The 72089-nt window shown below is 36.1% G+C and overlaps 4 protein-coding genes and 1 long non-coding RNA gene across 5 annotated transcripts; 4 read left to right on the top strand and 1 right to left on the bottom strand.

Annotated features, from left to right (window-relative positions):
• The first annotated feature begins 21109 nt into the window (after positions 1 to 21109).
• On the top strand, positions 21110 to 24349 carry LOC121788841 (THO complex subunit 4D-like). The gene is made up of 7 exons (XM_042187441.1): positions 21110 to 21312; positions 21888 to 22116; positions 22906 to 23049; positions 23133 to 23201; positions 23502 to 23689; positions 23788 to 23841; positions 23978 to 24349. Exons 2-7 carry the CDS (start codon positions 21916 to 21918, stop codon positions 24153 to 24155), a joined length of 834 nt encoding a protein of 277 aa, XP_042043375.1. The 5' UTR covers positions 21110 to 21312; positions 21888 to 21915; the 3' UTR covers positions 24156 to 24349.
• Positions 24350 to 25006: 657 nt separating this feature from the next.
• Positions 25007 to 27864, bottom strand: LOC121788845. Its single transcript, XM_042187443.1, has 5 exons — positions 27049 to 27864; positions 26473 to 26531; positions 26223 to 26351; positions 25826 to 25961; positions 25007 to 25661 (listed from the first exon to the last, which is right to left on the bottom strand). Exons 1-5 carry the CDS (start codon positions 27745 to 27747, stop codon positions 25296 to 25298), a joined length of 1389 nt encoding a protein of 462 aa, XP_042043377.1. The 5' UTR covers positions 27748 to 27864; the 3' UTR covers positions 25007 to 25295.
• Positions 27865 to 28546: 682 nt separating this feature from the next.
• Positions 28547 to 29863, top strand: LOC121788844 (GDSL esterase/lipase At5g37690-like). Its single transcript, XM_042187442.1, has 5 exons — positions 28547 to 28761; positions 28905 to 29032; positions 29105 to 29344; positions 29429 to 29667; positions 29739 to 29863. Exons 1-5 carry the CDS (start codon positions 28557 to 28559, stop codon positions 29830 to 29832), a joined length of 906 nt encoding a protein of 301 aa, XP_042043376.1. The 5' UTR covers positions 28547 to 28556; the 3' UTR covers positions 29833 to 29863.
• A 12734-nt stretch (positions 29864 to 42597) lies between these two features.
• On the top strand, positions 42598 to 43753 carry LOC121788840 (transcription factor MYB20-like). Its single transcript, XM_042187440.1, has 3 exons — positions 42598 to 42730; positions 42832 to 42961; positions 43375 to 43753. Exons 1-3 carry the CDS (start codon positions 42598 to 42600, stop codon positions 43751 to 43753), a joined length of 642 nt encoding a protein of 213 aa, XP_042043374.1.
• Positions 43754 to 61797: 18044 nt separating this feature from the next.
• Positions 61798 to 62809, top strand: LOC121788843. Its single transcript, XR_006047941.1, has 2 exons — positions 61798 to 62447; positions 62567 to 62809. It is a non-coding gene; the product is annotated as an uncharacterized LOC121788843 (long non-coding RNA).
• The last annotated feature ends 9280 nt before the right edge of the window (positions 62810 to 72089 follow it).

Below are 72089 nucleotides of genomic sequence, written 5' to 3'. Positions count from 1 at the left end.
GAGGGAATCGGAGCAGGGTTTGTAGTCCGCGGGCAGCAGGGTTTCTCCAGCAACTCTCGGGGCAGTAACCGTGGCAGCGGGAGCGAGAATCGGCGAAATAACAGCCACAGCGACGACGAGGATAAATCAAAGCTTGTGTGTTCCTATTGCAAGCGAAAGAAACATACAAAGGACTCATGCTTCGAGCTCATAGGTTACCCCGACTGGTGGGAAGAGAAACATGGGAAGCCACCACCGCCTCGGACTCCCTGGAACCGTGGAGGACATGCTGCCGCGGTGGTCGGAGACAATTCCAACAGAGGAGATGTCCGAGAATTTGGTCCAGCCTGGGGCAGCGACAAGGATTCGGTGGCTGGAGCTGTTCCGCCGGTCAACAAATCGGGGTCGGCGAATTTTGTTGCCGGCGGGAGGAGGAGCGTAATCACCAACTGGAGTGAGGAATTAATGGTGGAGGCACCGCCAGATGCTAGGGTTCTAGGTAAAATGAGTTTTGGGGGTTCTTTTATTATAGGCCCCCATAACTCTCGGTATTCTAAAATTATACCCCATAGGTACATCCCTTTACAAAATATACCCCACCAGCCTAAGGATTTACAGAAACCACCACATATCTCTGATATTTTGCAAAATATTCCCCACCAAATTGATAAATCTCAATTAGCCCCAAATTTTTTAGCTAATTCAGTAAATTCCCAGTTTTTTGCAAAAATCGGTTTCAACCTCTCGAAAATTTTGGGGTTGCGTGTAAGGTGTCCAATGTTTTTGAGAATAATGATAAGTGGATATTTGATTGTGGGGCAACCGATACAGTTACATATGATGCCTCAGATCTCATCACACTTCAAAAACCTCAAAAATCCCACATTCCGACTGCCAATGGGGAATTTACAATGGTTGAGGGGACCGGGACTGTTAACATATCACCTACCTGCAATTATCGAACTGTCTCTATATTCCTTCGATGTCCTATAAATTATTGTCCATAGTCATGTCACTAAGGAGTTAAATTGTACGTTACTAATGCAGCCACATTTTTATCTGTTGCAGGATATCCAAACCGGGGAGATAATTGGACGTGGCACTGAACGCGCTGGGCTTTACTACGTGGATGAGATAGCTCAAAAATGGACTGCCATGCTAACTCACGGGTCAGCTGACCGGAAAGCTTGGCTTTGGCATCATCGCTTGGGTCATCCTTCTATCGGTTACTTAAAATTAGTATTTCCTAGTATTATTCCTAAGCATGATATGTACTGCGAAACTTGTTTTTTATCCAAAAATCATCGAAACACTTATCCTTTGAATAATACTCGTGTTGAATCCTTATTTGCCTTGGTACACTGATGTTTGGGGGCCCGCACCAGTTATTGGGGGGTAGGGTCTTCGATATTACTTAGTTTTTGTAGACTCGTATGACTTAGGTTTATTTCATGAAACATAAATCTGAAGTTTTTACACATTTTACCCATTTTTATAACCTTATCCAAACTCAGTTTCACAAAACAATTCAAGTTCTTCGGTCAGATAATGGGGGGGAATCGTTAATTCCAATATGAAACAATTCTTCCAAGATAAAGGCCTTATACACCAAACCACCTGTGCTAATACCCCTGAACAAAACGGTGTGGCCGAAAGGAAAAACCGATCTCTCCTCGAAATGACTCGTTCTATGCTCATAGAGTCAAAAGCCCCAAAACACTTCTGACCCGAAGCCATTGCCACCTCAGCCTATCTCTTAAACCGATTGCCCACAAGTATTCTTAAACACAAAACTCCCCTACAAGTCCTATCCACCCTCACAACGAAACCTCCGCCCTTGACCCTCGAACCTCGCATCTTCGGTTGTATAGTCTTTGTCCATATTCCCAAACATGAAAGAACTAAATTGTCTCCATGTGCTATTAAATGTGTATTTGTAGGATATGGGGTTAATCAAAAAGGGTATAGGTGTTTTGATCCAAAGTCAAACCGCATGTTCGTTACAATGAACCGCAACTTTCTTGAAACTGAGTATTTCTTTACCCACCTTAGCAGTCAGGGGGAGAGTAATATTCGGAATAATAATGATATGGACCCGCTAAGTTGGATCTCAATGTCAATGCCAATGCCAAGCAATCCTGAGGCAGACCTAACAGCGAAAGCAGTAAGCAATTCCGCTGAGCAAGTCTCTGATGTAGTAGAGTCTATTGTGAATACAGTTAATTGTTTGGCTAACACTGTGAGTACAGAGGAAATAGAAAATTCAGTTGAGACTGTAGAGGGGGAATTCGAGGAGATCGAGGTAGAAGGAGTTGACCCTGACACTAGGTGATACATATTTCCACCCAGGTCAAACAGATGAGTTCCACCAAAGAGGTACACACAAGAAAAGATGGACAGGAAAACACGCTACTCCATTGTGAACCTGGCAAAAGGCCATTTATCAGAAATGGCTCAGGATTTCGAGAATGCACTATATGAAGAAGAAGAAATCCCACAGACATGGGAGGAAGCTATGAAACACAAACATTGGAGGGAAGCAATGAAGAAGGAGATAGATGCATTGATCCGAAACCATACATGGGATAAGTGCACTCTGCTAGGAGGAAAACGACCGGTAGGTTGTCGGTGGGTCTTCACCATCAAAAGAAGACCTGATGGCTCGATAGAAAGATACAAGGCACGGCTTGTCGTGAAAGGCTACACTCAGACATATGGAGTGGACTATTCGGAGACCTTCTCTCCGGTAGCCAAGATGAATACTGTTCGAGTACTGCTATCTGTTGCTGCTAATCGGGACTGGCCATTGCACCAGTTCGATGTGACGAATGCCTTCCTTCATGGTGAGTTGAAGAAGGAAGATGGAGTTTATATAGAGGCACCCCCAGGTTTTGCAGCAGATTTTGAGACAGGCGAAGGGTGTCGATTGAGGAAGGCCTTATACGGATTGAAACAATCCCCAAGAGTGTGGTTTGGGAAGTTTGTCGGGGCAATGATTAGCTATGGTTATACGCAGAGCAATTCAGACCATACTATATTCTTTAAGAAGCGAGGGGATAAGATCACGTGCCTAATCATATACGTTGATGATATGATTATTACAGGTGACGACCTAGAAGAGATTGAAGACTTGAAGAATAATCTATTTAAGGAATTTGAGATGAAGAATGATAAGGCTCATTTCATGCATCGGTTTTGGGGTAAAACATATACTACTTGATCGGTTTATCGCGCAAACAAGTGTTAAAATGTGCAGAAATGCTACTTGTCCAAGGCAGCAAGGCCGAACTGATAAAGCACATACAAAAGGCGAAAAAGGCCAAAAATCGGGGAGTTGATCAAGGCGAGGTCAAGCAGTTAAAGTGGGGACCGCTGGTTTCTAGAAGGAAAACGTGAGGAAATGAGCTGGATGTGGCGCACCATTCTGTTACCCAGGACGACGTTCTAGAAGGGGACACGTGCCAGCTTGTGAAGACGCCAGGACGAACCGATCAGAAATTTGTTATCCAAAAGCATCGTTATTCTAGAAGAAAGAGCACGTAGCAATCAATGAGTCGCTCATCCTCTGTATGAGTGAATATTCCCTGTCAAGATCGTTATCCAGCTGGAGGCCGAATCGAGCTTATAAATAGAGGTTGCGCCACCACAAGAAAGTATCCGAGACTTTACTTTCCGCCTAGTTTAGCTTAGTTCAGCTCTCTAGCTTAGTTCTGCTAGCTTAGTTTAGTTCAGATCTCTAGTTTAGCTTAGATAGCGTAGTTAAAAGGGCGACCGAAGGGAGCGCTGCAGAATAACCATTTCTGTCGGCGTAACTTAAGTTTCCCGCTGAGATTCTTCCCAGTTTACCGCTTTCTTTATTTTCGAAGTGTTAGCTTAGTTTATTTTCACGCTGTAATCGTATCTTAGTTTAATCAAAGTTATTCTCTCTTTTAAATCGCGCATTTACTTTTCTGTTATTACCTGCAATTTACTTGACCCAGTGTTTAAATTTCCGTTGATCAAGCTAGCTAGTTTGAATTCTGCCTAGATAAAAACTGTAGTTAAAACTCCCAAGTTAAAGCGTGGCAGCAGCCAACCCCCCTGTTCACTACTCACACACTCGACACACCAACTTCTCTGTGGGATCGACCCCGAACTTGCCGCTTTACTGTTAAAGTAGTGCGAAATCGGGAGTTATAAATATTATCTTTGGCGCGTTTCGGTTCGAGGATTGATTCGATCAAGTGGCAATGACAATTTGCTAACTGGTCCAACCGATTCAGTTATCCTCCATATAACTTCATCCAATCTTAATCCGCGCGTTTCCGAGTCCGCCAAAGAACTTAGGTAATCTCAAGTATTTTCTGGGGATTGGGGTGCTAAGATCAACAAAATGATTTTTTTGCGACAAAGGAAGTATATCTTGGACATTCTAGCAGAAACTGGCCTACTGGAGTGTAAACCAGCAGACACTCCTATGGTAGTTAATCATGGTTGCAAATCAGAGAAGAAGCTGAGTTAACCGATCGTAGTCGATATCAGCGATTAGTCGGAAAACTCATATATCTTTCTCACACTAGGCCTGATATTGCCTATGCAGTGGGGGTCGTGAGTCAGTTCATGCATAAGCCGCAGACGGATCACATGGAGGCAGCACTTAGGATCTGTCGATATTGAAGGAACTTCTGGTCATGGAGTGTTGTTTCCAAGAATAGACACCTTGAGATTCATGGATATACAGATGCTGATTGGGCAGGAAATCCAAATGATAGAAAATCCACAGCATGCTACTTTACCTTTGTTGGAGGTAACTTAGTAACGTGGAGGAGCAAGAAGCAGAAGGTGGGTCCTCTCAAGTGCTGAAGCAGAATTTCGTGGATCAAAAGTGGATTGACCGAGATATTGTGGCTAAGGAGGTTGATGAAAGAGATTAATTTCTCTCCTAGCAAGTGTTAGTTGTATTGTGATAACAAGGCCGCTATAAGCATCTCATAAAACCCAGTCCAACATGATCGAACTAAGCATGTGGAGGTAGACAGACACTTGATCAAGAAAACATTGAGCAAGGTATTGTTGAGCTAACTTTTGTTCGCTCAGAAAATCAGCTTGCCGACATCCTGACTAAGGCAGTCAACTCAATAATTGTTGAGCTAATCATCCCATTCAACACAAACATTGCTTTCTATTGCTTTCTCTCCTAAAATGGTTCCTATACCGTTGAACATCAGCTGCATCTGTGAAATCAACAAATCGCTGGACGTCTCCGGTTTCGAAATTGCTTGGTCGTCGTGCGTGGCTACTGATACTATCACAACGTTTTCATCTTCGATTCCAGTTCGTAGCTACAGAGGTTAGTGGTAAATTGGATTGGTATACATTTTCTTGAAATTTACATGTGTTGTGTTTAATTAGACAAAAAGCTCTATGAAATTCGTAGAAATTGATTAGTATTCTTTTACTTGAAATGCACATGTGTTGTGTTCAATTAGACAAAAAGCTCTACGACATTTGTAGAAAATTGAATTGGTATTTTGTTTATACTGTGAATTAGAGCATCCACCGTGGTGCAGATGTTCCGACGGACATTCCAAAAAACACCTCTTGCCACGTCATAAGGACTTCTCACTGCACTGCCACATCATAAGGACATCCCACTGCACAGTGGCGGACATCCCCAAGGACATTCCGACGGACTTCCCACAATAAAAAAAATAATAATAATTGGGACGTCCGTGTAGTCAACGCAATGGCGGACGTCCGCAAGGACGTCGCGACGGACGTCCCGAGAATGCTGCGGAACTTCGATGTCTGCAGCGGACGTCCGTATCCGCGTCACCGCTGCACAATGGCGGACGTCCCGCACGAAACTCCGGCACGCCAGTCGGGCGTCCGACGAGACGGGCGCCATTGTGGATGCTATTAGAGGCTACTGTTGTTTTCTTTGTAATACGAATTTGGCTTGAATTGTTTATGTTTATTTGAACTAAATGTGTTTGGTATGTGTCAATGTTTGTAGATCTGAACTATTGAAAGGTTTTTAATAATGAGAAAATTTTATTTACTTGCTTGAATTTTTTGTGTTTTCGGTTCCTGCGATGTAGGTCTCTTCTATGTGAAACTCGCAACTGTTCTTCGGTTCAAGATTTAGCCTATATTTTTGTAGTATAAGCTAAAAACAATTTGGTGTTTTTGTTCTAGTTTGATGGCGCGAAATGTTTGCACAGCCGCTGAAATAATCCTTGAGCTTGAAGACATACTCTCTCTTCTTCGTATTCAAACTATAATAATCATCCACCTACATTTAAAAAGGCGCTAGCTTGGTCGTCGCCAGCGTGGCCGTTTCACACGACCTTACTCTCTAGTTGATAAAATACCTGCCAAAGTTAAACATTTGAGTCGACTAGTAGGTGTTTGTGATGTTGATTGCTTTGATAATCTGCGAATGGATATAAATACATTTGGTAAGTTGTGTAGACTCTTGAAGGAGTTGGGGGATGAGGGATGGAAGATTAGTGACAGTGGAGGAACAAGTAGCCATTTTTCTGGGAATGTTTGGTCACCTCTCTTGGCTGGATTGCATTTTCTTCTACAATTGTAAATCCGAGAAATTTTGACTTTGGTGCTGAGAGAGATAAGTTGGGGTTTTGCCCCCAATGAGGATATAGATGGAAATATCACCAAACCCTAAGGATAACTTAGTCATTTTAAAAAAAAGATCCTGACTCCATGTAACTAAACACCAGATAATAAAAAAAGTAAGACATACTAAACACCCGTCCAAAAAGTTGTCATATGCAATTTTTTAATCTATTAACCTATGTTTGCACTAATCCATGATAAACCCAACATGGATACCGAACGAACCCTAAGGGTGCGGATGGTAGTACTGAATAGGCTTGAAACACCACTGTGCACATACCATTTACAGAGTTTGGTAGCTCCTGCACAAATCTAGTGACCCGGTAACAAGGAGCATACAATAATGGTCAAAACTTTTACTTATCAATATATGCGGATTTTTCGCAATCTAATACTATGTTATATCTTGGGTAGTTTTCATTAGCATACAAGGAGAACTTGTATTGTTATTTTATAGAATAATGTGTTGACTTTGTCAAAGTTGATATTATCTCCAAAAAATGTTGTTCAAAGTTTATTTTGTGCAGAAACCTACTGGTTGGAATATGTTCCAGTATAATCTATAAGGTCATTTTAGGGCATCCACAGTGGGGTGGACGATAGTTTACCCGATGCATCGGGCGGATGACTGTAGCCATGCGGACGATGACACATCCATCGTCCGCGCCCTATGCTTCGTTCGCGGACGATAGGGCTTCGACCAGGCATCGTCTGCGGTATCGTCCGCCCCACTGCGGGTGAGGCGAATGATACCGCGAAAGATGCAACGCGTTTTCCTTTTTTTTTTAATTCTTCAAAATTTATATATATACACCACAACTTCACTCTTCCATTCACTCCACTCTTCCATACACTATAAAATGAATCCCGGTGATTACCCAAGTCCGAATAGTCCGATGTTCAGTGGTGGTGCACGGTGGCCGGGTACATACCCTGATGAATACTGGCCCTTTGACTCCAACACCCAGTACGATCCCGATTTTAGTACGGATTCGTACGGGCTGTCAGACATGGAGCCGTTTCCCACCCGCGCCGCAGCCCCACCCCACACCGCCGCGCCGCCGCCGCCTCCTCGGGCTCCGCCACCAAGAAGAAGCGGAACAGGCAAAGGGCCCAGAAGTTGCCGCCTCCGGAGAAGAATGAAGAGTTCGCCCCAGGGAGGACGAACTACAACCCAGATGAAACCATCGTCTTGACCCGGTGTTGGATTGATATTTCAGTGGACCCAGTGTTTGCCAACAATCAAAAGCAAATAGCGTACTGGGAGCGCATCAGTGATCGCTACAACGAGGCCAAGCCGTCGGCCGCCTACAAGCACCATAGGGAGCAGCTCCGCAAGCACTAGGATCAGGTGAAGAAGCAGGTCAATTTGTTCTCGTCGGAGTATGAGAAGGGCAGCGGCGAGAGTTTGACGGATGTGCGCGATAGAGCGCTTGCGTCGTACATTTCATTGTACGGCGATTTCAAGCATTACAACTCCTAGCTCCTCTTGAAGGACAAGCAGAAGTTCCAAGGAGGGATTCTGCCCCTATCGGCTGCAGCGAAGAGGACGAAGAACACCGCCACCGGTGATTATACGAGCAGCGACAGCGGCACACCTCCGATGGACCTCAACCAGCCGATGTACGAGGATGAGAGTTCTGGCACACCGATGTCCTCCCGGCGTCCCATTGGTAGCAAGGCTACCAAGAACAAGGGCAAGGCGAATGCGACATCCTCACAGGCAGCGGCCCCGACCCCGGCCCCGACTTCGGCTGTGGGACATGCCTACGCGGAGTTGGTGGCGGCCGCCAACCTGAGGACGTTGTTGGACACGCACCACGCCCTCATGCAGTGCGAGGACCCGTGCAAAGCCGAATACCTCAAGTGGATGATCAATGATCTGCGCCGCAAGCTGTGAATGAACTAGTAATGTAGGATTTAGAGAACTTGTTTTTTATTTCTAACTCTTGTAACTTTTTTAATTAGTAATGTAGGATTTGTCTTTAATCGTAGTGTTTTTTTGTTTATAAATTTGCATGACATATTTGAAAACATAAAAAATTAATTAACAAAATAGTAGTGAAAACTATAGGGCAGACTTTAGGGCATCCCACTGCAGGTGGAAGGGTAGAAGGATAGAATGATGATGTGGTCATTCTTGTAAAAAAAGAAAATAATTAATTATGTTGAGACTTGAGACAGCAACACACTTAGACAGCAACAAGCTCAAATAATTAATAAATAAAATATCTTAAACAAGAAAATTAAATTAAATTAAAAGGAAGTCTCGATTATATAATCTGGATTTAGAGAGTAAATCAATATTAATCATATGATAGTGACACTAATTAATGTGTACTCCGTATTTCTAAAAAACTTTAACTTAATTGAGCTAATCTATCTATACTAATATAAAAGGTGAGTTTTGGGCATAATTTTGAATATTTATGAGTTTTGGGTATAAATTTTAATATTTAAAACTTTGGGACAAATTTAGATATTTGTAGTAACTGGAATGAATATTTATGTGTAATAAATGTCATGAAAAAACTTAGTCTATAAATAGCATTTGCCTAATGAATTTAGATTATAAATAGTAATTACAAATATTTATGAGTTTTGAGTATTTGAGATGTGACGTTCAATCAATTAGCCAATATATATGTATTGCCTATATTCACAAATCATCAATTAGCCAATATATATGTGTTCCCTATATTAACAAATATATAGGTATTCCCTAGATATATTCGGACACCACATTTGCAACTCCAAATTATTAGTCTTATTAATCAAAATTATTAATTTACTCTATATCTGTCAAGTACTCCTAAATCATGTAACGGATTCCATGGCCACAATTGATGTAACCTCCAATAGTTGGAAAATAATTAAATGGACTTAATTTGTAGACAATTGTTAATAAACGTGTAACAAACATTAATATAAATCATCAATTATGCATAAATAGTGAATCTTCAACTTTTTGTTATAAACTGAATTAATAATTCCAATTAACTCATTCAGTTAGAAAATCATTTAGTTTATTTTTATAACTAGATGTAATAATGATTAACTACTATACAACATTATTTGGTTTATTTTTATTGTAATCATGATTATTTTTATATAGAACGGTGCTAATTTCATGATGTCAATTTTATTTAATTACTAATTATTTTTATTTTCCTAATAATTGATTTGTTTTCGTTGCACCATTTAATATTAGTGCCGTTACAAATTGAGAATTAATGGATACAATTTAAATCGGCGGCTATAAATATATGTCATTTGCTGGCTTGTAACACATTCACTACTTTCTTCTATTGCATTATTGAATTATTGCTTTAAACACTTTTTTGTATGATTCTTATTATATTGTACTAATATTTGTTGTTTGTGTTTTTCCTGAAGAAAGAAAGTTCAAACCACGGAAATGGAATTCACCTTCCTCAATAATCTATAATATACCATCATGTCATCCATCAGTTGAAATCATGGAAGCATCAATCAGTTGAAATCATGGTAGCATTCACCTAGCAGAATTTGTTTCGAAATAGGTGAGTATTTTGTGAAATTTTATAGCCATGAACTCTTACGGATTGCGACTTTTAATAGTGCAAACGCAAAGTTATGTTTGCACCGTTACTGAAAGCAAACATTTCTCAGAATTGCAATATAGGGTCTATAGTTGATTTTTATTTGAAGTTCTTACCTACAGATGGGAACAAACTGTCCTGATGGAGGAAATGGCGTCGATACAGGATGATAAAAGTGTTGGAGACGATGAGCGGAGAAGATGATGGAGGCCGGTGGGCAGTGGGGCAGAGCTTCATGAGCATAGCGAGTTATGGTCTTATTTTGAAATTTTTATAAGCTATGAGATTAATTTCAATATTTATAAGACTATGTAAGAGTGAGTGAAATTATAAAATGTAACTGTAGTCATTCATTTAACTGGAGTCATTTTTTCTTCTTAGAGCTTAATTAGATGATGTTTCAAATGTTCCCATTCATGTATTGTGAATCAGAGGTCTCCAAATTTTTATAATTTGTTATTAATTATTTTAAATTTATGGTATGTTTTAGTTGTAAATTTCATAGTTATTTTGTTTATAATTTTGACATAATGATATTGTTTCTAAATTTATTAATTAATTTACAAAAGGCAATCTCACTTTTCATCAATTACTCATGATTACCAGTTTTAAAAAGGCAATCCCACTTTAATACATTGTGCTGATTGAAAAAAAAATTCGCATAATATATATTTTATTATACATCCAATATTTGAATAACCTTGGAGATGGAATGAAATAAATCTTTCAATTGGGACGTAAATTTACCCCATTGACATCATATATATATTGAAAGTGGTAATTAATAGTACTATATCATAGTATGAGATTGTAGATTAGACTTTCTAAGCTAAATCCAATTACCATTTATAATTTCATTAATTGAAAATCAATTAACAATAAAGTATTAATCAAGAAATAATAGATAAGAAAGCAAATAAAAAATTCAATAAATTCAATTATGCGAAATAATTCAATTATGCATAGAAAATATGCCATTTAAATTAAAAATATAATTTAATTAGAACTAAATCTATTAATGAATTTGTACATTTAAATGTCGTCAGTTTTCATATACATATTTAGTTCAAGTAACATTACAATACATTTGATGAGATTAAAAAAAAATAATTTTTTCCATGCACTAAATTTTTAATCGGCAGTTTCATACTTGAATGCATTAATCAAGAAATGAGACTGTTCTCATTCTAACTGAAAGGTTAAAAACGCTATGTGAAAGGGATTTACGTGGAACACATAGTGTCATTTTTAATTATGACAATAGGAAGAGTTTGTATATTTGAATTCAAGAGACTCTTAATTATGAATGGAATGACAAGCGTCTTGCACATTTGAATCCAAGAGACACACATTCATATCACCATCCAACAATATATAAACGAGCCCATACATACACATTCTCAACCTAAAAATTGAAAAGGAACGGACGAACGGTGGTGGAGAATAAAGGGGAATAAAGGGGGATGAAGCAGCACCGCTGCAAAACTCATTTCTCTTGACGCTAGAATGAAATTCTATTTACTAGGTATGATTTGTACATTTCAATACTACTTATATATTTTTCTTCTAATTTTCAAAAAACCTGACATTTAGAAAGCCTTTCACTAATAGAGATCCCAATCACGACATTAGCTATAGCCCTAACTATCAGTAAGGATTATCAAGTAGGCCGATCCAATATAAGATATCGAATACATATCTAAACCCCCGAAATAGAATAAGTGATCAACAAAGTAAAATTGAACTTGGACGGAGGAAGAATTTTATTGATATTTGGCTCATTTGTTGGTCATGATGAGTATATTTTAAAGTTAAGGGTTTAGGATTTAGGTTTCAAGGTTTTAGTTTTTAGTGTATAGGGTCACTATATTGCAATGAAATGAATGTTTTGAAAGATGATTGAGGGTAGTTAAAAAAGTATAATGAATATTATAGTGGCAATAATCTAATTTTAAAGATTTATTTTAATACTATAAAATTATCTATTTGATAATCTCAGTGTGAAATAGATAATTAATTTAACTATAATTTATATTTTCTATCTTCTATCAATGAAAATTATTATATTCATAAACTCGCTTTTGTATGGCTGCGTGAATATTATTTAATACTAATAATTTATTTATTTTTAGTATAATTATAATCTTTCTAAAATTGATATGCACACTTTAATTTAATTTCAGGTTTATTATCACAAATAATTATGGTAAATAGTGTTTAATATGCACCATACATAAATATATTTTGAATTTTCTACATTCTCATTACTAATTAATTAATGAGATTAATTATGTTGTTTTGAATGTTTCATTTTTATTTTTTCCACTTCTTGATTCTCAATAATTAAATAAATTTTCATTCACATTAACTATAATTAGTAGTTCATCATATTTATTTAAAAATTTATAAAGTTAATTTCACAGTTGTTTATAATTTAAACAAAATATTTCATAATTGGAAGAAAAATAAAATGGACCGTGCATATTAGAAATCTATTTTATAAAAAAATAATATTAAATAATTTAATGATTCTAAATTCTAGCTGTGTCATTTTATTTTATTTTTGTCTGAAATAATATTTATTTGTACAATTTTATTAAATACAAATCAGTCTATTTACACAAAAAATACTATAACTTACCATTTAATGTTTTATTTTACTTTTATTATATTGACTATGCAAAATGTATATTTTTCATTATTGTCACAAAATTTTAGAGTCTTCCCTACATTAATTATTACATAAATGGTTCCAATGACATTCAAAATCAAAACAAAAATAATCATGATATAATTTTAAAATAGTTCTAACACTCACTGACTTTAACCTTAAAATGGTCTTAGATGTACAACGTTTTTGCAAGTTTGGGTACATAATACTTTTAGTAGGTCCACAAAATATTTGTTGTATCTGAAAAGAAGATTAAAATATGTGGTGGGTTTACAATGAAATTATGGAATCATTCTAGTATATTGTTTGTAGTAAAATTACAGAATTTACTAAATGCATATTTTATTTAAATAAACCACTTTATTGTTGAACCATTGAGTGAACAATTTATTTTTCCAATAGTATAGCACATATTCACAATTAAACATTTTTGCAAGTAAATTAAATTGAACACACACACACACATATATAATATACATATATATATATATATATATATATATAATATGTGGAAAATAATACAGTACATTATTTTTGTAAAATGGAAAAATGACTCTGACCGTGAGACTAAAAAATAAAGTAAACTTACATCACACAAAACAAAAAAACCTAAAAATTGTATAATTACCACTTCTCCTAATGAGATTTAAGATATTTTTTTATCAAAAGCTATAATTTAAGATTGCACTGGTGAGACACGTCCTAGTCGAGCTTCCTTTCATTGCAATATAGTGACCCTATACACTAAAAACCCAAACCTTGAAACCTAAATCTAAACCTTAACTTTAAAATATACTCATCATGACCAACAAATGAGCCAAATATGAATAAAATTCTCCTCTGGAACCAGTTCAATTTTACTTTGTTATCACTTATTTTATTTTGGGGTTTTTAGATCTGTAACATTTGTAATTGTGTGCAGTAATAGGAACATAAATAAACAAAAATAATAATAAATCAATATATAAATAATAAATTTGCACAAGAATCACTTTACAGTCGATATTCATCATCCTCATATTTATTTTTTCATCAAACTATTCCCGTCAATATACAACGATTACCAACCCATTCCGACTCTGCGACACAACAATGAAGTAGCCGAAGCTATAACTCCCAATAAACACATGCCGATTGTCCTACCTAAAATTCATCTTCACCATCTGATAAATTAGAAAAACAAAGGCAAAAGTTTAATATCAAAAATAAAGAACAATTCACAATCACAAAATAACTAATCACAAAACAATTGAAAGCGAATTGAGGATACAAAACAAACATTATTAACACATAAACCACAAAAAGGAATCATAAAATAGAAAACTGACTTCATGTTATAATAATATAGATGAAGGGTAAAAATACCAAGTGAGTAAATTTCAGCAAAAATTTCAACGAAGAATGTAATGAAAAAAATGTAGGAATGGTTGGATTATAACATAACAAATGCCGTGTATTTATAGTAAAAAAAAAGAATTACGAACGTCTTCCTAAACTTTTCACTTTTCCCATTCAGAATACGAATAAAATAAAACATTTTAACTTCCCTAATATTGGAATTTGTAAATATCGAAACCTACAAAAATGTTATTAATATTGGGTCCAATTAATTATACGACATAAGTTAAGTTAGATATTTATGAGTAAATAACGGTTACATCTCTCTATGCATAACAACATTTGATAGAATTTTATGATTGTGCATTAAATTTTAAAATTCATGATTATACATTAAATGTAAAATTGGCATTTTCTAATTTTTTTTCCTAACGTTTGAGTGTTTTAGTTATGATAAAACTAATTATCTAAATTAGTTTATTAGAATTTGCCTTTATTTATATATTTATTGCGTATGTTGATTTAATCCATTCTGAAGTAGAAATCTCATAGCAATTTGCCTGTTTTTTATGTAAAACAATTATACGGAGTATCTATCATAGAGTTAATGGCATATATCTCATTCAAAATATGATTTTCATGGCCGGTAACTATAGTTCAATCCTGAGCCCCTTATGTAAATATTCATGGCAGCCAATTAAAACTTTCGACCGTTTCATCATCAATTTCATGAACAGCGACATTTATTCCAAATTTCTCATGAAACATTAAAATTGATACCATTAATAGCAAATTTTTAATAGAAATACATTTCATCAATTTTAATGAAAAAGGACATTTCAAAATTTATAAATATTCAAATTCATGCCCAAAACTTGTAATTATTCAAAATCAAGGCCAAAACTTATATGTTTCTTTTTTTTGCATGTGCATGTCTAGATTCTAATTTTAAGCTTAAATCAGTTTTTATATAAATTATAGTTTTTGTTATCTTGATCCAGAGTCTTTATTTCCAGTATTAATAATATTCAATGAAAGGTGTGAAATGATTCAAAGCATGGGAAGGCATGTCTATATTATAGTTTTTAGTCTTAAATGTCTACATTATAGTATCTAAATTATATATTTAAGCTTAAATGGTAAATACCCCAAAACTCCCCTTTTATATATGTATAGATTTAGGGAGAATACGAAAAATTCAGTCTATCAATAAATTTAAAACTACTCGTACAATATAGTACAATATAGTACAATATAGTATAACTTAAAATCAACCACTTGAGCCATAAACCCATAACCTAGTCTTTGTATTATTTTATTAGATTTATATACCTAGAGTATATAAAGCTAATAAAATATTAGGGGAGGGACATAACATTGTCGCAAAAAGCACACATATATAACTATAATTTTAAAAAATATGTATAACAATAAGATTATTCAAAGGAATGACGAAAAGTATCAATAACTTTTTTAAAAATTTACATACCTGAGTTAGTAAATTCAATCAAATCCAATGACCGTTACTTATAACTGAAAATGTTTATTATCAATTATATACACAATTATTTACAAATATTGAAAAGATTCATAACTAATAAAAAGTTAAAATCTTGCCTAAAATTTATAAATATTCAAACGACTAAATTAATTTTCTACGTGCACTATTTTAAAAATGTGGATATACTTTTATGAAATGATAAATAATATTATTATATCAAGTTCTAAACTCACAAATTATATTAATAGTAATTTATTAAACCAACAAAATCTCATATAATTAAATACGTTTAAAAACTAATAGTTGCATTAAAAAAACGTTAATTAGAACACTTTTCGACCTCTATATACGTTGTGGCTCCAAGTTGAAATATCTTAAATTATATGTTTCAATTTATTTAATAAATTTATTATTAAAGAAAATTCTATATTTTAAATATATAAATTTTTTGGTTAGTAAATATAAATATGGTTTAATAATATATATTGGGTTGCGTTAGTGTGCTAACTAATTTACAGTAATAACTAATAACTTTCAATTATGTGTATTAAAATTATCAACACAAAGACATATTATATCAATACAACATGCAAATTTAAATATCAATACAAAGACATAATTTATCAACACAAGAAAGATTGATAATTTATGTCTTTGCATGATATTTTTAACATACACAAATTGATATTTAGTTATTAGTTATTACTGTAAAAAGTTAGTATTTGATCACACACCTATATTTCGAGTGTTTATATTTCAAAACAAATTTATAAAATTCACTAATTAGTTATGATAATTCTATATCACTTATCACCTCGAACATTAACAAATCCACCGTTGGTTTAGTGAGATAGTTGTTGCAACGGTCTAACCAACTAATCCTCACATTTTGATATTGATACTATAGTTCCTCACTTTTAACCATACATAAATAAAGAAGTGTTTTAATGCTTGGTTGGATTCATTAAATTAGTATTTGATTATGTGCACTATCATTTCAACATTTTATTCAAAATGATCATATCATGTTATAGTTGTAAATAAATGTCTCGGCTTTATCATATTTTGGTTAAATATTATCTCACTCATGCATAATTATATCCTGTCATTTTTTAAGTTCTACCAAAAAAAAAGGTGTTCAAAATTGTAGTATAACATTTTTAATCCACAAAAGATTGAGTAAGACATTTTTTACTATTATAATGTGATGAATTTTCAAATAAAATGATAAAATGAAAATGACAGAATCAATAATTTACATATTTTGATATTTTAAGAATACCATATTAGCCTAAGATATTCCAAATTTTATCTGTTTATATTTATCACATATACGATGAAGTTAATTAACACCCAACACAAATGTTTGTTATTTTTATATTTTTAGTCCTCTTTTGATAGTTTGCCTAAATAAGATATCAAAAGTAAAAAAGTCAATTATAAAACTTCGGATAAAAATAAAAATTCTTTTACTATAATTTTCACTCCAATTCCCACTATTTTTACAATAAAAAAGAGAAAAAGCAAAAATAGAAAGAAAAAAAAACCCACCCTAGCAAAACCCCAACAACAAATCTCAACCGGTCAAATAATAAATAGAAAGAATTACTCCTTCCATAATTTGATCACGAAACTAATATGTAATGATTTTGGGAAATGTTCCTTGAATCCTAATGCTCAACAAAACCCCAATAACAAATCTCAACCGTCCAAATAGCAAATAGAAAGAATTGCACCTTACCTAATTTGATCACGAAACTAATTTTGTAATGATTTTGGGAAATGTTCATTGAATCCTAAGGCTCTGCATGATAAATAAAATTTAATAATTAATGATTTCAGATAAATAGTTAAAAAATATATTATATGATAAAAACGCTAAAACACATAATAATAAAATTAATAATTAATGATTTTAGATAAATAGTTAAAAAAATATAATATAATAAAAACGCTAAAACACATACCATAAAATCATGGAAAACACATTCCAAGATGACAACATTTGATTTGTCGTCCAGGTTTGGTCTTTTTAAAAATACATACACCGAACTTTGATGACTGATGAAGTTATGTAGATTGTAGATCATTGAGGAAGATGAATTCCATGACTTCATTTTTCTTCTGGTAAGATTACAATATTAGCAAAACATACAAAAAAGAATAAGTTAAATAGATGAATATAAATACTCCATACTACTATCTCATGACCGTAGGGATTTTCTTAAATTCTAGAAAATACTCGCCAATTTAAAAACAAAATTTGGTGATGTTCGTGTCTGTAGGGATTTTCTTAAATTCTAGAAAATACTCGCCAATTTTAAAACAAAATTTGGTGATGTTCGTGTCTTGTTTGTTTGGTTAGATTTTTTTCATTTGTATTTATAGAGGTTATATCTACGGATTTAAATTGGATACATTAATTCTGTATTAGTAACAATGTTCAAGGGTGCAACGGTTTTCATTAATTAGTTAAGAGCGTTTCAAATTAAACGTTAATTGGCTATTGAATCTTTCCAAAATTGAATATCAAATTTAATTAGTCTAAATTAATAAAATTACTAAATATTTAAATTAAGGCTAAATCTCAAATAAAAGGGGAGTTTTGGAAAAATTTAAAAGAATGCCATTTTATTTAAAAAATTGTATTAATGTTAAAAAAACAATAAAAATTATGTTAAGGTTACAAACGTGTGATTAAAAGGGCCTTTAAATTTTGCAGTTACATAAAAAACGTGTGTGATTAAAGGGTTCTTAATTTTGCAATTACATCAGCAACGTGATATGAAAAAAATAAATTAAATATATCTTCATATTAACATTACCATGATTTGTAGTACTAAATAGAAGTCATGAGTTTTTTATTTCTTGTACTAATAACTAGGGAAAGTGAAAAAGATAATACTACTATTAGAGAGTGAAAAGTGAAGATGGTCATGAAACTTTGTTTGGACTATAAAAAATTTATTGCATTTAAGTACTCTAAATCCACTCACTCACATAAAATGTTTCATTCGATTTACAGCGAAACTATGTCTCCATTTTATGTAATTTTCTGTCTCTTCAAAATAATTGTTTTAACTTGTGGTTAAGGATTTTGTTCACAATAATTTAATATAACATACACATTTTAAGGAAATACAATGTACCGTGCATCGCACGGGTGTGATACTAGTTCAAAGTAAAAGCTTGAGCTATTATCGAAATAAAGGAAAAATTATTTTAAGATCCAGTAAGAGAAAAATCAAAGTTTGTAATAAATGGAAGATTTGATTTGCTAATAAACTTGAATGGGCCGTGATTTTCTTAAATATTTTAATATGGAAAAAGGAGATATATGGCTTGAGTACTACCGTATATATAGAATGACATATTTAACCTTTTTCATTTTACTTGCTACTTTTGGTATAATTAAAATAATCCACATGGCTTAATTTAATCCCGCTAGATTGCCAAATCTAATAGTCAATAAAAAATATACTATGTCCGACTGTAAACAGGAGTCTCATTTCTTTACGACATGAGTTTTAAAAAATGTTAAGAAAAGTGGGTGGAAAAAATTAATAGTATATGAGTCTCACTTGTATTTATTAATTGTAAATGAAATGTGTATAGAATGAGTTAGTGGAATGTGATGACTATTACCATTTATATTATAAATTGAACCAGGACTCCTATTTGCGGACGGAGGGAGTATTACCTAATTTAGTTATTATTTGCTCACATCGATATTTAATCTTTTCTATTTTTTATTTCTATTTTCAATATATATTATGATTTTGAAAAATATATGTACTGATATTGTTTCTCACTTTAGTTGATTAATAGGAGTCCCTTTGAGTTCGACACGAGTTTTAAGAAATACAAAGGAATGTAGGTGGAATAAGATAGTGGAATGTAGACATATTTTTATATATTAATATTATAATAAAATATGAGGAGAATGAGTTAGTGAAAAATGAGGTCAACCTACCATTTATGATAAAATTGAACCAGAACTCCTATTGGCGGATGGAGGAAGTATATTGGTCAACCGGGACTCCTAATAATAGACAAAAAAAGTAATATTATATGAGATAAACCACAATATAATGTATCTATTATCTAATAATATAAAATTGAGCCAATATACATTATCACGGATCTATTTGTTTTTATAAATACAAGAGTAAAGGCCAAAATTGGTCCTGAACATATAGTCATTTTACGATTTTGGTCATAAACATTATCTTTTGGATTTTTTGGTCCTGCACATATGGACATTTGATCATTTTGGTCCTCCGTCAATATTTCTGTTAAAAACTAACGGTCAACATTATCTTTTGGATTTTTTGGTCCTGCACATATGGGCATTTGATCATTTTGGTCCTGCACATATGAAATTTTGATCATTTTGGTCCTCCGTCAATATTTTCGTTAAAAACTAACGGTCAACGGCCGATTTTTGACTAAAACAATGGGTTGGGTTGGGTCGGGTTTGGGTTACACGTTAAGAAAAAAATAATATTTTCTTAAAATCTAAGCATAATATTTTCGTTAAAATCTAAGCATAATATTCTTAAAAAATTAATTAATATTTTTTAATTAATAAAATTAAAGTATAGTATTTTTTAATTAATTTTTTCATGAATTTGAAGAAAATATTATGCTTAGATTTTATTAAAAATAATTTTTTAATTATTTAATTTTATTATATAGATTTAATATTAGTATACTTTAATTTTATTGTTTTGATTAAAAAATGATTATTTTAATTTGGTAATTTTTTATTTTATCGTGTAATATCATGTTTAAATCGTATAATAACATCATGTTTTAGTCGTTATAATATTTTTAATCAACAAAAATAACTATAAATTAAAGTTTTATAATTTTTTAATTAATAAAAAATAATTATTTTTTTTCTTAACGTGTAACCCCAAACTCGACCCAAACACGACCCGACCCGACCCAACCCATTGTTTTTGTCAAAAATCGGCCGTTGACCGTTAGTTTTTAACGAAAATGTTGACGGAGGACCAAAATTATCAAAATTCCATATGTGCAGGACCAAAATGATCAAATATCCATATGTTCAGGACCAAAAAATCCAAAAGATAATGTTGACCGTTAGTTTTTAACGAAAATGTTGACGGAGGACCAAAATGATCAAATTTCCATATGTGCAGGACCAAAATGATCAAATGTCTATATGTGCAGGACCAAAAAATCCAAAAGATAATGTTTAGGACCAAAATCGTAAAATGGCTATATGTTCAGGACCAATTTTGGCCTTTACTCTAAATACAATCAAACAACAAATAAAATTAATTATGACTGTAAACACACTAATCAAGGCCTAACGGAGATAATAAGAAATGAAAAGCCCAACTGCCCAATAAAGCCCATATATTCTTATAAAATTATATTTTGACGAAAAATTTCTATTGCGTCGTCCTATTTTATTTTCACCTCTGAAACCCTAGCTCCTCTTCATAAACTCTCCTAGATTCGTAAATTCACGACTCGCCCTCAGATCTCTCTCTATTTTTGTTCAATTGCGTGAGTTTTTTTCCTGAGGATCTTCTAATACCGATAGATCGAAGGATTTCTTTGCGTTCCTGCCTTCTGCAAGCCGATTCTAGGTATTTTTTTTATTTCGCGATTTACTCTATCGATATGATTTTATATGTTGCTATCAACCACTTGTGCTGATTTGACGTTGAGGTGTTGAAATATCAAATATTGAATCCCTTTAACCCATATTGGAATCGATTTTTACTCTAAATTTGCGTTTTAATTTGTGCAGTGTGTATTCTTCTCGTTTATGTCGAATTAATTTAACCAAAAAATCATTTCTTATTTCGTTGCCAATCGACGATATATTTGGATTTTATGCGTAATTCTTCGTGTGTTGACTTTGACTTAGTTAATTACTACTCCCTTCTTCCCCTAAAAATATGAATTTTTGAAATGGAATGAGTTTTAATGTAAAATTGGAAAAGTAAGAGATAGAAAGATTAAGTTAGTGGAAAATGGGTCCCACCTTGGGAAATAAATTTCATTAAATAGAAAGTTTTTATTTTAGGGGACGGAGGGTCTACTTTGTAGCTTGTTCTAGCTGATTATTACTTATATCAATTTATAGTTTTACGCGAGTTACTTTTGTGTCTGGAAATCCTGCTGATTAATTGTGCTTTTGCCGTCTCTTGTTTTGCAGTTTTCATTACTTGAAATCTTTGTTGTCTATGGCCTCTTTGGATATGTCCTTGGACGATATGATAAAGGGTAGAAAAAATACTGTTAAAGGTGGCAGAGGGCAAGGCAGGCCGCGGCGCGGTCGAGGAGGGCCTGGAGGGTCATCCCGAGGCGGAAGGCCTCCATTTGGCGCTCCTCGCAGAAATCCCCTTGGAGTGAATGCTCGACCTTCAGCCTACACTATTGCTAAGGCAAGCTCGATGTCTTATGCATTACATAGACCAATCTGCTATGCTGTATTACCTCAATGAAGGTTCTCTAGTTTTATAAATTCAAATTTGAGAGGTTTTGGACATATTTTGATCGTGGGGAGATGCCCACAACTCTTCAGAAGGAAACAACAATCATATTCTAGAGAATGCTCTAAGTTCGTGATGGTTCTGTTCTTATGGGATTTTGTCAAGCAATCTGCAAGGATGTTTGTGAAAAGTGAGAGATTTGATGGAAGTCTACTTGTCATCTTATGTAGAGGAGCATCTTAGGTGATAACTTAAGATCTTTCACCAAATTAAAATCCTAACATTTTGAGGCTTCAACTTTCTGCTATAACTGTTAAATCAAGATCTCTAGAGTTTGTATTGCCAATCATAAGAGGGGAATTTGTGAAGGATATCTGCTGTTCTGTGATGGATGCCATCACCATACTGTGGAATACTCGCTGGCCGAGATTTCTGTTGTATCTCAGTTCATAGAATCTTTCAAATGTGGTTTTCCTTTACCGAACTTGAGAACTGGAGCTCTCACCTTTGTATGGCACTGACATGGTGTGGGTCAAATCTTCATCCCCATATCGACCAATTTACATATCTCAATTTTCAATGGACTTAGATAACCAATCTTCTTTAATCATTTCCATCTGACTCCTTCCTGGATCTTGATGATATCTACTTTATCTACAAGAGCGATAAAATATAATTTTCTTGTCATATGCTGACAATCGCTTTTCCCAATTCGAATATGTTTTGGTTTGCTTGCATCAGTCATTCCGCAGAACCAAGAAATTGCCATGGCAGAGTGGTCTGATTGAAGAAAGTCTTAAGGCAGCTGGGCTGTCAGGATTGGAAGCTGGTACAAAGTTGTTTATTTCGAACTTGGACGCTGGGGTTTCCAATGAAGATATTAGGGTATAACTTTTGTGTGCCATTTGACAAATTTTTTATTTTGAGTGGTCTCTTTTGGAAAATTGCTGAAGAAGAGTTACACACAGGAGCTGTTTTCTGAGATCGGAGAGTTGGTTCGGTATGCCATTCATTTCGACAAAAATGGGCGCCCAAGTGTAAGTTTATATTTTCTTTTGATATATTCTTCAATAGTTATGTGAATAATATATTCTATCGATCTTTTTAATGGCTACATAGGTTTATATCATCATTATATCTGTTTCACCTAGCTTAGGATGCCATTTTGTACTGTATATGTATTTTATTTCTCTGAAATGTCGGGCTGAGTTGAAGTGTTTTGCAAACTGCTCTTAATCAGACTCTTTGGGATGCACTATTAGTTTGGCAGTGCTCTCTCTTTACTTGATTACAGGCGCTTTTCCTCCTAATTATTAATTCCATTAATTGTTAAGCAGGGTTCAGCTGAAGTTGTTTTTGCACGACGGAGTGATGCATTTCAAGCACTTAAACGTTACAACAATGTCCAATTGGATGGAAGGCCTATGAAGATAGAGATAGTTGGTTCCAATTCAGAGATCCCATTGTCGGCTCGTGTTAATGTAGTGGGAGGAGCAAATGGCAAGAAAAGGACAGTTGTCATGTCGTATGTGACCAAAATCTTTCAGAAAACATGTCCATTCTATGTTATCTTCCTTGAGAGTTTTTTTTAGTTTCCTAACCCGGTTCTTGCTGTGTTCTTAGGTCTGGACGTGGTCGCTCAAGAGGTGGTTTTGCACCGGCAAGTCGTGGTTCTGGGTAAGCTTCTATTTTCTTGGTTCTTGCATTATGAGATGTTTCCAGATGTGTTCTTCAGTTACCATTGCTGCAAAATTTCTAGCTGTTATGTGTCGAATAGAGGATTAATTTTGACTGAAATCTGAATGAATTCCAGACAAAGAGGTCGTGGAGGTTCTATTACTGGACGCAGAGGTGCAGGTCGTGGCAGTGGACGTGGTCGTGGTGGAGGCCGTGGTCGCGGAGGTGCACAATGGAGAAAGAAGGTTGAGAAATCTGCTGATGACCTTGACAAGGAACTCGACAGTTATCACGCGGAGGCAATGCAAACCTAGAGATGGGCTCGAGCTATTCACTTGTCGAGATGTTTAGCTGTACAATCTGGGTGTGCTTACAACTGCTGAAGTGTTCAATCTTTTCATAATGCTTTGGATGATATTTCTTTCAGTAGCTGGATGATGCAACTGTTATCTTAATAGTAAAGTTCTTTGCTTTTTATAAAATAAAATACAGTATGTTTATATGTTTATTCGGAAGCAGCCTCCAGAATGTGAAATATGCTGTATGCAAATTTGTGTCTGCAGTTTATTAATCGGAAGTTTTAAAGCAAGTTTTATGTTGATTTCTATGATACTGAAATCTCAGTTTGGAAATTATCAAATGTAGTTGGACTATTATTTTGTTGGACCGTGGCTAATATTGGATGTCAGAGATGCAAAAGTCAAAAATCTCATACCATTGTGTTTTGGGTCGTTATTGAGTCAACTTGTTAACTACTCGACTCAATAAGGGTAAACACTATCATGACCTGTTAAGATAACTCCAAATCTGAACATGAATCCAATCACACGAACTTATTAATGATATGAACCATCTTGGGTCAACCTGATAAGTAATTTAAGTACTAACAAAATCAAACATCAAAAATCAAAATTCTCATTTCACTCACGCCGCGTACACCTAACTCAAATTTTAAAATAATAAATATTAATAATATTATAATATTATTTTTTAATGGGTAACCTGATACGAACAGCCCAACAAAAATCAAAATGTTCTTAACGAGTTAACCCAATAAGCATTGATCCAAACTCATTAATTTTGTACGAATTCGTGTCAGGTTATCGTATACCAAAATTGTTAGCCCTAGTGTGGTCAATGGCTTAATGTTTGAGATCAAAGTGTCTCGGACCAAAAGTAAAAACTGTGTTTTTGCATTGAATTATCTTCATGTTTGCTTACAGCTGAACAAACGAAAGTACAATACAACAATCAACAGTTCCCGATGAAGAAAGAATGCTATGAAATCTCAACAGCACGTTTGCAAAATTTACAGCTGAACAAACAAAAGGAAAAAAAATGCATACTTTGCAAGATTTACAGCTGAAAAAAGATAGTATAATACAACAATTCCTGTGCATGAAAGAATGGTAAGAAATATGTAGAGATTAAAGCGGCAACTATGCTTAATGTGATCACCTTTCTGTTGTTGATCCAGAGCCACTTGCCGAGGCAGAATTGTCCCTCTTGAGCAACAGCTTCCCGGACTCGCTTTTATGGAAGAGTTTCTCAACCGCTTCATTCCAATTGTCCCTAGCGTTCTTACAAAATGATTTATCTGTTTGTTCTTCCGGCCCAGTGTCATCTTCACGAGGCTCCTTGCCTGCTGAAGATCCCTCCTCTGGGGGTTCTTCTTCAGCAGACGTCACCGCGTGAGGTATATTTAGACTGACAGCTCGCTCTAATGCATCCTTATGTTCTTTCTCTAATGTTAGAATCCGCTCGAACTTCTGCACTTTGGGTGGGGTTGTTATGACCTCTGCATCTTGCTCCCTTAAATTCTGCAAATATAAGAATTTGGTGATATTTTTGGCAAATACTATCATCCATATTTCTTAATTCGTTGTGCTCGACAGCCTCCAGATGTTTCGAGATCGAGAGCACCCACATAATAGGAAACACAGAAGCAAAAAGGAAAGAGAATAATGGAACTAGGTTTACTTACACCCAAGGCCTTTTCTGCCTCTCGTTCTATCCAGATAATAGCATGATCGGATGTAGCATTGCACGACAAGACAATATGCTCAAATCTGCCATCAACAGGAATAGCGGTCCTGACCTCTGGTGGAAATCTCCCACACCTGTATCGAGCAGTGTTTTCACTTTCAGAGAGAAAAGCGAGAGAATGTAGGTTGATACCTCTTAACGAAAGCACTCAATCTGACCGCATAATGGTGAGGGAAAACCCCGGTAGATTATAAATCATAAAGCACAATTTTTTCAGAAATCATTCTTCCTTTAAGCACATCAAAAAATGCAGAGCAGATTATGAGTACTACTGTAAACTGCATAGATGATTTGTGCTCCATTACTTAAAAGCAGGGCTAAATTTGCTAATATACCGGCAAAATTTCCTCTCGACGATGTGATATATACGGCCAGGAGCATATAGTCTTCTTGGATCCCTGAGTTTTCTACCTTCAGGTATGAATGTATCCCTCAGACAGACCAGAAACAATAAGCAGGGCAAACTGTCACAAAGCATCAACACCACGACGATTCATACGATATTTTGAATGTACGTATCATCTAAAAGGCAAACCCGAGACTGTAATTCTGTAAAGCAACACTTGTAATCTTTTCATAACTTACCAGAAAATAGACTTGAAGATATCCTCCAATGGTGTGGGTGTTCTGGGCAAGAAATCATCCTAAACAGCAAATAACATAGAAGCTCTTTTCAACAGTGAAAAATGATACTGAGAAGTTAATGAAGAAACACAAATCCAATAACAAGTTTTTCTCCATTTGAAGAAAAAACATTCCTATTTCCCACTCATTCATTCAATACAGCCTAAACTAAGCCCTAATTTAGGCAATTCAATCGGTTCATTCAATACAGCCTAAACTAAGCCCTAATTTAGGCAATTCAATCGGTTCATTCAATACAGCCTAAACTAAGCCCTAATTTAGGCAATTCAATCGGTTCATTCAATACAGCCTAAACTAAGCCCTAATTTAGGCAATTCAATCGGTTCATTCAATACAGCCTAAACTAAGCCCTAATGCAATTCAATCGGTTCATTCAATACAGCCTAAACTAAGCCCTAATTTAGGCAATTCAATCGGTTCATTCAATACAGCCTCAACTAAGCCCTAATTTAGGCAATTCAATCCAGCCTAAACTGAGCCCTAATTTAGGCAATTCAATCAGAAATCGGCAATCACCTGCAAAATAACAGAGTTGATAACATCGGCATACTTGACGGCCAAATTGAGCGACATACACCTCGCCGGCGCCACCGCATAGCACTTGACCAAGCTCCTCGGAATCCCCCCCAACCGATCCCCGTGATTGACTACAATCACAGTCAACAAAGCGGCAACACCTGAGCCCAACGAATGCCCCGTGAAAACCATCTTATAGCACCTCCCGCTCTCCTCCCAGAGGCGCCGCAGCGTCTCCGACTCGGCGTTGAGCAGCCACGTGGCCGACTTGAGGAGGCCGTAGTGCACGTAACCGCCGTCGAACATCTGCTTCCCGAGCCGATTGTCGAGCAGGAGCTTGTAATCGCTCTCGCTGAGGAGATTGAGGCCGCGGATGGCCGTGACGATCTCGCGATTGTCGTGATCGGCGTAGATCAGGTAGGGCGGGGCGTGGCCGAGCGTGTGGTCGTAGGCGACGCGCTTGACGACCCAATCGGGGTTGAGGCGGTAGCCGCCGGCGGGGGCGTACTTGGGGGAGAGGAGATCGGGCTCGTAGACGGCGAGGATGAGGCGGCAGAGGCGGGGGACGGAGTAGAACTCGTCGGGGGTGGCGGAGGGCCAGCTCTCGCTGTCGTAGGAGCCGATGTAGGTGCAGCGCTTCCATCCCCACCGGAGGCACCCCAAAACGACGACGCATTCGACGCCGCAAGCTACAGACATTTCAATTCATGGAAGAGTTTGTTTTAGAAGCTCAAGCGGTGAAGATAATTAGAGAGAGCGGAAGAAGCTTCCCGTTTGTGAAGCTGTAAACCTATTCACTCTTTCCTTCTATTTCTGATTAACTGATTAAACAATTTAATTAAATGCAGAAAATCTGGGATTCCATATTCTTTTTAAATGCAGAATGTAGAAAAAAAGGTTATTATAATAGGAAATTTAAGGTTATTTTTACTTGATTGGTAGTTTATTATACAAAATTAAATGATGAACTAAAAATGACCGAACGTTTCCTATTTTGTAGTTCTACTACCCCTATAATGTTAGTAATGAAAGTTAAATGTTAGTCAAATGTTAATAATGAGAGTCTTTACTAATTTATGGCAAATTCATTTAATAGAGATAAACTATTAACTATCATACCAGTTTTTAATAGAAATATGCGTATTGTTTATAAGGTTTGTGTACAAAATCTACTTATACTACTACTACTACTATTACTATTACATCATTTATTAGTCACTAGTTGGTGTAATTGTACACGAAGATCTAGTAGTATAATATATTATCGACAATTTGTGACCAAATCTCTTGACCCAACGATACAATGTAAATTATGTAGTAATAGAAGTGAGTGTCGATAAGTTGGCCAACAATTTAATGAGAAATGAACTAGTCTTTTGATTTGGAACAACTTGGTTAAAATTGGGTAGGACTAGTTTTCTCCACTACTCGTTATAAATTTATGGCATGTGAGTGAAATTTCCAGCAAGCTAAGGATGGCGGCGGCGGCGATGATGGTTGGTGCAGCCATGGTGATGGCATTGGTAGCGTCGGTGGCGGGGGTGGCGCCGTTGGTGACGTTCGTGTTTGGGGACTCGTTGACGGAAGTAGGGAACAACAACTACTTGCAACTCTCCCTCGCCAAATCCGACTACCCTCACTACGGGATCGACTTTGATGCTGCCAAACCCACCGGAAGATTCACCAATGGAAGGACCATTGGTGACATTATTTGTAAGCAATTTGATAGGATAGATAACTCATCTTATTCGAGTTTTATTAACAAAATAACTTAAAATTAACATGTGTTCTTATTATGTTTAGTTAATTTATCTTTCCTACCAAACCGTTCATTTTTTATGAAATTTGTATATTAGCTGCCAAGCTTGGGATTCCGCCACCACCTCCATATCTCTCCTTGTCGCCAACGGACGACACCATCTTCAGAGGCGTAAACTACGCCTCTGGTGGAGCTGGCATTCTCAACGACACCGGCCTCTACTTTGTACGCCATTGGCATTCTATTTCTTTTCTTCTCTTTTCATATTCACGTGCTGACCAACCAGTTTAACAACAGATAGAAAGGCTGTCGTTGGACGACCAGATAGAGAAATTTGAGAGGACGAAGCAGCGGATGAGGGCGAAAATAGGAGACGAGGCCGCCAACAAACTATGCAACGAAGCAGTCTACTTCATAGGAATAGGCAGCAACGACTACGTCAACAATTTTCTACAGCCATTCTTCGCAGACGGCCAGCAGTTCACTCATGACGAGTTTCTCGAGCTCCTCGTGTCAACCTTAGCCGAACAACTCATGGTAATTATAGCACATTCCAAATATCAACCTCAAATTATAAAAAATTATCATCCTTGATCACTCACCTATATCGAAACGTAACAGAGGCTTTACCAATTAGGCGCGAGGAAGATGATATTCCACGGACTAGGGCCACTCGGGTGCATCCCATCGCAGAGAATGAAATCCAGCCGCGGCCAATGCCTGAACCAAGTCAATCTATGGGTCCAGCGCTTCAACGCGAAAGTGAAGCAACTCATCACCTCTCTCAACGCACACCTTCCTTCCTCCCAAATGATATTCGCGGATACTTATCAACCGGTGCTACAACTTATCGACATACGGTACCTAATTAATCTCGACCACTCATTTAGTTCATTTCGTTTCGTTTCACACTGTGATCGGATTGATTCAGGTTTCAAGGTATCAAACACATCATGCTGCAAAGTAGATCCCAAGCTAGGAGGGTTGTGTTTGCCAAACTCCAAACTATGCGAAAACCGAAATGACTACGTTTTCTGGGATGCATTTCACCCATCGGATGCAGCCAATGTCGTCCTAGCCAACCACTTCTTTAACATTATGTTTCCAAACTCTACTGCTCATTAATTAAACCACTTAACATTTATGTACTAATACTAATGAGAACTGTATTTGGCTCTTCACATGTGAATCTCTCGAAATAGAGTTAAAACTTTTTCCTTCACGCTATCTTGTAGTTTACATATTCGTCTAACCCATAAGCATAGGTAGATAATGCAAAATTCATACAAAACGACTCCCTCCGTCCACGAAATATAGTCTCATTTTGCTATTTTGAGATGTCCAAAAAAATAGTCCAATTTCTAAAAATGGAAAGTGTCTTTCTCGTACTGTACTTACTTTTCTCATTCTTTCACATACTTTACCTACTTTTTCTCCTTATTTCTTACTTTACCAATTTTTCATTAAAACATATGCCGTCCACAAATAAGATTATTTTTTGTGAGTGGAGAGAGTATGTTTCATAAATCACACTCCCTCCATCCCCATTATGTCTTAATTTTCCATTTTAATTTGTCTCCTATTAATTGTTTCATTTCACTTTTATTATTTTTGGTAATGGATCTCACATTCCACTCGCATATATTAAAAAACTAATGGAGTACATAAAAATAGAACCCACATACCACTAATTTTTTAATTAACTTTCCTTTGTATTTCTGAAAATTCATGTCAAATCAAAGTGAGACACATATTAAGTGGACGGAGGAAGTATAAAACGTTTTATTCGTACTGCATTCCATCCTATTTACTTTTTGCTTACATTGCATACAAAACATGAAACTATGATTAATATCTTTTATGCTGATTTAAAATAATTACAGAACTTTCTATACGTACCAACAAAACACAATTAGAGTCCATATAGACAAACATAATCAAATAATTATTTTATTCTTGATGAAAGTTTATCATTTTGCAGATTTTAGATTTCTGGTTTTAAGTTGTTAATTTCAAACTTGAGATTTCAGATAATTTTAATTAAATTTGATGTAATAATCCACAAGGTTTTTACGCATGGGACGGATATTATAGCCGGACTCGTCGGAGGACATTATTGGTTCAGTTCAAATAAAAAATGTGAATTTGAGAACTGATAAATTAAAAAGCAAATTACTAACAGCAGAAGAAATTAGAAAAAATTAAAGAGTATATGTCAATTTTAGTCCTAAACATAAGACCAAAATACAAATTTTGGAAAAGATTGGGCTTCAAATGGCAGCACAAAATCACAAATTTCAGCATTTCCAGTGGCCGGTCAACGGACCACTCACTTCAATTTAGCAGTCCGCTCACCGAACGCTGCCTGTGCAGTTTCTAGAATGACAATAACTTTCTCTACCTGACTCTGACTAAGGCGTGAGGGATAACCATGTGCAGATTTTCAAAAAGGAACCCAAAGGAGGTCTTGAAAGTGATTCCGATCATCAGTTTTAGCTTCTTTTCCTTCAAAACTCAACATGCATGTCAAAATACCAAAATGTAGAAGTATATGCAATAATGGACATAGTTCACGTGATATGCAATCTAACCGAGCTAAATCTAGGCCTTAAAAGCATGCAAATTCCGTGTTAATAAGATATTCATTGTAGACTTTCAATGTCATGACCGCGCTTGCTAAGGATAGTATAGTACGGGAACACGTGACTGAGGGGTATAAGGAGATGGAAAGAGAAGTCGGGGAATATAAAGTCAGGTATTAATTGTATACTTGTGAGATTTGAAAGGGAAATACTCAGAATAGGATACAGTCGATTGTGCATACTTGAGTGGATGCTATTAGGTTTGGTATACTAAAAAGCATATTTCGAGCATGTTGCACGGATATAATTGCTTGTATACAATAAACTCTACAATCCACTTTTAACCCAAGGCGAGAAAAAGTAATTTTATCGCATTGGTGTTTACTTATGCATTTATAAGATGTTTCTCAAACATTTAAATATATAAGAAGCAAATAAGTCTAATTCTTCTGCATAGTAGACTGGTCGTGAACGACGTTCACAGAAGGTGATGCAGTCGGTCCTTCGTAGAAAAGAAATAGAATTTTACAACCTAAATAGGTTTTAACTACCAATTGTGAAAGGTTGCAGTGTCAGTCCGCATGTTTCCTTACCTTAGGAAATAAATGACAATGGTGTGGTATAGCACTGAAGGATTTAACAATTGAGATAAGTTTTTCTTGCTATTTACTGAAAGACTAGTTCTCCGTGATTGTTATTTCTTAATCATTGTTGATATAACATTGAACATACGATATTGATTATGCACTACTTTGATTTATCAAATGGTGCGGATTTTTCGCAATCCAAAAATCCTGATATCTTGGGTGGTGGTGCTAGTATTGTTATTGCAATGAATCGTGTGCTGGGTGAGTTCAATTTGATAATATCCTCAAGAGGTGTTCGAAAAAGGTGTTATTATTCAGAAACCCGGCCGGTTGTAATTTATTCCAGAATAATAAATAAAGATTTTGAACGAGACAACTCTTGGAAAAAGATATTAATTAATTAAAGTCAAATAGCAAACTTAAATTTATTAATGGATATTTATATCTTAAACACGGGGAATAATAAATTAAAGAGGTAAAGCCCGGATTACTCGTAATTTGGGATTGGACGGGCAGTCAATATTATTTTACTGTAGTGATTGATAATAATATTTTGTTGGACTTGTATTAAATTGTGGTTCAATTTAATTAGTAAAAGTCCAACATGTTCGGCCCAAGTCCAACCTCTATGGATCCCTAATCTGGCCCATCATAACTCTGTATAAAGGAGATTAAACAGAAGAAAAATTAATAACTTTTATTAAAATTTCGTTCCTCTCTCTCTCTGAGATTGAACGACATTTCTCAGTTCTCACGGAACTGAAGTTTTGTCTTCGTTCTAATCAAGTCCTTTTGATTCTGACAAGCTTTGCCCACCAAAAGGTCACAATCTGAGTTCGGGATACAAATTAGAAGATTCGTGGTTGAGTATGAAGAACATCACGTGGAGAAGGTGCAAGCAATTGACGATTCTTTGGAGAATCAAATCGGTAATTCTAAACCGTATAAATTCATGAATTTGAGTTTTGATTCCTTATTTGTGAATTATATGTGTTCTAGCATGCAATTGATTGTTTAATATGTAGTTAATTAATCCCATAATCGGTCAAATAGATCTGTAGATCTGATTTATTTGTTTATGCATAACTACCGTTGTGTAAGGGGAACCAAACCCCAACAGCTGCTCCTACAAATTCAACTTATTAAAGTCTTTAAACGAAATTAGCTTTAATTTTTTTAAATGGGACAACATCAATTGAAAGCGGATCCATGTACGATAAGATGAATCTCCAAGAATTTTATTCTTAGGCCGAATTAAATGTTTTCTCTTACCAATACTCACTCCACCATTTCATAGCTCAGCCTACACATGTACATATATGTATGACCGAGTATAAAGGTACATAGTGAAAACATTGCCAAAATATACTTTTGAAAATATTGTCAAGTCTTTGCAGTAACACTCATGATTTTTTAGTTAAAAGGTCCGAGCTAACTAAATTCTCAGTTCGACTGCAATCTAAGTTCATTCTATACTTTTCCATATCCAAAACTCTCGTGCCATGGAGATGGTCTAGAGTCACCCATGGATTTTTCATGTCGGGAAGGTGGCCACCTTCCACGGTCACAGGACACGCCATTTGGCCGTCGATCCTTTGTGTACACTAGTTCAAGTAGGGGCACCGGCCACACATTCCTTGCAGTGACTAGAGGTGTCCACGGTTCCGGAACCGACGGTTACGGTTCGGAACCTCCAATTCTGATTTTGGAAATTGCAGAACCGCAATCGAACCGCGAGGGTGTTTCGCAGTTACACTAATGGTAAGTGATAAGAAGGATGAAGTTTATTAGGATGTAGATGTAGATTATACAAATGGTAAGTGATACAAAGTATATATCATAATTAAATTTATATATATATTATATATATATATATATATCTTCTCGTGATGGCACACCCTCTATTTATAAGCTCGATTCGGCCTCCAGCTGGATAACGATCTTGACAGGGAATATTCACTCATGATGAGAATGAGCGACTCATTGATTGCTACGTGCCCTTCTTCTAGAATGACGACGCTTTTGAGTAACAGATTCATGACTAGCTCCGTCCTTGCGTCTCATAAGCTAGCACGTGTCCCCTTCTAGAACGTCGTCCTTGATAATAGAATGGTGCGCCACATCCAGCTCATTTCCTCACGTGTTCTTCTTCTAGAAGCCAGCGGCCCAAATCACGTAATAACTCTATAACCAAATCTGAACCACACGTATTTTCTAATCTTGTGGCTGAGATTCAAACTTAGATTTACTTCGTAAAAAGATTCAGAGGGTAAATATGTCATTTCCCTCATTTAATTTCTGAATTTCGCTCCATTCTTTCACTCTCTCTCAGTTCGATTCTCTCTTCTCAGCGATTTTGTTTCCATATTTCTCGCTTATTTTATTTACATAGGCTCCAGATTTTCTTCCAATTTGGTTCATTATTCCATAATCTCCAGATTTTGTTTCCATATTTCTCGCATAATTGTGACCGTGAAGATGCTTTCAATTTTGCATATAAGTTGATAAAATGATACTTTAATCTGACAAAATGAAATATTATGCATTGTCAATTATGTGTTAACATGATACTTTTGGCTTATAAATGTTAGGTTTGCTGCATAGAATGATAGTTTTGCCGGATAGAATGATACTCTGAGTTGATAAAATGATAGTTTTGCCGGATAGAATGATACTCTGAGTTGATAAAATGATATTTTTATTGATTTGTAGGTATGTACATTCCTGCATACAATGATAGTTTTGCTGGATAGAATGATACTCTGAGTTGATAAAATGATAGTTTTGCTGGATAGAATGATACTATGAGTTGATAAAATGATAGTTTTGCCGGATAGAATGATACTTTGAGTTAATAAAATGATAGTTTTGCCGGATAGAATGATACGCTGAGTTGATAAAATGATAGTTTTATTGATTTGTAGGTAAGTACATTCCTGTTTGTGATGATGCTTTGAAGCCAATGATTGGTATGAAATTCAATATATTAGTAGAAGCAGCTGATTTCTATCCATGGTATCATTTTATCATTTGAAACTATCATTTTATCCCCTGAAACTATCATTTTATAATTTAAAACAATAATTCATCATGGAATAAGGTATGAATTGATGATACAAAACCAACTATGAAGTAAATTCAAAGTAAATTCATCTTGCTGTCATATGTAACTCTAAATCTACACTAAAAAACTATAGAATCTAAAAAAAACTAGAATCTCTGGCAAAATGATAAAATCGAGCAAAAACAAAAGTGAAATAAGTAATAAACTTCATCCAGCCTTCCTTCGATGATGCTTGAGCGTTTTCCTTCGACATATTCCAGAATTTGGATGATTTTTCCTTCGAAACTGAAGAAGCAAGGGTTTGAAATGCGATTCGGAGGGTTTGAGTGTGAGAGAAATTGAATGTAGTGTTTAATTCACGGTTTCTTCTTACCCGCCCAATTTTATAACGAAATGACAATTTTGCCCTTAATATATCCGAAATATGATAGTTTTATTTGATAAAATGAGTAGTTTTGTTAGATTAAATCCAGACCACATATTTTTAAAATGTGTGGTGGAGATTTAGTTATAGGGTTATCACACAAATTGGAGTTATCATAATATTTATATATATATATATAATATATATATATATATATATATATATATATATATATATATATATATATATATATATATGCACAACACCTCCTTAGTGTAGAACTAGAGACTAAATATTGACCATTGGATTAAAATTTTAATGGAAGAGATTAAACTTACAACATCTTTATTCAGTTTTTCATCCCGTTATTTAATTAGTTCAGCCAAGGGTGGCATGGTCATTTTTTAATTTAGTCAAACATGGTAAACAAAAATCACGGAAGTATGAATTAGGGTAAATCAAATTCACACCTTCGTCTTCCCTCTTCCAACTTTCGTTGCCCTGGTTTCATCTCTCACTACTCCATTCTCTCTAATCAGGTCGACAATGAAGAGATCTCCGACATTGTTTTGTCTTCACCATCCAATTCTCACCATGGTTGACATGAGGCAGAAGAAAATCAAAGGTATCGATGAAAACTTTACAAACTAAAGTCTTGAATTTTGGTTGTCGATGAGCGGAATCTGCGTTCCAGATCTGGTGGTGGTGAGTGCAGTGATACGTTAATTTAGTACGCTTCATGTTTTTTTAACTGTATAAGGTGAATTGATTTCAATGTAAGATGAAGTGATTTCCTCTTAAGATGAAGAAATTATATCATATGATGAAGTTATTTATTTTGGATTGTTGAAATATTTTATTCATTTTAATTGAAATGTTTCCACTTCCTGGGTGAAGTTATTACATTAAAAGATGAAGAAATTTGATGATAGGATGAAGTGATTTCATACTATAATTTCAAAATTTGATTCATTTCTCGGATGAAGTTATTTTATTATAAGATGAAGTACAGTAATTATAAGATGAAGTGATTGAACGGCGACATTGTAGCAGTGGCGGCGGTGGCACAATACATTGGGGCCGAGTTGCGGGTAAATTTCAACCCGGGACTGACCTCGAGATGGTGCCCGAACAACAACGCTGAACCGCGAGTAGGGAGGGCCGAGGCGGGTGTTGGGAGCTGAGTTATGGGCGGCAACCGACTGGAGGTCAGTCGGAGATGTAATAGCAGGCGTGAAATCAATGGAGATTAAATTGCAGATGGTGAATGTAATTGCAGGTGCTGAATTGCATATATTGAATTGCAGTCGATGGAGATGTAATTGCAGGCGCTGAATTAAAGACATGGTGTGCGTTAATTGCAGCCGCAGAAAGGAAACGTGTTCATCTGCTTGCAGGGCGTGAATTGGTGATGGAGATGTAATTGAAGGTGTGAGCGATGGTGTGGAATGCAAAATTCAGTTCCAAATAATCGTGAATCACAATAATGTTGATCCAATTTCCTTAATTAACTTAGCATGAATTATGAAAAAGCAATAACCGTATGAATTATGAATTTCCATTACAACCCTTTTGTAATATTAATTGAATAAACAAATGAGATAAAATTGATAATGAATTAACCGTTAGATTAGAATAAAGGGTGGATGAGATTTGTTCTCTAGTTCGGTCTTTAAAATTAGTTCGACATTGAATACAATCATATATATATATATATATATATATAGGGGAGCGTTATAGAACCATTCTTAAACGTAGAACCATTCTTAAACGTAGAACAAATGCCAAACGGAGGTCGTTAGATCTTTTAATCCAATGGTGTTGATTTGCACAGCAACTTCCCATTACAACCAAAACTATTATTAATGGGTGAATGCAGAGAAGTGAAAAAATAGAGCATGCATGGACTCTTCTTCGTTTCATTCATTCTTCCATCAACATGTGAGTTTTTTCACATGTTGAGTCCGGAATGTCGTGAAAACATAGTCTAATATGTATGATTTTTAATCTTGACCGTCATTTTTTCCTCATCCAATGAATAAAATATGTAGAGTTCTAGGTTCTACACTTAAGAATGGTTCTATCTTTAACGCAACCCTATATATATTATATATATATATATATATATATATATATATATATATTTTAACTATAAAAGAGGAAATTACAAATAAACTCCTATAAAAAGGAAAATTATAACTGATATACAAAATACATTTTACCTATTAAAATACATCGTTGAGATAAATTATCTACCATTACAAATTTGCATACTTGTTATGTGTTTCGTTTAAAAGAAGAATGTTTTGTTTCATTTTTTTTTTGGCAATTTTTATGGAACACTTCAACTTGGAGATATAAATATTTTAATTATTTAAATTTAAAATATATTTCATTTATAAAAAAATCCATTTAAAATGCAATTTTTCATGCCACATGGTGAATATTTAGCACTTGTCACTAAAATAAATGATTTTAAATAAAGATTATTTTATACAAATATTTAATTAAAAATATTTCAGTTATAAGAATATATATTAATGTGAATATGTACACTATTACGTTCCAAACCTAATAAATTGAAACCTATATAATAATAATTATAGTTGCTAATATTGTGATACAGCCCAGCCCAACACACTCTAAGCCCAAAAACTATAATAGAAAACAACCATTTGAGTTATAACTAGAATATATGCAGTTGGTCAACTTGGCCAGCAATCTAGATTAAAGATTTTACAACGTGGAGCTGCTGAGTTTGATTCTCCCCAATGCCATTTATTTTTGAATATTTACCCAATGCTAGTAATTTATAAAGTTAAATAATTTTTCAGTGATGTGCTATTACTACAAAAAAACTTATCTAAGTATGACACAAAAAGAGCGAGATGTAATTACTTGTTTATAAAATTTTGAAAAATAATCACAATTTAGATAGCATAATGAAGTATTCCTAAATTTAGCACAAATTATGGTAATCTTTATTTTCTGAAATGCTTTTATTTGTGTCACCTAATTTTAGTAGGGACACCAACATTGAATATATTTTTTGAAGCGTTTTTAGTTCAGTTAAAAACTCAAATTAATGTCCATAATTGCATTAAGAATATTTTTAACCCATTTTAGTGTATCTTTACCGAGTTAATTTTAAAATATAATGGCATACACTAGTAATAAAACAATCTACCATATTAATTTTAGATAGGCTATATTTACACCATAACTTAAATAGTATCATATACATAAAATAAGTACTCTCCATCTTAATAAATATGAAATATTTAGTTCCCGGTATGAAATGCAATATTGTTTTGTGAGTTAATAGAGAGAGAGTAAAGTAAGAGAGATGAAAAGGTAGTTGTTTTGTTGTTTCCATTTAATAAGACAATCTAAAAAAAGAAAAATGTTTTATTTTTAATAGGACAGATGAAGTATTTTTTATTTTGTAATTCTAATATTTGAAAAAATTATTTATTCAATGAGAGTGATAGCAGTAAGATTTTTTTTTATCATCCAATATGAAAATTCTTGCTCTGTCACTGTCACCATAAATATCTAGTTAATGTGTTTATCACATTTAAATATTTTTCAAAAACAATTTTTCCTTCTTTTTGCCAATTTATTTGCATCTTCTTATTTCATTTTATAATTTGTTTCTCTCTTGCGGCATTGTTTCAAACACTATGGACTTTTATCCCTGTCCTTCAATGGCACGATAGATGTGAAAGGAATGTTGCTGGGTTGAAATATTAGACTGATAAAAAACGCCATAATTTCACATTTTCACACTGATTTGAAATTCCTCCCCAACTCAAAGGCAGATCATGCATCTAGAATCGCATGTCCCAATTTGTTACTTTTATTTTTAATTTTAATTTTAAATTATTGCCAATAATATTCACAACAATTATTATGAACTACTGATTTTATCAAATTGATTAGCATGACAGTTGATAAAATAATAAGGGAAAAAATTACTTCTTTTAATGAAGGGCCAATGAAAAAAAAATCATCATATGTTTCTGAATTTATCAACGTAACGTAAACATATGTAAAAGATACAGACATAATTGACTAAATGTATTAAATGACGACATTTAAACTGCTGAATATTTTGTTCACATGATATTTTTTGTTTGCCAAAAGCATACGTAACTTTTCTCAAATCATAGACCATGAGACAATTGAGAAAAATGTTAAAGTTATATAATTGGTCATTTTTTAATGTTGGGATAGATGATAATTTGATTAAATTTTCAAGATTTTTTTTGACCATCTGCCATTTAATGAAACGACGTCATTTTAAGAGTCATTGAAAGATGTCGTCTTATATATAATCAGGAACAACTAAAATCTTTAAATTTAATATTTTATTTTCAAATAATTTGATATTGACTAAACTTCAACAAATTTCAGGATTTTAATGACTATTATCCATTATATGCAACTCACTGAAGCTTGTTAATTTTAATACAGAATAGCAATGATTTAAGGGTGTTTCCCTTAACGATTGCCGGCGGTGATGAAACTCCGCGACGATAGACGATCTGCGGCCTGAATTAAGCTCGACCATCACGAATTAAACGGCTGCACGCGGGAGCATTTTCCCGTGGGCAGATGATAATCTACGGTGGAATCTTGAAGAAATGATAATTTTGCTAGCATGTCAATAAATAAAATCATTGGCAACTACCTCAATCCTGTTTAATTTTTATAATGTATAAGTAAGATTTTTTAATTAATTTGGTAATACTGTATAACATTTTAGATATATTTAGTATGAGCAGTGATCAAATACAAAACTCTAAATATTGTATAAACTCCAAACTATGTTCAAGATCGTTAGAAAATGTCAATAGATGACAAAATAATAACAATAAAAAAGTCAACACAGTGTCAACGGACGATGCTATGTTGACATTGTATTGAAACTGTGTTTATATTTTTTGTTGTTGTTATTTTGTCATGTGTTGACATTTTCTAACGGTTCTGATTGTAGTTTGGAGCTTGTACAGTATTTAGAGCTTGTATTTTATCACTACCCTATTTAGTATTCCCTCAATTCTATAGTAGCTGACTTACTTTTCATTTTGGGATGTTTGATGATAGTTAGGCCATTTTCCCTTTTAGTAAAAAATAACACATTTACTCACTCTTTTTTTATTTTCACTTTTGCTTTATTCTATCTACTTTTCACTCTTACTTTATTCTATCTACTTTTTAATTTCTCCTACTTTGTTATCTACTATACAACTTTTTTCTAATCTCCATGTCAAAAAGAAATGACTATGTTATCTCAGAACGGAGGAGTATATAGAAATTGAAATTAGAATATTGATAAACCTCAATAAATTAATGGATATTAGCTTCTAATATCATGTAACTTTAAAAAAGTTGGATTTTTCCCACGAACTTTCAATTTCGCAAATAATGTCAAGAACTTTATTCGAGTTTGCTATTTCGCACCAGCAAAAGACTATATTAATGGATTGACGAACAATTTTGGAGGATATGCTTCACGAAAAACTATCCTCAAAGACTGAAGATCTTGAAACTCTCGAAATTGTTATCGAGAACTTACGGAAAAAAAACCTGTATCGTATTTGCCGGAATTTTTTCCGAAAAAAATAACAAACTCAAATAAAGTTTGTGATATTCTTTGTTAAGTTGAAAGTTCGTGGGAAAAAATCCAACTACTATTACAAGCATTTACTTTCTGAATTTATTGGCACTTTCTCCATTATAACATTAGATGTATTTAAAGTACTTTCCACAATTAAAAAGTGAATACTATTAATATTTGCTGGCATTTGGATTTATAGCTATTAGTATATTATAATCCACACTTTATTCATTATTACTGCACTGAGTATACTCAGCATTCATAAATTATAGTATCGCTTTGGAAGAAGATAAATTAAATCATTTCATTAAACTCTTAGGCTGCCCTTCCAAACATTTAATTACTTAATTAGTTGTTTCGATTAATAAAATTGTAATTGTAAACCTGTATCTATACTCCCTCCGTCTCAGAAGAATATATACTCGTTCATTTTTAGTCCTTCCCACAAGAATATGTAATTTCTAAAGTTAGAATCTCTTTCATCTCTAATGAGGTAAACTCATTCTCCACTAACCATATTTTAATTATTTTTTTTTCATCTCTCTTACTTTATAAATTATGCATTAAAACCTGTATCCAACTAAACGTGCATACTTTTATGGGACGGAGGGAGTATTTTGCTTACTCCTATAATATTTCAAAGGATTAAGAAATGTTTTACTCCATCTGTCCCTGAAAATTTGTCACTTATTATCATTTTGCTCATCCACAAAAATTTATTACCTTTCACTTTTACTATTTTTGGAAGTGGACCCGCATTCCACTAACTCATTCTTACTTATATTTATTGTAAAACTAATACTCCCACCATCCCAAGGAAGATGACATATTCCTTAGGTGGCACGGGATTTTATGCAATTTTATTTTGTGTTAAGTAGAGAGAGTGAACTGGGAGAGATGGAATAAAGTAGAAATAAATATGTTTTTATTTTAAGTAATGGACTATTTTGGTTGGAACAAACTAAAAAGGAAAGTGAGTCATCTTCAGTGAGACAAATGGAGTACTATAAAAGTAGGACTCACTTCACTAACTTTTTCAATCCTATTACATCTCTTTAAACCCGTGGCAGGTCAAATGATGATAAATTATTAGGGACGGATGGAGTAATAGACTTATACTCCATCTGTCCCATAAAAATACGTGCACTTTCCATTTTTGGAAAGTTATCACAATTTATTACCTCTATATATCAACTTATTTTTTATATCACCATTAAATAATGTGGGTCCAACCACTTGTTCTATTTTAACTACCATTCTCCTCATGTCTCTTACTTTATCAATTTGTCTTAATTCTCTCATCATATTAGTTGTCTATATTTTTATATAGGACTGAAGAGTATTTATAGACTTCAATTTTAATTTAATAAAATTCCAATTCCAGTTTTATAGTATTAAATAGGGAGTGAGTTTGTTAAAAGTTTTAAATTCTGCAAATGGGATCCCTGTTAGCACCTGCAGGTGTATATATAAATAGGTAGTATTAATATATGGTGCTATTCTTATTGCTTTCATATCCTTCTCTCTCAATTCTATTGTATCACTCCTATAAATAAATATTGGGAGAGTTATGGTGAGACAACCTTGCTGTGACAAAGTTGGATTAAAGAAAGGGCCATGGACTGCTGATGAAGACAAGAAACTCTTCAATTTCATTCTCACTAATAGCCAATGTTGCTGGAGAGCTGTCCCCAAACTCGCAGGTGCTCATCGTAGATAACTCTCTATCTTGTAGTTATTATCTGACTTAAAATATGTGTTTTTATCATGTTTTGTCTTATCTATCTTCTCCATCGTGAGGTAGGACTGCTGAGGTGTGGGAAGAGCTGCAGATTAAGATGGACTAACTATCTTAGGCCTGATTTGAAAAGAGGACTTCTCTCTGATTTTGAAGAGAGATTGGTGATTGATCTTCATGCTGAACTAGGGAACAGGTTCTTCATCCAATCAAACTTTAAAAAATTATTTTTATTTTCTTCTTTTTTTGCAATTATTGAATGTGGATGTGGGTAAAAAGCCCTTTTGTCGACGGGTGAGGATCTCTGTTGTGCAATTTTTGCATAATAACCGTGATGTTTATAATATAATAATAAAATATTCAAATAAATAAAATAGAAAAAATTAAATACATACCTATTATTTTGTTGTTGCATTAGAATCATCAGGGTTTATTGTGCAGAATTGCACAACAAATGATTCACATAGAGGCTGTTGTGCAATATTGCATAGTAGAGGATTCACATTTCGACACTTCAATTCATCATTAATTTTTCCCATTCACTTGTTTTCCAATATAGCTACAAGACAAATGATAATGATTATAATTTTCCGAATTGAATACATGTAGATGGTCCAAGATTGCTTCCCATCTCCCGGGAAGAACAGATAACGACATCAAGAATCAATGGAACACGCACATTAAAAAGAAATTGAAGAAAATGGGAATCGACCCCGTCACCCACCAACCTCTGCAAGCGGAGGTTGATTCAACCATTTCAACTGATGACAGTCAAAACGATGCGTGGTTAGTCAACAACTCCGAGACTCCCCACGAGATCCTGCTGCCCTCGTCGTCGTGCTCAAGCGGCGGCGGAGCCTCATCGCCAAACGCGGCGCAGAGTATTGAGAAGGTGAATACCAATACACGAGATCAAGGATTTGGAGACATCTTTGATTTGTTGGGTGATTTGAATTGTTTCAAATTTGATTCGCTTTTATCTATCTAGATTTTTTTTGAACTTCTTTTTCGTAGACGAGCCCACAGTTTAATTAGTTGCGTAACAGTCTATTATTTCTGACAAATGTTCCATACTCCCCCAAAGAATATGCATTTTACGTTCGACAAAAATTTTAATGCAAAATCGGTAAAGTAAAGAGAGGTAAAGAGAAAAAAGTAATTAAAGTATTGTTAGTGCAGAATGAGTCCCACCTCATTAGAGAAAAAATAGTTTCCAAAATTGGAAAGTGCATGTTCTTATGGGACAAACTAAAAAAAGAGTGCATATTCTTTTGGGACGGAAGGAGTATTTGATATGGACAAATTTTAACAAATTATTTAACTTGTAGTAAAAAAAAACCAAGTGGAATAGTTCTTAATTTTATATACTAATCCTCCCCTCCACAATAAAAATCCTATTTTGCCATTTCCTGCCATGCCACAATAAGATTTTTATTTCACTTTTATCATAAATGATAAATAGACTCACATTCCACCAACTTATTATACTCGCATTTTATCATTCATATTCTAATATATATATATAAGTGAGTCTCATATTCCACTAATTTATTCAACTTAATTTTCTATATATTTCTTAAAACTCGTGTCCAATCCAAATATGACTTCTATTGTGGGACGGATGAAGTACTAAATATTACTCTTTCTGTTCAATAAAAGATGTTTCATTTTTCTTTTAATCCGTCTCACTATAAAATGCCACATTTCTATTTTAAAAAAAGTTCTCTGTCACATTAATATATCAACTGACAAGTATTACTTCTATTGTGGAACAGATGGATATTAATTTTATAATAATTGCAAGTTAGAATGAATTAGTAAATTTATATCCACTTATTACATATGAAAAAAACTGGTGATTTTTATATGGAAAGTGGAAACCAATGTTTTAAAAATTGGACCGGACCAGCCCATTTGACTGGTCTGACTACGATTCAAAGGTCTGACCTCTCTGGCCGAAAACCAAAACACCTTTTCTCCTCCTCCTTTTCCAAATTTTAAAAATTTGTTATTACGAAGGTTTGAGCTCATGACCTTCCATCCAAATAACAAATAACAAAAGCTCTACCAATCCACCATGATGGGGTACGTACTAAACAAGCCCAATAGCAGTGACGGCCCATCAGCCCAAAGCCCAAGGAAGAGTATCAGTTCGGCATTACCAAAGAGTTCGGCCCCAGCCTACAGCTCGGTAAAAGCCAACCAATCAGTTCGGCATTACCAAAGAGTTCGGCCCCAGCCTACAGCTCGGTAAAAGCCGACCAATCAAGCTCTACTCTCAGATCGGCAAAAGCTGCTCGGCAATAGTTCAGAAGTTCGGTCTCAGTATTCGACCGAACTGGGAGATAGTGGACTCATGCAGAACCTCCACGACCTCCACTACACGATCTATTTAGTGGTGTCAACTCATGCAGGATAGCGGACCAAACAAAGAGATAGTGGACCCATGCAGGATCCATGACCTCCACGACATCCACTACCTAGTTAGTGGTGATGCAAGCCACGACCTAGTTAGTGGTGATGCAAGCCACGATCTTAGTTCAAGGTATAAATAGAACTTAGATCAGATAGAGGAGGGGCTCGAGACATCAAATAACATATAGCAAGTCTGTATTTGTAAGCTGTAAACCAGATCAAGCAATACAATCTTGCCCTCCTTTCTTCCCGTGGACGTAGATTTACTTCAGTAAATCGAACCACGTAATTCCTTGTGTCGTGATCTATATTCATTACCTGCATTTACTACCATCAAAAATTCGCCCAACCATCACTGGCGCCGTCTGTGGGAAACAGAGAACCAAATTTGTGATAAAGCGAGTTTTTGATCCTCTTCCACCAAAAAAATGCATACCAGATCACGTAACACCCATAATACCGTTCGTGATAACCATGAGGAAGCTAGTCCAGCCCGCAGGTCTGGAAAACAGCCTCGGGAGAAATCTACTTCCAGTTCTCACGGAGAAGGAACAAACCGCTCAAAGACTCATCGCACCGAGTCTTCCCAGCAGCCCGATTTGAACGAAGCTGTCAAGTTGTTTTTGGCCGAGAAGCAGGAAGAGTTCTTAATTTTCCTGCAAAAGGGCCAAAAGCCGGAGACGAAAACGGTGGATTCTCCCTCCTCATCCAGACATGAAAGTCACTACCGCAGTAGTGCCGTGTCTTCCAGGAAGAAGAATCCTCAACCCCGACATGTTCCTGTTCCTCCTCGGTACCGGAATCACAGGAGAACTCCATCTCCTCCATACCGAAGAGATGTCGGGTTCGCCATGTACGGAGCATTGAAGACTCCGTTCTCGGACGATATCACCCGAACTCCCTTACCACAGAACTACCGAACTCCGTCAATGACTTATGACGGGTTAGTGAATCCTCATGACTTCCTGGGACGCTATCAGTATAACATGGTGAACCAGGGTCTCAATGAGGTCCATATGTGCAAGCTGTTTCCCGAGCTGCTTATCGGGAACGCAAGAAGGTGGTTCGATAGCCTCCCCCAAGGCAGCATTAGATCTTACCGAGATCTAATGGATGCTTTCCACAGGAGGTTCTTTCAGAAAGCGGAAGCCCGAATCACTTCGGCTCAGCTGCTTTCTATACGTCAAGTCGCGACGAAAAGATCAGCGACTTTATGACGAGATTCCACAAGGAATGCCTACAAGTAGATGATCTCAATGATCTACTTGTCATTTCGGCATTCCAAAATGGAATCCTGCCCGGAGCTCTCTACAGAAAGCTCGTGGAATGCAGTCCGCAAACAGCTCAAGAGATGTGGGACATTGCGGACCAGTTTTCTCGTGCCGATGAGGCAGACCGTCGAAAACGGTCTTTAGACAGCTCATCTAGAGAAGACAAAAAGAAGCCCGATCATAGCGATCAGAGGCTTCCTCGCCGAACTCCTTCCCCACTAAAGGAGGGATAGCGGTCATCCGAGGTGATCAAAAAAGAGCGAGTGTTTGCAGATTGCGCTTAAAAGTGCCAAGCAATCAGATCGGCACCATCAAGCATAGCAATCACAGCAGCCGGAGTCAGAGGCAGGCGAAATGACCGAAGTCACACCGGAGCCGAACTCGATGGTGTACGGCACTGAAGCCGTGATTCCGGTTGAGATCGGCGTACCCAGTCCCCGAACTCTAAATTTCTCCTCAGAAATGAATGATGACGGACTGAGAGCCGAACTAGATCTGGCCGAAGAAAGAAGAGAATTGGCCTGCATAAAAGCAGCCAAGTACAAGGAGCAAGTAGCCCGGTATTATAACCAAAAGGTGAAAAAGCTGCAATTTCAAGTGGGAGATCTCGTCTTGAGAAACAACGAAGTAAGCCGAGCAGAAAAGCTGGGCAAACTCGAACCCACATGGGAAGGTCCATATCGGGTGTCAGAAGTCCTCGGCAAAGGGTCTTATAAATTGACTCACATGTCAGGAGAACAAGTACCCCGAACATGGTACATTTCCAACCTCATGAAGTTCCATTTGTAAGAGACAGTCCGGTCAGTCAGTCTTGTGTCTAGTTCGGTCCTAGGGGTATGTGCTTTCTTTGTTTTTTACTTGTTTTTCATGTTTGTCTATGTGCGTTTTGTCTGTCTATGTGCGTGTCGTCTCTTACAAATGTTACTGAGGTATCTTGTTCTTCGAAGGCTGATCCCCTTTTTAGAACATATATAAGCCAACGATTGTGAGTCCAAGCTTCTAAGGAGGATACAAGACCACAATTCAGCTTAAGAAACAAGCAGTTCGTCTGAAACGAACTGCAACAAAGGGAAAGTCCGATCCACGCGATAAAACTCGCCGAATTAGGACAAGGGAAAGTCCGATCCACGCGATAAAACTCGCCGAATTAGGACAAGGGAAAGTCCGATCCCCAAATTAGGACAAGGGAAAGTCCGATCCGAGCGATAAAACTCGACAAATTAGGACACAAGCTTAGTCCGGTCAAAGAAATTTACTTCATAAGACCAAAGACGAGTTCGGTCAAAGAAGTTTACTTCATAAGACCAAAGACGAGTCCGGTCAAAGAAGTTTATTTCATAAGACCGAGGACCAAGTCCGGAAGTTTACTTCATAAGACCAAAGACGAGTCGGGTCAAAGAAGCTTACTTCATAAGACCGAGGACGAGTCCGGTCAAAGAACTTTACTTCATAAGACCGAGGACGAGCACGATGAAATTTTTTCGCTGAGCTGTAAATACGCAGTGATAGAAGCGAAATGAAGATTTCATTTATTAAAACTTGTTCGGCATACAACTCCGCTGCCCTATGAGAAGGCGTTACGCTATTACAAAGGACTATTCTACTGTCCCTGGTTGCTAAAGTTGAGCCATCTATTCACAAAATCCTCGTGAAGCCGAGTTCGGGCGTTCCGGGCAGCTGAAGAATAAGCAGGTCGACGAGATGCTCTGATCGACCTACCGCCTCTTCCTTGAGTCCGGGAAGTCTGGCACCTCGGCGGCGAAGAGTCTCTTCACGAAGCATTTGTTGATCTTGCTCACTCATAATCACAGCTCCTCTACGAACTTCAGTCCGTCCTTGTCTTGACGTTTCCGGTTGCTCCTGAGTCCGTTCTCGTCTTGACGTTTCCGGTTGCTCCTGAGTTCGTTGCTGATTTGGAGTAGGATTTTGAGCAAGTGGATCAGAGGTTTGAGCTGGAGTATGAGCATCTGTTGGCGGGAAATGCCTAAGGAATCTCTCGATTGAAGGACGCCGGGAAAGAACGATGTCGTACCGAGAAGCCCAGCGCCGCAATGATTTCACAACTTGTTGGCAAGCCGAGCTCTCCAGCGCATTGTTCCTCCGGAGTACATGATATTCCTCCCACAGTTCGTCAACTCGTTCCTGAACTTCAGAGATGGTCATTCCCCCGCGCCTGCTGATGAAATCCTCATACGCAGTCCTCTCAGCGACAGCAGTATTCAGTTCGGCCTCCAGATCTTTCTTTTCGGACTCTAAGTCCTTATTGTCGGCCTCCAGCTTCACTAAACAAGCCAAGAGTTCGTCATTCTTCATCTGGTCAGCTATGGCTTTTTTCTCAGCTTCGTCTAAAGCGGAAGAGTACAGCCGCTTCCAGTGAAGTACCTCCAGCTCCTTAAGAGTTAAGAATACAAAGCAGCCTATGTCAGTTCGGCATTTCGGTTTACTGAGCAGGTAGTAAACCACAACAGGAGTAAAAGAGAGTACGAAAAGCTATACGAAGACACAAGTGCAGAAAGAAGAATTTTTTTCATTCATAAGAAAAAAATTTTTTACACAAGGGCTTCAAGGCCATTTTACAACAAGGAAGAAACTAAACTAAGAGAAGGGAGACGAAATCATACTCCGCCAGCTTCGTCTCCGGCTCCTCGGTGAGGTTCAGCTTCCTTCTCCTTGTCTGCCTCAGCTTCAGCCTCGGCCTCCCTGCTCCCCCAGCCTGCTCGGTGCCCCCATCACCGATCAGCAGCACCTCTTGCTCGGCCTGCCTGTCTCCGGTCTGCTGATCAAGCTGCTCGGTCTCACCCTCTCCGTGGAAAATTGGAGCGGGTGAAACTGGCCCTAAGGAGGCAAAGATAGCCTCCATATTCTCGTCCCGGTCAGCTCGGCAACTACGAACTCGGTCAGCAGAAAGCAGGACCGAGGACGAAGCAAGCTCCTCAAGGAGCGGCAGACTCTGGAGACGAGCTGCTATCTCTCGGCCGTACAGCGGCAGAACGACTTCGGGCCCCTGCTCGGCATTATCGGTCATCAGTTTCAGCAGATCACCGACAAAGGCCGAAAATTGATTGCTCAGAAAGAGTTTCTCCGCGAAAGCACGGAGAACCTCCCCTTGGGCAACCACGGCGGCAGCATCCCTCCGTTTCGTCTGCTCTCGCTGGATGACGAGCTGGTTTTTGGCAAACTGGGCTTCATCCTGGGCCGAGATCCTAGCAGCTCTGGCCTTCTCAAAGTCTGCCTTAGCCTGTTCGGCCTGGTGACGAGCAGCCGCCAACTTCCTCTGCATCTCAGCATAATCGTTGGACGCTTTGGAGAGTTCAACGGCGACGAGCTTGGAGAGCATATCGTTCCTCTGAAAATGGAAAAAGGAAAAAGTCAACCGAGGGGCCACAAAAAATACAGGAAAAAAGCAAGGCCAGAAAATCAAGAAGAGAATTCACCTCGGCGAAGTCCGTGGGCCATAAAAATGGCTCACAGATATGTTCCGAAGGAGGCGCCAAGACCACGTCTTTCTCTGGCGCTCTTGGGGGCTTCTGGGTCTTCCCCTTCCTCTTCGGATTCTTCTCGGCATCAGACGCCGAGCTGCTGGTTTTCGGCCTCTCCGGTTCCTTAGATTCGGAGGATTTGCGACCGAACTTGTTTAGCAAGTTCACTGCCAAAAAGCAAGAAAACAAGGTTAGTTTTCGTCGTCAAGGCAGTAATGCATAAAAAAGAAATCCTCACCCTCAGCCTCTTCGTCCGAAGACGAGGAGTCGAACACGAAGTCGCCCTTGACGAGCTCAGACTCCAGGTACTGCTTCCTAATCATAGGAATCTTATTGAGCTCGCCCTCGAGCTCGTCCAACGGTTCTAACCAAGGATGAGGAATCACGGACTTCGGCCCTCTCCAGGGAAAGCCCGGAGCCGCTGTCCTATTATAAAAAAAGAAGCGATGTTGCCACTTTGGCCACTTGGTTTTGCAGAAGGCCCTAAAGGGCTGTAAAGGGATCAAGTAAAACCAAGATCCCTTCCTCTTAAACTGGAAGAAATTAAGGATTGCCCTCAGAGACAGATCCTTATCTAGCCTACGCAGTTCGGCAGCAAAGGCCGATAAGTGCCTCCAAGAGTTCGGAGTCACCTGACCTAAAGGGAGTTGAAAAAAATCTAGCAGCTCTACAAAGGCAGGGGGAAGAGGGAAACGAAGCCCGCATTCCAAGCCGGCTTCATAAACGGTGGCGTAACCCTCCGGCGGCGAGTCAGCCCTATGAAGGTCGTCGGGAATCGCAACCTTCCCCCCAGGAAAAAAATATTTTTCGTGTAAGGATATCACAGTATCCTTACTCAAGATGCTGTGAAAATACTCTACGGTCTTCTCCCCGGATTCTTTCCGGCTAGAAGACCCCTTACCCCCTTTCCTACCGCTACCTGACTCAGAAGAAGAAGAAGAAGACATGGTTCTTACTCTTTGAAAGTCTGAAGAAATTCTGAAGAAATTCTTGAAAGTGGAAGGAAATTTTTACGCAAAAGAGAGAGAATGCAGAAGAAGCAATAGCAAAAGTGTTCCAATGATGAAGAAAGGACGTATTTATCAGATTCGGAGAAGATTTCAAAATCATCGCACCGTTTCGAATCCCACCTTTTCAGGATTCAACGGCCGGATTTTACTGTCGCATTTAATGCAGTCACGCGCAAGGCACGTCCCCTAACGTCAGCCTCCCCCGTACCTTTATCCAGAATGCCGAAGTGACTCGCTTCGCCGAAGTGATTCACTTCGCTTTTCGGGGGGGTAGTGATGGGGTACGTACTAAACAAGCCCAATAGCAGTGACGGCCCATCAGCCCAAAGCCCAAGGAAGAGTATCAGTTCGGCATTACCAAAGAGTTCGGCCCCAGCCTACAGCTCGGTAAAAGCCAACCAATCAGTTCAGCATTACCAAAGAGTTCGGCCCCAGCCTACAGCTCGGTAAAAGCCGACCAATCAAGCTCTACTCTCAGATCGGCAAAAGCTGCTCGGCAATAGTTCAGAAGTTCGGTCTCAGTATTCGACCGAACTGGGAGATAGTGGACTCATGCAGAACCTCCACGACCTCCACTACACGATCTATTTAGTGGTGTCAACTCATGCAGGATAGCGGACCAAACAAAGAGATAGTGGACCCATGCAGGATCTCATGACCTCCACGACATCCACTACCTAGTTAGTGGTGATGCAAGCCACGACCTAGTTAGTGGTGATGCAAGCCACGATCTTAGTTCAAGGTATAAATAGAACTTAGATCAGATAGAGGAGGGGCTCGAGACATCAAATAACATATAGCAAGTCTGTATTTGTAAGCTGTAAACCAGATCAAGCAATACAATCTTGCCCTCCTTTCTTCCCGTGGACGTAGATTTACTTCAGTAAATCGAACCACGTAATTTCTTGTGTCGTGATCTATATTCATTACCTGCATTTACTATCATCAAAAATTCGCCCAACCATCACACCACAAGAGTCACTTGTTACAATAAGAATATTAGGCTCAAAGGTGGAACCAAACTTCTAAATTATTACCAAGTCCATTTCTCACTTAAAATAGCCCAGTAGTATAATTAATATGGGTCCAAAACTTCTTTCTTCTTAAAGAAAACAGCCCAGATCAAGAAATAAGAGACCTCACTCAATTAATATTAACTTGGTCCAAAGAGGGAGCCCAATACTAGCTAAACGAAGTGGAACCCCAATCATAATGTAGTTCAAAATTAGATTTTATTTTTAAGAAAGAGGTGCCTCTTTCTTCCCTCCATCAATTTCTCCCTCCAACCATGTCTCTCTCTCGGCCATACTGTTAAAAGCTAAGTATCCACGTTGGTTTTAAGTTCGACATGGTTCTCACATAAGGGATACACTACTTGTTTCATGATTTGGTTTTCTTTAGCATACAAAGGTTGCTAAGAATGAATTCTATGTTCTTGGTATGAAATGTATGTGATGGTGTTGGGTAAAGACATGTTCTCGGCAAACTTTTGTATGACGTTTTAAGTATGAACTTGGTTTGGGCGAAAAGTTTGATGTTGCTTAAAAAGGACCATGTCATGAAGTTAACATTTCAATAATAGGCATTGGTGGTTCTACATTCAAAGTTTGAGCATGTGCATCACTATCTCAACGATGCTTTCAAGAAACAAAAACAAAATCATGGTTCAAGTATATATACCTTGAGGAAAATGAGGAAAGAGAGATAGTGTGGAGAAATTGACTCTTCTTGTAATCACTTGAAATCCTCACTTTGAGATAATTTGTTTAGGGAGATTTTGTGGTGGAACAAAACTGGTGAATGGAAATACATGGTCATAAGCTTGAATCATGGAGGAGATATATTGTCAAAACGGGCTAAATGTGTTGGCCCGAACGGGTTGCGGGTCGGTCCAACGGATTGCAATTTTTAGTTTAAAAAATACTCCCTCTGTCCTTGAAAGTTTGTCTCATTTTTCCATTTCTGTCCGTCCTACAAAATTTGTCTCATTTCACTTTTTACCATTTTTAGTAGTGGACCTCATATTCCACTAACTCATTCCTACTCACATTTTATTATAAAACTAATATATAAAAGTAGGGCTCACATTCCACTTACTTTTTCAACTCACTTTTCACTACATTTCTTTAAACTCATTCTACACTTTTCCACTCGATCCCACACTATCAACTTTCAGGTTCCACTTCAACTAATTATTCCATCGTCCCATCATCTGCCACTACTGTCTTACTATCTCCAAAGCAAATCAATTCAAAATTAAAAATTAACCCATCAAAATCTCAATATACTTATCATTTTAATAATGATTCACGTAAGATATCATTTTTAATTTTCATAAAGAATTAATTATGAACAATGCCAAAATAATAACACGAACGCAAGCTTTAATTGAAATCGATTCATTTAATTTTGATTTATCTTTGATTAGATTGTAGTTGATCGAGATGAAAGGCCACTCTCCAACTATTATTAAGGAAAACTATAAAAAATTTGAAGATTTTATATGATTCTAACACCAAGAAGAAAAAACTATCTAAAACTTAAAATCATTATATTGCGAAAAATTTGATTACAAGAGATTATTTGTGAAAGTTTTTAGGCCTGAATAGCTCGATGGGTTAGCCCGAAACACAGCGGGTTATAGTCGAAAATTTATGACCCGAAAAATTCATAACCTGAATAGCCCGCCCGCCCGAGTGAGTTGGCCCGAACCCGAACAGGTTAGCCTGATTGACATCCCTAGTCAAAAGGGTAGGGACTTTTTGTAACACCCCGACTTTTTCTACCTTTTTATTGAGTTCTTGAAAGGACCGCCGTTTGTGCACTTGAAAATTTTTTCGACCTTGTTTCTTTTGTCGAGAGAAGTATTTCACTTTTGGGGCCAAACAATTATTCTTCCTAGCCCAATTTGAAACCCAATTGTTACGAGCCCAAAATGATACCTACACGAAAGAATAGACCACGTATCAAATACACTTTCGACAACAAATCGAGACGAAAAGTTGGATAAGAACCGCATCACATCAAGACGAGAAGTGGATAAGAACCACGTCGCATCAGGCACGTTTTCCAACGACGGCCGCATTAATTACTCGTCGCATCAAAACGAAAAGACGTGAATTTTTGTCTTTTATGAAAATTTTTCTATAAATACAACGTCCCTCCATTTCATTTCTTTTACTTCGCAATCGAGAATCCGAGAGAGAGAAGAGAGAGGGGGAGCCGAGAGAGGAATGGAGAGGAGAAGATGATGAAGGGAGGAGCCAATGGCGGCGGATCCGCGACGGCGGATTCGTGGCAGCGGCGGCGGCGGTGCGGCGAACCGAGAGAGAGAGACGGAGGGATGGCTGGATGGCGACAGCAGCGTCCTCCCGGCTTCGCGTCTTCCCGGCGAGACAGCAGCGGCGTCGCGTCTCCCGGCAGCGACGGCAGCGGTCCCGGCAGCAGCAGCTCTTCCGGTGAATCGGCGGCTGCACCCACAGCGTCGTGACAGCAGCGGCGCTGCGTTTTGATCGAAGGAAGTGCAGCCTTACCTTCCACCGAGAGGAGAAAGAGAGGAGCACGGCGTGAAGGCTTTAAACGATCGAGGTGGGATTTTGAACTAAAGTGTTTTCAAGAGCTTTCGTTTTAATATATATCGGTTTGAGCATCATGTTTTATGTGATTTATGTGCTTTAAATGAAAGTGATGTTATGCGATTTTTTTGATTGAATTGTGTGAAGTTTGATTTGAATCTTTGGTGAATGATCTAAGTTTATGTGCAAACATGTTTAAGAGAGTCTTATCAAGCATGATTTCGTGTTATAAGCATGAGAAAATTATGTTTGGATGATTGAGGAAGAAACTCAAATTTCGAATTTGTGAGTATGAAATCTGTGGTGTTCGGACAGTAGATTCCAACGTGTATTTGACTGACCAAACGATCGAATTTTGGTATGAAAATTTTACTGAGTTAATTTCAAGGTGTTTTCTATGTCTCGTATAAATTTCAGCCCCGTTCGACGAAAGATGAATTTTTGAAAAATGTTTGAAGTCCACTGCGCAATTCTGCCATAAACTGGTATTCTCGGCCAGAATGTTTCGTTTTCTGTTTGACCGATCAAATGACCTCCGTTTGATGTAATTCTTGAACTAGATGAAAATTTGAAGTGTCTTCGGAGTCTTGTAAAAATTTCAGCCTTATTGGGCATTGGATGAATTTATGGAGAATTTTTCAAATGAACTGCGCACTGCCAGAAATTTTATGTTTCAAAAAAAAAAAAACGTTTTGAGGAAAGAAAAGTTGAAAAGGTTATGTCAAGCCATATTTTGTTTTGGAACTATGCCTATCTGACTGCATCGATGAATGGAATGGAATGGATTGATGGGAGACCGTGGGAGGTAACCACTTCCCCGGCACTTGAATGTTAAGATATGATGAATGCTGAAAGGAATGATGAATGATGAAAGGAACGATGAATGATGAATGGATTGATGAATGAACAAGAGATAGTGAAATCGGGTTTGTCGGATACGACATATGTTCCAGGAAAATAGATCGAAAGATCGCTTTTGAAAAAGGAAAAGAAAGATGTTTTAGTGTTCTCGGACCTTTTCCTAAACCCCGAGTTCACTCAAAGAGTGGCTTGACAAAATCTGTTTTTATAAAATATATTTTGGCACGTGTCCATTGAGTACAATAAGTACTCAGCCCTGCATGTGTTTTCCCTATGTGCAGGTTGAGCGGTGACGAGCGCGGTGGGTGTTGAGCATGAAAGTGAAGAAGATTGTAAATAAAACTTTCTGAATATATTATGTCTTCATACATAATAGTATTCTACTCTCGAATGCTTCCGCCAAGTATTGTTGAGATAATTTTATCTTGAGTTGCTGATTGTTGAAAAGACACTCTGATTTTATTTGAGCTTTTCCCATTTGTTTGGAGCTAAAGTCGAGTTTGCACTCTGTGTATCATACACTCTTATATATATTATTCTTTTAAGCTAATTGAGCCTTTCTTATGAACTGTTATCCTTAAATGCTATTCTTAATGTTTGTCCCTTGGTCACGATCGCCTCGTTTGTAACACCCCTGGGGTGGGCGGGCGTGACAGAATGGTATCAGAGCAATTTTTCTTTCCGCTCTGGACCGAGAGTCTCTTATTCAATCTAGTCTAGACTCGTTTCGCTAGACTAAAAGTGTATTCATTGAAGGCTCAACATTCCGTCTCGTCGCGCTCAACAAGAGAAAAGGTAAAATGTTTTGAAATGAGAAAGTTTTCGAGAAAGCAAGGTGATAAAGTTTCTGAGAAAGAAAGAGAGAAAAGTTTTTGAGAAAGAAAGATGATGAAGTTTTGAAGAGGAACGATGGATTGTTGTTCTACATGAAAGATGAAAGTTGATGTTAAAGTATGTTTTGAGTTTTAAAGTGAGAAGTAGAAATTTTGTTGAAAGTGTTTTTGCTTAAGGATGTTAAAATGTTGTGTGTTTGGTTATCTTTGAGTATGAATGATGATGAAGTATGTTGCGAACATAGAGTGCTTATGTTGTAGGCTAGATTGAATACGCGCGAACCGTAGTTTTAAGTTGAGATAATCTATCACTTTCCCGAGTGACGGAAACGAACGAGAATCTGAAAGTTTGGGGTGAACCCTAATTTGTCAAGTCACGACGAGGCAAGGAGATCGAAAGTGCGAAAGGAGGCCGATGGACCATGAACCTTTTCTTGGAATTGCGTGAAACTTTGAAGCAAGCTAAGTGCGAACCATTCGAAGGACGTAAGCAAATTTCGGGACGAAATTTTTGTTAAGATGGGTAGATTGTAACACCCCGACTTTTTCTACCTTTTTATTGAGTTCTTGAAAGGACCGCCGTTTGTGCACTTGAAAATTTTTTCGACCTTGTTTCTTTTGTCGAGAGAAGTATTTCACTTTTGGGGCCAAACAATTATTCTTCCTAGCCCAATTTGAAACCCAATTGTTACGAGCCCAAAATGATACCTACACGAAAGAATAGACCACGTATCAAATACACTTTCGACAACAAATCGAGACGAAAAGTTGGATAAGAACCGCATCACATCAAGACGAGAAGTGGATAAGAACCACGTCGCATCAGGCACGTTTTCCAACGACGGCCGCATTAATTACTCGTCGCATCAAAACGAAAAGACGTGAATTTTTGTCTTTTATGAAAATTTTTCTATAAATACAACGTCCCTCCATTTCATTTCTTTTACTTCGCAATCGAGAATCCGAGAGAGAGAAGAGAGGGGAGCCGAGAGAGGAATGGAGAGGAGAAGATGATGAAGGGAGGAGCCAATGGCGGCGGATCCGCGACGGCGGATTCGTGGCAGCGGCGGCGGCGGTGCGGCGAACCGAGAGAGAGAGACGGAGGGATGGCTGGATGGCGACAGCAGCGTCCTCCCGGCTTCGCGTCTTCCCGGCGAGACAGCAGCGGCGTCGCGTCTCCCGGCAGCGACGGCAGCGGTCCCGGCAGCAGCAGCTCTTCCGGTGAATCGGCGGCTGCACCCACAGCGTCGTGACAGCAGCGGCGCTGCGTTTTGATCGAAGGAAGTGCAGCCTTACCTTCCACCGAGAGGAGAAAGAGAGGAGCACGGCGTGAAGGCTTTAAACGATCGAGGTGGGATTTTGAACTAAAGTGTTTCCAAGAGCTTTCGTTTTAATATATATCGGTTTGAGCATCATGTTTTATGTGATTTATGTGCTTTAAATGAAAGTGATGTTATGCGATTTTTTTGATTGAATTGTGTGAAGTTTGATTTGAATCTTTGGTGAATGATCTAAGTTTATGTGCAAACATGTTTAAGAGAGTCTTATCAAGCATGATTTCGTGTTATAAGCATGAGAAAATTATGTTTGGATGATTGAGGAAGAAACTCAAATTTCGAATTTGTGAGTATGAAATCTGTGGTGTTCGGACAGTAGATTCCAACGTGTATTTGACTGACCAAACGATCGAATTTTGGTATGAAAATTTTACTGAGTTAATTTCAAGGTGTTTTCTATGCCTCGTATAAATTTCAGCCCCGTTCGACGAAAGATGAATTTTTGAAAAATGTTTGAAGTCCACTGCGCAATTCTGCCATAAACTGGTATTCTCGGCCAGAATGTTTCGTTTTCTGTTTGACCGATCAAATGACCTCCGTTTGATGTAATTCTTGAACTAGATGAAAATTTGAAGTGTCTTCTGAGTCTTGTAAAAATTTCAGCCTTATTGGGCATTGGATGAATTTATGGAGAATTTTTCAAATGAACTGCGCACTGCCAGAAATTTTATGTTTCAAAAAAAAAAAAACGTTTTGAGGAAAGAAAAGTTGAAAAGGTTATGTCAAGCCATATTTTGTTTTGGAACTATGCCTATCTGACTGCATCGATGAATGGAATGGAATGGATTGATGGGAGACCGTGGGAGGTAACCACTTCCCGGCACTTGAATGTTAAGATATGATGAATGATGAAAGGAATGATGAATGATGAAAGGAACGATGAATGATGAATGGATTGATGAATGAACAAGAGATAGTGAAATCGGGTTTGTCAGATACGACATATGTTCCAGGAAAATAGATCGAAAGATCGCTTTTGAAAAAGGAAAAGAAAGATGTTTTAGTGTTCTCGGACCTTTTCCTAAACCCCGAGTTCACTCAAAGAGTGGCTTGACAAAATCTGTTTTTATAAAATATATTTTGGCACGTGTCCATTGAGTACAATAAGTACTCAGCCCTGCATGTGTTTTCCCTATGTGCAGGTTGAGCGGTGACGAGCGCGGTGGGTGTTGAGCATGAAAGTGAAGAAGATTGTAAATAAAACTTTCTGAATATATTATGTCTTCATACATAATAGTATTCTACTCTCGAATGCTTCCGCCAAGTATTGTTGAGATAATTTTATCTCGAGTTGCTGATTGTTGAAAAGACACTCTGATTTTATTTGAGCTTTTCCCATTTGTTTGGAGCTAAAGTCGAGTTTGCACTCTGTGTATCATACACTCTGATATATATTATTCTTTTAAGCTAATTGAGCCTTTCTTATGAACTGTTATCCTTAAATGCTATTCTTAATGTTTGTCCCTTGGTCACGATCGCCTCGTTTGTAACACCCCTGGGGTGGGCGGGCGTGACACTTTTTACCATTTGGGGTAAGTTGTCACATCCACAATTCTCATGACCATATTTAGCAAGAATCTTATGACTTGTCGTCTAAAATAACGGCCACTAAGTACAATCGTCATTCGAGAAACGTGCGTCGTCGTTTGGGAAACATGCTTGATGTGATGCGATTGTCAAACGTATTCTCTTGATTTGATGTCAAAATTATATTTAATACATGGTCTATTCTTTTGTGTAGGTAATGGGAGTGCAAGATGTGTTTATCGAGCAAAACCCGGAGGGTGTAGGACATGGCTACTCGATGTGGTTGTTCAGTGCAAGCAGGTCATGGTACGACTCTCGCGGAGTTAGAAGTTTTGTCGTTATTTTCATTCAAAGTATTGAACTCGATGTAAAACGTCTTTGAACTTCCATTTGTAATTCAGTCATCTCAAACGGACTATAGGAAAATTAAATACTTCAAACATAATATTTGATCACAACGCGCGGTAAAACAGATTAGGTGTGAGTAATATACTAATAAGTCAGTTCTCCAAAAGTCTTAGGAAATAAAAAAATGGACGTTACAAAATCAAAATTAAATTATACAGATGTGTCATATTTGGAAATTAAACTCCCAATAAATATTACTCCCTCCGTTCTATTAAAAATGTCCATCTTTCCTTTTTAGTTTGTCTCATTCAAAATGTCCACTTTCTATATTTGGAATTAAATCTCTCTCTCCTATCTCCTTATTAAAATGTTCAATTACTTTTTCTATTTTATCACAAACAACTATTTCACCTAAAACTCCGTGCCACTCAAGAATGTGGTCATCTTGAGTGGGACGGAGGGAGTACTACATACTACCTTGGATGTACCAACAATCATAACTACACCAGCCTGTCAATATTAAATGTGAGAATCATTTTCACATTTTACGAGTTAGTTTTTAACCGGCTACTTATATTAATTTTATGATTTACATATTGATAAAAAATAAATATTTCTGAAAATTACTATTATCAATTCAACCTTATCAATCACTGCATTATACACGGAAATTAGATTCTATTTCGAACTAATCGACTATCAACAATCGACCTATACATGTATCTACCTGTTTATATAAATGTGACACTTTTTACTATTTTATATTAGTGGATGGGATCATAATCAATTCAACCTTATCAATCATTTCATTATATACGGTGATTAGATTCTATTTCGAATTAATCGACTATAGACAATTGTCCTATTCAGGTATCTACTTGACGATTTCAATGTGAAAAACATTTTCACTTTCTTTGCTCATGGTTTACTAATAAATTACTCCCTCCGTCCCACAAGAATATATACTCTTTTCTTTTTAGTCTGTCCCACAAGAATATGCACTCTTTCCTTTTTAGTCTGTCCCACAAGAATATGCACTCTTTTCTTTTTAGTTTGTCCCACAAGAATATGCACTTTCTAATTTTAGAACTCTTTTCTTTCTAATGAGGTGGGACACAATACTTTGAAATACGAGACGATTTGCTAACTGACTGGCCTAGAAGAGAAGAGGAGAAGATGTTGGGACAATGGTACGGGAGCAAGGGAGCGGGCGAGGCATACGAGTGGTTCAGGCCAAAAGGAGAACGACGACTGTGGCACAGATTTGTGTGGAATGAGTTTGTCCCACCAAAGTACTCATTCACTACTTGGCAAGCTCTCAAAGGACGACTTCCAATGAGGGAGAGACTGGGCTACATGAACATCAATCAACGCTGCCCCTTGTGCATGGTGCACACGGAGTCCGTGGACCACCTTTTCTTCAAATGCCACAAGACTTGGGCAGTTTGGAAGGAGATCAAATCATGGCTGGGAATGCGAAGGAACATCACCACCATACCTGTCACGCCCGCATTTTCTAAGGATAGAAAACACGGATGATCGCGACTAGGGGAGGATTAAAGAAACGGGGAAGAAAGGGGAAAACAACACAAATCGACCATAGCTCGAAACAAATGAGAATAACTCGAATTAAATCAGAGTATCTCAACAATCAACAAATCAAAATGAATATTATCTCAGCGATACAAGAACTCAAAAGAATGACAACTACTCAGCGGAAGTATTTGAGAGAAGGAATATGCCACGTGTGAAGACATGACACATTCTAGACACTTAAATTTCTTCAACGGTCTTGGTCAACACTCACCGCACCGGTCACGCTCAACATGCACATTTTTAAAAAGAAATGCATGGTTAAGTACTTGATGTACCCAGTGAACACATGCCAAAATAATTTTTATAAAATATTGTGTCAGCATTTAAAAGTGAACTCGGGGTTTTATAAAAGGCCAAGTCACCAACCCATTTTTCTCTCTCCTCATACCATATCTGAACCTCGTATGTGAAACGAGAACGTGGCCACATTCTCGATCACTGGACCGGCCAACTCGAAAGATAGCGCACTATCCCCTCTGTGTACACTAGCTTGAATAGGGATTCACTCCCTAGACAAATCCGAATTTGATTAAACTCATAACTTCTAGTAGGGACTCACTCCCCACTAGGCGATCAAATAGGCACATCCACAACATAAAATACGGCATGACACAATATATTTGGAATTTAATCACATAACTCATACTTGAAAGATATTGCGTAAATTTAAAAGTAGGCCTACACAATAATGTAGGATAGAAAGCCCACAAAATACATACTTAGAAAGCCCACCTCGTTCGCTTAAATTTCTTAACTTGAAAATTCTAACTCCGTCCTTAACTCGCTTGCGAAAGAAATCCTTTTAAAATAAAAATAATAAGCTCATTAAAACTCGAGAAAACATCTAATTAAAAGAATGTATGCTTCCTATGTGAGTGCTCATTTTATCCTTGGTCTCTTCTTAGGGAAATTTCTGGATTCTCGTGTAAAAACTGGGACCAGTATCAACTCAGAAAAAAAAAAATTAACTCCATTACTAAAACAAGAATTTCCAACCCATTACTTAAAAAAAACGCCACTCTTCCAAACTTAAAATAGAAAAGGCCGGGCCCAAACTCAACTCCTCTAATTATTTGCCATAAGGCCCAAAACTTAAAGCAAAACTCTAGTCCATTTAAAATTTTCTTTGACTTCAAAATTTAAAAGAAGAAATAAAAAGGTCTTCTCTTCCATTTATTCCATCCGTACTCTCTCTATCTCTCAATCTTAAAATCCAAAATAAAATCCCAAAACAGAAACTCCAATCTTTTTCCCCCCTCTCTCACGCACCGGCGATTCTCCATGGCGCCACCGTCGTTGTCCCCTTCGCAGGAAACACTGCAGTGTCAGCGCCGACTCCACCGCCGCAACCTGTTGTCGTCGCCGTGGAAGCTCCAGGCGCCGCCGTCGCGACTCACCGCGAGTCGCCGTCGCTCCTCCCTTTGCGACTGGTACGCCTCCCCTCCAACTCCTTCTAATTCTAATTCTCTTAATCGATTTCGATTTGTTTCTCGGAGATTAAATTTTCAAAAGAGACAAAGGCTAACTTAAAGATTGAAAATTTGTACAGAGCACGATGATTCAAAATTATCCTAAATGAATGCAAGAAATTCGATGCTAAGGATTGATCGGATGATTACCTTCTTAGGCGGCAGAAAATTCTCTTCTCCTACTCGTTCTTTCTTTATATTTTTTTTCAAGGTTTCTGAATGGTGGGAGTCTTGTGGAGGTGTATATATTCACATATAAATTGTAGATTTGAAACTGATAACTGATATGGAGTAGTTGAGATATATAATAAATTCTGTGGAGATTTGGTTTGTTGGAGAGATTTTAGGGAGTGGAGATATGGAGAAATCGTTTGGTAATGGGATTTGGGAGAAATATATTTGACCAAAATTTGACTGCTTGACTAGAATAAATAATTAATATTTTGGACTTCTAAAAAAATTCCATAAACTCTCAAAATAAAACGAAACGATATTTGGCTAAAATTCGATGATCATCCAAAAACTAACTTAAAAGAAATTAGAAAAAGCAGGGCGTCACAATACCGAGCGCCATCAAGTGGATGATCAAGGAGAGAAGTGGCGCGACAATCATCCGCAAGGCTAGAAGGCTAGCCCTCATCGCAATGGTCAGCCTAATGTGGAGAGTCAGGGATGCCTTGATTCTTGACGAATCAGCATTCGAACCCAAGCACTTGGTGTTTGAAGTGAAGAAAGTAACATATGCAGTGTTATACTCCCTTTATCCGCATGAACAAGTGACCGAGCATCTGGGAGTTTAGCGTTGCTCTCGGCCACGGGGATACTCTTTTTCCTCCTAGGGATTTTTTCCCATCGGGTTTTATCTCTAGGAGAGTTTAACGAGGCCCTACCCCTACCTTCATTGGGGTAACGTGGAGGGTAGCAATGAGTACAAGCACACCTTGATGGAAAGAAGTACCGACGCAAATCAAGTAGATCCCATCTTGAAGACTTTAACCGAAGTGATGTCTTATGTTGATTTTGTTGAAGCATTGATATTATATGTTGTTTTTCGGTTTGTGATACAAACTCTTAGGGCTTTGTTTCCCTAGAGTTTACTTCCCCCCCCCACTGGCCTACATAGCTTCGGCTTTTAGGCATGTATCCCTCGGGTATGCCCGTGTCTTGCTTGTACTTTACTTTTTACCTTTATATCACATTCATTGATTCATAAAAAAATACTTTATTTACTTTTTCTATCTACCTCTCTCTTACTTTACCAATTTTGCATTAAAACCGATGTCGAACCCAAAGTTCATTCTTTGGGGACGGAGGAAGTAATATATAATTACATATCACAACACATACTAATTATACACATATTTTTGTTCACAAACTTACTCGTGCGATGCACGAACATTAATTTATGCCTTATCTGTATAAGTGCAAGAATCTTTTTATGTTTTTAGAGCGTATTTTTTGTACAAAAAGAAATATCATATAAAAGTATAATTTCGGTTACATTTTATTTCATATTTACAGATGCAACACATCTGGAAATTAAAAACATTCAATAAATATTTGGAATTATCTCGAATGTATCGGCAATCATACCTACACCAGTACCGGCATACGTACCTGTTAATATTAAATGCGGGAATATTTTTCTCATTTTATGAGCATGATTTACTAATATATTAAAATAATTTATATATTACAACATATTTAATTATACGTATAATTATCAAACAACACATCATATTATACATATTTTTTTGTTTCCACATACTCGTGCGATGCACGAACATTAACTTAATCCATGTCTATATAAGTGCGAGAATCTTTTTCATGTTTAGCGCGTTGTTTTTTTAAGTAAAAATAAATATTCCATATAATTATAATTTCGATCACCTTTGTTTTCATATTAACTGATGTATCATATTTATAAATTAAGCGACCAATAACTATTAGCTACTATCTCGAATGTATCGACGATCATACATACACTAGTATCGACCTACATCAGTATCAACTTGTCGATTTTAAATGTGAGAATCTTTTAAACATTTATTGTACCTAGTTTTTCATTTTCTACTAATATATACTTTACATATTACAATGTGGTGTAGAATAAAAGAAAAAAGATGAATCTTAAAAATATACATGGAAAATAAGTAATACTTTAAATAAATATATGTGCAATAATAGTATAGCATGGTACAAAATAACAGACACTAACAATGTTTGTGATATCAATTATACATACCTTTTTGACATCACATACTCGAGCGATGCACGGACTATTAATATATTTATACTAGGTCGAATTTTATAAAATCAAGCAATACCTACATAGGAATAAGCAATACCTACTACTTTATGCGATGCACGGATAAGCAATATTTAACACACTTACATTGATTGTAATAATAAACTCGAAATTAAATTATATAAGTATATCAATTCATTATTACTTTTATTATTTACTTCGAAACCCCTTTTATGTATGTAACTTCGTATTGCCAATTAATCAATTAAAATAATGGAAAACATAGTATTCCATCAAAATGGAATTCAAAATAATAATTCAAAAAGAGAAGAAACTATGTTATTACACATAATAAAAAGCGAAGAAATAATATAAACAGATACACATCTAATTATACAAACCTTTTTGTTTTCACCTACTCGTGCAATGCACGACTCTGTGTATGTAAGTGCGAGAATCTTTTTTAAGTTTTTTCATACCTTTTTATATAAAAACAGAGTACTCTATATACTTGTACTTTTAATTACATTTTATTTCATAATAATAGATTGGTCATATTTGGAAATTAAACTCTTAATGAATATTACATACTACCTTGAATGTATCGACAATCATACCTACACTAGGATCGACTTGTCAATATTGGCGCATTGTTTTTAGCTAGCTACTGATATTAATTTATAATTTACATATTGATAATAAAATAAATAATTCTGAAAATTAGTATTACCACCTTTTACTATTTTAAATTTATAGATGAGATCATAATCAATTCATTCTTATCAATCACTTCATTATATACTGAAGTTAGATTCTATTTCGAACTAATCGACTATCGACAATCGACCTATTCAGGTATCTACTTGTCGATTTAAATGTGGATAACATTTTCACATTCTTTGCGTATGGTTTACTAATATATTAATATATAATTACATATTACAACACATACTAATTATAAATACATTTTTGGTCACAAACTTACTCGTGCGATGCACGAACATTTATTTAATCCTTGTCTGTATAAGTGCGAGAATATTTTTTATGTCTTAGAGCGTAGTTTTTTTTTTGTATAAAAATAAATATTATATAAAAGTATAATTTCGGTTACATTTTGTTTCATATTAACAGATGTGTTGCATCTGGAAATTAAACGTTCTATTAATATTTGGTATTATTTCGAATTTATCGACAATCATATTTGCACTAGTACCGACCTACGTCACTAACGACTTTTTAACATTAAATGCGGGAATCTTTTTCACATTTTATGAGCATGATTTACTAATATATTAAAATAATTTATATATTACAACACATTTAATTATACATATAATTATTATATAACACATCATATTAAACATATCTTTTGTTTCCACATACTCATGCGATGCACAAACATTAATTTATTCCATGTCTATATAAGTGCGAGAATCTTTTTCATGTTTTAGCGCGTTGTTTCTTTATATAAAAATAAATATTCTATTCAATTATAACTTCGATCACCTTTGTTTTTATATTAACTGATGTATCATATCTTTAAATTAACCGCCAATAACTATTAGCTACTACCTCGAATGTATCGACAATCATACCTACACCAATATCGACCTACATCAGTATCACCTTGTTGATTTTAAATGCGAGAAATCTTTTTAACCTTTTTTGCAAATAGTTTTTCATTTGCTACTTATATATAATTTACATAGTAGAATGTGGCGTAAAATAAAAGAAAAAAGATGAATCGTAAAAATATACATGAAAAAAAATACTTCAAATAAATATATGTGTAATAATAGTATAGCATGATACAAAATAACACACACTAAAAATGTTTGTGATAATTAATAAGGAATTACACTATAGTATGTATATCAATTGTACGTACCCTTTTGATATCACATACTCGTGCGACGCACGAACTATTAATATATTTATACTAGATCAATTTTTAAAAAATCTAGCAATATCCGTATAGGAAATAAACAATATCTACTTTTATGCGATGCACGGAAAAATAATACTCCCTTCATCCGCGAATAGCAGTTCCGGTTCATTATTACTATAAATGGTAAAGAGACCCCACATTCCACTAATTCATTCCACTGACATATCATTTAAAACTAATATATACAAGTGGAATCCATATTCGACTAACTTTCTTCCACCCACTTTTCTTAACACTTCTTAAAACCCATGCCGGAATATATGGGGCTCCTATTCGCGGACGAATGGATTATTTAACAGACTTACATTGATTGTAATAATAAACTCGAAATTAAATTATATAAGTATATCAATTTATTAATATTTTTATTATTTACTCTGAAACCCTTTTATGTATGTAACTTGTATTGCCAATTAATCAATTAAAAGATGAAACTATGTTATTATATATAACTAGTATCACACCCGTGCTATGCACGGATTAAGATATTTTCAAATAACAGGGATTAAAATATAATTACTGTGATTTAAATTAACCAAAATGGTGGTTATATAAATTAGTACGGATTGCAACGCAATAAAAAAAACACTTAAACTAACAAACATATAGTACATACGAGTAAAATAATTAATGTTATTTCAATTAACCAAAATGGTGCTTATATAAATTAGTACTGATTGCAATGCAATAAAAAAAATACTTAATTAGCCAAATAGTTCAGTACCCAATTAACTAAAAGAATAAATCTAATCATTTAAAGACTTCGACTAATCATACTAATAATTCGAATACCGAAAAAGCATAAACCTTCCTTCTTCCTTCTTCCATCATCTTTGTACCTTATTTTTTATCGAGACACTCCATAAAAGATACATATTCAAATCTTAAATTTGTAATGCCTCTACTACAATGCACAAAATACAGATACTCATCAACCAACTAACCGAGCAACTATAGACAGCTCGAATATGATTACCCTAATGGTGAAATCACATAAAATAACACAAAAAAAAACCCTTAGATCTATGGCTCCATCGCTGCCACATACATGAAATAGTCGATCACCATCTGCATCGATGTGTCTTCCGCGTCGATAAGGTCCGGGAGGCTCATGTTGATATTCTTCCTGTAATTTCCTCGGACCCCAACAATGTCCAAAAAAAATGTAAAAATGAATAACATTGAAAGAAAATGTATTTAATGATAAAAACTAAAAGTTAATGTTCCACAATTCATAAACATTAGGCGTGCAATGTGCATGTTATTTAATGGTGTTGGTGTAAGAGTAATGACTCTTTGGGTTTATGCTTAGTTCAATTTCCAAATCCAATTTCTGGTTATAATCTTCAATTCATATATAAGAAGTACCTTACCTGGTTCATACTTTTGGAGCATGCTCGCCTTTCCTCTTTTGTTTGTGGACTTTCATCAGCACATTCCTACGCCATCGACATTAATGATGCAAAACAAAAGGAACAAAAACTAAATTCTACATCAAGAAATAACTTTTGACCAGCCACAACAATCTAATTCCATACACATCCACTGCATGTAGAAGGTGAATAGAAACTCTCCAATTGTCAATTGACAAAGACGTGAAGGTGCTGTTGGAAACACAATCACAAGAGCAAGGCGAACACCAAATAGCCACCGCAGTTGAATACATTGACATTTAAACAAAATCGGATAGCTTTTGGTATCCTTGTGACTTTTAGTTATCCCATTATTATATAGAAATAAATGTTTCACAATTCTATTATAATATGCTCTTTCGAAGAACTCATTCATTCCATTGATTGCTAGAAAAAACATTTACAATGATTAAATGAAATTAAAATATTATTAGGGAATATGTAGTGTCATCTCACATAAAATGGGGTATAATTTTATTAAATACACATAAATGAAATTTTACAATGATTGACATACACCAGCCGGTTATGAACAAATAACAAAAAGTAATTTCAATTAGATTATAATTTTAATATAAAATGAAATTTCCATAAATACCCCCAAAACTCCCCTTTTATATATGTATAGATAAAAATGAAGAAATAGTATATACATATATATGTAATAAATGAAATTTCCGTAAATACCCCCAAAACTCCCCTTTTATATATGTATAGATAAAAGTGAAGAAATAGTATATACATATATATGTAATAAATTTGAAAAAAAATAAACATCTAACTATTACAACACATCTAATTATACAAACCTTTTTGGTTTTGACCTACTTGTGCAATGCACGACCTATTAATTTATTTCCTGTGTATCTAAGTGCGAGAATCTTTTTCAAGTTTTTAGTGCATACCTTTTTATATAAAAACAAACGTTTGATTACATTTTATTTCATAATAACAAATGGGTAATTTTTGGAAATTAAACTCCCAATAAATATTACATACTACCTTGAATGTATCGACAATCATACCTTCATCAGTATTGACCTACGTTAGTATCAAATGCGGGAATCATTTTCACATTTTACACGCATAGTTTTCAACTGGCTACTTTGGGATTGCAAAGATAATATCTTCGAGCGCGATGAATTCTTTTAGTTCTTTATGAACTTTGTCAATTACGTACCTTGAGGAATTAATCTAGTGGATGTGATGATGATTTGTGGTACTACTTGACATAACACCAAGGGACTAAATTTTTGGATTGCGCGAAGGGAAATGCATACTTTGGTGTAATGTTCATACTTGCATAGTGTGAATTAATTCTTGAGAGGAATATTTTCTATCTTGTGGGAAATAAATTAAAATACTATATGTAGTACTCGGAGTGTTTAAATCAAGGGTCGATGGAGGAATTAATATTTGGAACAACACCAAATATTATATTATTTAAAATAGAGTCCAATGTTTATTACAAAATGTGGCTTTGGGCCTTGAGAAATAAAGGAGTCCAAATTAAATTTATAATTTCATAACTTGGACTACACAATTAAATGAGTCCAAACAATTAAATAAATTCGAGATCTCTTGAATCTATTCTACTCTTCTTTTCCACTCCTTACCGTTACCTGCGAAAATGAAAGCCCCACATTAATCCTAATTGCCATTCAATCACCCAGTTAATTGGCAATCAATCCCAATTACTACTCAATCTCCTCGTGATTCCATTTCCCTCCTACCATATTCACAATCTTCAATCCCAATTGAGAGTAAGAGAGAGCTGAGAGAGAGAAAGGAAATAGAAGGCCTTTGGTAATGCCCTTTTCTCCTAACTCTTTTGTTTATTCGTAACCAAGAGCTCAGGGAAAGCTTTTAATCATGGCAGAAACCGAGAGCTTCCAATCGAATTATAGGTAATTCATATTCATCCGTTCATGGCACAATTTCACACTCCTTACGGAAATAAAACGTATGCAAACTTGTAACAGAAACAAAAGCCAAGGAAAGCACTACAGTTTTGCACCACAATTTCCAATCGGTTGAAGGTATAATACTCCCTCCCATTTTTCAAGATTTACATCATCAGTTTATACATAAGCATACCATCATCCGAGTTAATCGCTTCAATCAAACATCAACAATTGAACCCCTTTGCTGCGAACGAAAACTCGAAAACTTAAGAACATAAAAGCCGAGTAAAGAACTTATCTTTTGGGGTTTGGGGCTGTTCGGATGTGACGAGGGTTTAATCAGAGAGTTTCGGGGCTGTTTTGGGCTTAGCCGGAATAAGGTTGACGACAATGGAGTGGTGGCGCTGAATTAAGGTTGGGCCAACTATAATTAAATAAATAGAAGGTTTGGAATTAATTTCTTGTTTGGGGCAATTAAATTAAATCCATGGGCTGTTTTAATCAGATAATTCTTGGGCTGATAATTTAATTGTGGGGAATTATTTAATTAATTCCGGAATAATTAGAAGGACGAATAATTTTATCCCAATACTGAATATTCGAGGGAAATAATTTGCGGTAATTGCTTAATTTAATATTGGGATTTTATTCGATATCGTGGATAAAAATACAAGGAGTCAAAGGAGGAGTTATGGGCACAACATGACGCCTTGGGCGGCCACCGAATAATTGAAAATATGCGAAATTCGAGAAACCAGATAAAATACTTTAACTAGGATGCATGCATTCTAATTAGTAGTTTTCTCGAGCTAATTGTAGTGTTTATATTTTATTTATCTAAAGGGAATTTTTTCGTGAGACTCTAGTTTCGGAACGATGATGCTAAATGCTTTGACGTGAAATAAATGATTGCCATGCCGTTTTTCTCGAGCTAATTGGCTTAGTCTGGCTTTTTGCTAGTTACCTGACTTTGCCAGATGTTTAATCGAATTCGGGTCTGAGTGTGATCCGCAAACCCTGCTTAGACTAGTGTACACCATGGGGGAACCGTGAGCTATTTGTCACACATTTGGCTGGTCCAGTGACCGTTTGGAATGTGGCCACATTCCTGGTTCACGGGTTATTTCAAATAGTGCATGGACAACGGAAAGAGCTTGCGCGACCGAGTTTGATGAAAATAGGAATATTTTTAGTGTACTTGGGTTCTTTTGAAAGCTAAACCTCAATGTCACTCAAATTGGCTTAACAATTATTTTAATGCAAATATTATTTTAGGCAAGTGTTCACTGAGTATATCAAGTACTCAGTCCTGCATGTGTCTTCCCTATGTGCAGGTTGAGCGATGATGCGCCATGGTGAGTGTTGAGTGGAGCCTCTGAAATCTACTCATTATCTTGTACCGAATAAGTCGTGTCTTCACACATGATGTCATTCGTTTCTCTTGGATGCTTCCGCCAAAGACTATTTATTGAACTCAATACTTTGATTCATCCTCGATGACTAAATATATTGTTTTATTTGTCGAATTCCATCTAGATATGAATTTGCTTCAATCCCCCTTTCTTCCCCGCTTCTTATATACTCCCCCAGTCGCGATCAACCGTTCTATCCTTAGAAAGGGCGAGTGTAACAGAGTGGTATTAGAGCTTACATTCTTTCAACGGCAAGAGTCTTTTCAATCTTGGTCTAGTTTGTATCCCTAGACCAAACGGATTCAATTATCAATGGCTTAACACACGACACGTCATGCTCAACCACGAGAAAGAGGTACAATCTATTTTCGAATTAGGAAAATGAAAGTTATTGATGATGTTGAGAAAAGCGATACTTTTGAGCTTGTGAAAATGAGTGAAGTAAAATTTTATGATGACTTTGTTTCAACAATATTTTTTTAGCATTTGGGAGGTACAAGGTGGAAAATGTTCATGTGATGGAAACTTTTTGGAAAATGTCAATTTTCAAAATTTGAAAGCGTTTAATGTATACTTTCGATATAATTACGATGCGATATGTGAATGTGAAATACAATGATGATGTGATTGATGCTGATGTGTGAAGTGGAGATATATGTATGTTCGATGTTGGTTTTGT

This window comes from Salvia splendens, unplaced genomic scaffold (assembly GCF_004379255.2).
Source record: "Salvia splendens isolate huo1 unplaced genomic scaffold, SspV2 ctg1161, whole genome shotgun sequence".
Classification (NCBI taxonomy): Eukaryota; Viridiplantae; Streptophyta; class Magnoliopsida; order Lamiales; family Lamiaceae; genus Salvia; species Salvia splendens.
This window is presented reverse-complemented; position numbering and strand designations above follow the sequence as displayed.

Coding starts and splice junctions, on each gene's coding strand:
- LOC121788840 (XM_042187440.1), top strand. CDS start 42,598: ATGGTGAGACAACCTTGCTGTGACAAAGTTGGATTAAAGAAAGGGCCA. Junction 42,731..42,831: donor AGCTGTCCCCAAACTCGCAG/GTGCTCATCGTA, acceptor ATCGTGAGGTAG/GACTGCTGAGGTGTGGGAAG. Junction 42,962..43,374: donor CATGCTGAACTAGGGAACAG/GTTCTTCATCCA, acceptor GAATACATGTAG/ATGGTCCAAGATTGCTTCCC.
- LOC121788845 (XM_042187443.1), bottom strand. CDS start 27,747: ATGTCTGTAGCTTGCGGCGTCGAATGCGTCGTCGTTTTGGGGTGCCTC. Junction 25,962..26,222: donor GTCGAGAGGAAATTTTGCCG/GTATATTAGCAA, acceptor TGCTCGATACAG/GTGTGGGAGATTTCCACCAG. Junction 25,662..25,825: donor AGGCAGAAAAGGCCTTGGGT/GTAAGTAAACCT, acceptor TTATATTTGCAG/AATTTAAGGGAGCAAGATGC.
- LOC121788844 (XM_042187442.1), top strand. CDS start 28,557: ATGGTGATGGCATTGGTAGCGTCGGTGGCGGGGGTGGCGCCGTTGGTG. Junction 28,762..28,904: donor GACCATTGGTGACATTATTT/GTAAGCAATTTG, acceptor TTTGTATATTAG/CTGCCAAGCTTGGGATTCCG. Junction 29,033..29,104: donor ACGACACCGGCCTCTACTTT/GTACGCCATTGG, acceptor GTTTAACAACAG/ATAGAAAGGCTGTCGTTGGA.
- LOC121788841 (XM_042187441.1), top strand. CDS start 21,916: ATGGCCTCTTTGGATATGTCCTTGGACGATATGATAAAGGGTAGAAAA. Junction 22,117..22,905: donor CAGCCTACACTATTGCTAAG/GCAAGCTCGATG, acceptor TGCTTGCATCAG/TCATTCCGCAGAACCAAGAA. Junction 23,690..23,787: donor AAAAGGACAGTTGTCATGTC/GTATGTGACCAA, acceptor CTGTGTTCTTAG/GTCTGGACGTGGTCGCTCAA.